General features: G+C 33.1%; 4 protein-coding genes, 1 long non-coding RNA gene and 1 pseudogene across 7 annotated transcripts; 3 read left to right on the top strand and 3 right to left on the bottom strand.

Annotated features, from left to right (window-relative positions):
* Positions 1 to 235: 235 nt before the first annotated feature.
* LOC150035784 (uncharacterized) lies at positions 236 to 3637 on the bottom strand. The gene is made up of 4 exons (XM_090314426.1): positions 3020 to 3637; positions 2133 to 2251; positions 948 to 1449; positions 236 to 268 (listed from the first exon to the last, which is right to left on the bottom strand). Exons 1-4 carry the CDS (start codon positions 3635 to 3637, stop codon positions 236 to 238), a joined length of 1272 nt encoding a protein of 423 aa, XP_090170552.1.
* Positions 3638 to 22836: 19199 nt separating this feature from the next.
* LOC120079558 (UDP-N-acetylglucosamine transporter UGNT1-like) lies at positions 22837 to 29019 on the top strand. 2 transcript variants are annotated; one of them, XM_039033785.2, is made up of 10 exons: positions 22837 to 23234; positions 25064 to 25140; positions 25482 to 25649; positions 25945 to 26078; positions 27227 to 27357; positions 27575 to 27619; positions 27731 to 27828; positions 28171 to 28278; positions 28553 to 28609; positions 28684 to 29019. In XM_039033785.2, exons 1-10 carry the CDS (start codon positions 23081 to 23083, stop codon positions 28756 to 28758), a joined length of 1047 nt encoding a protein of 348 aa, XP_038889713.1. In that variant the 5' UTR covers positions 22837 to 23080; the 3' UTR covers positions 28759 to 29019. The 2 variants fall into 2 exon arrangements, with proteins under 2 accessions (XP_038889713.1, XP_038889710.1); XM_039033782.2 differs by lacking the exon at positions 27575 to 27619 and having other exon boundaries at positions 22843 to 23234.
* Positions 29020 to 34278: 5259 nt separating this feature from the next.
* Positions 34279 to 35637, top strand: LOC150035783 (uncharacterized). Its single transcript, XR_016530284.1, has 2 exons — positions 34279 to 34582; positions 34816 to 35637. It is a non-coding gene; the product is annotated as an uncharacterized LOC150035783 (long non-coding RNA).
* Positions 35638 to 37896: 2259 nt separating this feature from the next.
* Positions 37897 to 45889, bottom strand: LOC120079813 (serine/threonine-protein kinase PBL34-like). Its single transcript, XM_039034223.2, has 6 exons — positions 45477 to 45889; positions 42469 to 42794; positions 41302 to 41437; positions 39625 to 39758; positions 39421 to 39544; positions 37897 to 38775 (listed from the first exon to the last, which is right to left on the bottom strand). The coding sequence occupies exons 1-6, from the start codon at positions 45604 to 45606 to the stop codon at positions 38318 to 38320; spliced, it is 1308 nt and encodes a 435-aa protein (XP_038890151.1). The 5' UTR covers positions 45607 to 45889; the 3' UTR covers positions 37897 to 38317.
* Positions 45890 to 48560: 2671 nt separating this feature from the next.
* On the top strand, positions 48561 to 52611 carry LOC120080344 (Ubiquitin system component Cue protein). Its single transcript, XM_039034985.2, has 5 exons — positions 48561 to 49429; positions 49612 to 49768; positions 51491 to 51702; positions 51809 to 51982; positions 52159 to 52611. The coding sequence occupies exons 1-5, from the start codon at positions 49214 to 49216 to the stop codon at positions 52243 to 52245; spliced, it is 846 nt and encodes a 281-aa protein (XP_038890913.1). The 5' UTR covers positions 48561 to 49213; the 3' UTR covers positions 52246 to 52611.
* Positions 52612 to 58486: 5875 nt separating this feature from the next.
* Positions 58487 to 59854, bottom strand: LOC120079015 (calmodulin-like protein 3 pseudogene; annotated as a pseudogene). Its single transcript, XR_016530131.1, has one exon. The product of XR_016530131.1 is annotated as a calmodulin-like protein 3 pseudogene (transcript).
* Positions 59855 to 72089: the final 12235 nt, after the last annotated feature.

Below are 72089 nucleotides of genomic sequence, written 5' to 3'. Positions count from 1 at the left end.
GTTGGTTCCGTCCTCATTGGATAACTCAACCACTCCATGCGGGAATACCTCTCTAATTATAAAGGGTCTGGACCAATGTGGCTTTAATTTACCGGGAAAGATTCGTAGTCGCGAATTAAATAATAAGACCTTTTGTCTGACTTGGAGATTCATTTCGCATAATTGTTTATCATGCCAACGTTTTGCGCACTCCTTATAGATTTTGGCATTCTCATATGCATGAGTTCTTCATTCATCAAGCTCGATCAGCTGAAGTATCCTTGCTTCCCTGCGGCCTTTAAGTCAAAATTAAGCTTTTTAACTGCCCACAGTGCTTTATGCTTCAGCTCAAGTGGTAAATGACATGCCTTTCCGAACACCAGCATATACGAGGACATGCCTATAGGTGTTTTATAGGCGGTCCTGTATGCCCACAAGGCATCGTCCAACTTCATTGCCCAATCTTTTCGTGAAGGTTTTATCACATTCTCAAATATCAGCTTGATTTCCCTGTTAGACACTTCAGCTTGACCATTTTTTTGTGGATGGTATGCGGAGTCCACTTTATGGAAGATTTTATATTTGAGCAGCAGTTTGTTGACGATGTGATTAAAACAGTGAGAGCCTTCATCACTTATTATGGCACATGGAGTGCCAAAATGAGTGAAAATATTTTTCTTTAAGGACTTGGAGACTATCGCCGCATCGCTTGCAACGCACGATATCGCTTTTACCCATTTGGAAATGTAGTCGACGGCTAATAGAATGTATTTGTGACCATTCGATGGTGGAAATGGTCCCATGAAGTCTATGCCCTAGACGTCGAATAGTTCCAATTTTAAGATGATATTCATGGGCATCGCATTCTTCCATGAAATGTTTCTCGTGCGTTGGAATCGGTCGCATCTCATTGCATAGTCTCTTGCGTCATTAAATAATGTTGGCAAAAAATATACACTTTGTAACACCTTTGTTGTTGTGTGTTGGCCTCCAAAGTGTCCTCCATATGGCAAGTCATGGCATTGTGATAGTATGCGCTGGTGAGCAGCATCTGGTACACATAGGCGCAAAATCTGGTCTGATCCCCTCTTATAAAGATTTGACTCGTCCCAATAATATGATCCACATTCATATCTGAGCCACCTCTTCTGGTGGGCTGTGTAGTCCTTAGGGAATTGTTTGCAAACCAGAAAATTGACCATGTTTGCATAACATGGTAATTCTTCAATTTTAAATAGCTGCTCGTCTGGGAAAGTTCTGTTCACCTTTGACTGGTTGCGGTCGACTTCTGGATTTTCTAATCTTGATAAATGGTCTATAACCTGGTTCTCAGCCCCGATTTCCATGTTGAATTCTTGAAGGGGGATAACCCATCGAATCAATGTCAGCTTCGCATCTTTCTTTGTCATCAAATATTTTATTGTCGAGTGGTCAGGGTGAATGATTACTTTACTTCCCATCAAGTAAGCTCTGAAGTTTTCCAACGTAAATATCACCGCAATCAATTCTTTTTCTGTGGTAGTGTAATTTGTTTGAGCAGGGTTCAAGGTTTTACTCGCATATGCGATGAGGTGTAGTATTGTTTTCTTCTTTTGCGCTAGCACTGCCCCCATCACATAACTGCTTGTGTCGCACATTAGTTCAAAAGGTTGTGTCCAGTCCGGTGCGATCAACACATGTGTGGTTGTTAATGCGTTCTTCAGTATCTTGAATGCGTCGAGGCATTGGTCATCAAAGTTAAACGTTATTTCTGTCTCCAACAACGCACTCAATAGTCGTGCAATCTTTGAAAATTATTTCACAAAATGTCGATAAAAGCCAGCATGTCCTGAGAAGCTCCTGACAGCCTTCACATTTGCTGGAGCTAGGAGCTTTTCAATCGCCTCAATTTTGCCTTGTCCACCTCCAGCCCATCCTTGGAGACCTTGTGCCCAAGCACAATACCTTCCTTCACCATGAAGTGGCATTTCTCCCAGTTCAACACAAGGTTCGTCTCTTCACATTTCTTTAGTATCTTCTCTAGATTGTTGAGAGAGACTTTGTATGTTTGCCCATACACCAAGAAGTCGTCCATGAAAATTTCTACAGAATCTTCAAGATACTAAAAAAAGATGGCCATCATACACCTTTGGAATGTGCTTGGCGCATTGCACATGCCGTCGAAACAGTAGTAATCATTTTCTGCTAGGCGGACTAGCATCTGGTCGATAAAAGGCAAAGGGAAATGATCCTTCATTGTCGCCACATTTAGTTTGCGGTAGTCCATGCAGATCTGCCAGTCAATGACGATCCTCATTGGTATTAGTTCATTATTTGTATTTGGGACTACCGTCATCCCTCCTTTCCTTGGTACACATTGCATGGGGCTGACCCACGTGCTGTCGGTGATTGGATAGATAATTTCCGCGTCTAACCACTTTAATATCTCCTTCTTCACGACCTCCTTCATCGCAAGGTTGAATCTGCGTTGTTGTTCGATCGATCCTTTTTTATTGTCCTCAAGACGAATCCTGTGCATGCAATATGCAGGGCTAATTCCTCTAATGTCTGCTAGCGTCCAACTAATTGCTTTTATGTACTTTCTTAGGATGCTCAGTCGTGCATTTTCTTGATCTTCATGAAGTGCAGAGGAAATTATTACTGGAAGCGTTTCATTCTGCCCTAACAAAGCATACTTTAGGTGGTTTAGAAGGGTTTTCAACTCTACTATCGATGGTTGTTCCAAGGATGGTTTTGGTGTATTTCTTTCTTCATTCATTGTCAGCTTGTCTTCTTTGGTTGTTGTTTATGTGATCGCATTGCAGGCTACTATAGATACGGGCGCATCTTTATCTTCGTTTTCATCTTTAGACTTTTATTCTTCATTCAAACTGGGTTCATCATCGGATTCAATGAGGTTTTCTTCTTTCGGATATTTCATGGCTCGAATAATATCAAACTTGAGCTTCTATCCATTCACGCTCAGTGTGATCTCTCCCTTGTACACATCAATCTGAGCACTACCAGTGGATAAAAATGGTCGTCCCAGGATGATGGGTACATCCTTGTCTACTTCATAATCAAGGATAATGAAGTTTGCCGATAAGATAAATTTGTCAATCATGACCAGGACATCCTTCACCTTTCCTTCTGGATGCACAAGAGACCTGTCAACTAATTGGAGAGTCACCATCGTGGGCGTCAGCTGCCCCACATTCAGCCGCTTAAAAATTGAGAAGGGCATTAAGTTGATGTTGGCTCCAAGATCGCAAAGGGCTTCACCAATGTATAACCCGTCGATCGAGTAGGGAATTGTGAAACTTCTAAGATCGCGCATTTTCGGTGGAATAATGGATTTTGAACTCTGCGTCAATGCCAGCGTTGCGAACTTACCAGTGCTTCTTTTCTTCATCACCATGTCCTTCAGAAACTTCGTATACTTTGGCATCTGTTCAATCGCTTCAGTGAAAGGAATGTTCATATGCAACTGTTTCAGCATGTCCATGAAGCGTTGATACTGCACTTCATCATTTTTCTTCTTTTTAAGTCTCTGGGGGAATGTTGGCAGCTTTATTTTCACGGTTCCCTGCTCTTTCGGCTTCAAAGTGGACGCAATCTCTAGTTCCATCGTCTTCTGTTCTTCTATTTCTTCTTGAGTCAACGGTATCTGTGGTTCCATCGCAACTGGAGCAGTCCTACTTGGCTCCTGCTTCTCCTCCGCTACTTTCTTTCTGCTTTGCAATGTCACAACTTGACATTGCTTCTTTCCCGTACTTTCTGGGTTGCGCGGGAGCTTTGTTGAACTCGGCAATGCCCCTTGCGGTTACTTTTGAGATCGCCCACAATCTATCCATTCTGAATTTCAAGATTGTTGATAGACGTCCCCTGATTTTGAAGCACTGTTTCATTCTATTCAATATACTGCTTCAATAAGCTCTCCAAGGATGAAGATTGCGGCGCTTGCAAACTACTTGTTTGACTTTGCGTTTGACCGGTTGTTCACAGGAAAAATCCTGGTGGCCCTTCTTTTTGCGCCATTGGTTGAAATTTTTGTTGTTGATTTTTTCACGCAAAGTTATGGTAGTTTCTCCACTCAGGGTTGTAAGTATTGAAAAATGGATTATTCTTCATGAAATAAACAAACCGTGGGTTCCTCGGACACTCTTCCATTAGATGGTCGTCACTGCAAGTAGCGCAACTTGAGCTTGCTTGGTTGCTTGCGTTGACCTGCCCCCTTTGCATTCTTGGGCTGCTGATTGCGATTCCTTGTATCAAATTCATCATCGCAGTCATTTGGTTTTGCAAGGATGCGATGGCCCCATTATTTGTGTCACTGTCTTTAATTCTCAGTCTTTGATCGCTTTCTCTATAGTCTTCATGATTTTTTGAAATGCGATCAAGTATATTCTTAGCCTCATCATATGTTTTATCAAGCAGACCTCTAGCTGCTGCCGCATTGGCAGCCGTCTGCGATGCAGGGTTCAAACCGTGGTAGAAAATATCCATCTGTAGACAATCTGATAAGTCGTTATGCGGGCAATCTCTTACCAGCCTTTTAATCCTCGTCCAGGTGTCACTAAGCGATTCGTCAGTATCCTGTTCAAAATTGGTAATCAGCTTCCTCCTTCTGGCATTTTCCGTTGGAGGGAAGTACTTTTTCATGAACTTTTCCACTACCCGTTCCCATGATGTAATCTCCCCTAGTTAAAGAGAATAAGACCATTTTCGTGCTTAGTCGCACAACAAAAATGAAAATAGTGTTAATCGAACCTCCTTACCGGAGACGTTTAGGAACACAAACATATTGCAGATTTCAATAAAACTCCGGAGGTGGGCGTACGGATCCTCGCCACGCCTACCGCCAAACTGTCCAGCAATTTGAATCATCTGCAGCATCATCGGTTTCATCTCGAATCTCAATCCGTCTAGGGTTGGCCTCATGATTCCTGGTGAGAAATCATAAAGGTTGGGCAACGCATAGTCCCGAATGGGCCTATTGCGGTTGTTCGCTAATAGGATGGGATTCGCTATGATATTATTTGCATTTGGCGTTCTATCTTCTGGTTGCTCTGCCATGTTGGGATCTTTCTTTTCTTGTCGTTAGCGGCTATTTCTTCTTCTTCTTCGGAAAGTTCTTTCAATCTCTGGGTCGTAAATGGGCTCAGGATTTTGTCCTTCGCTACCTAAGGAGAGCAGTGCACAGAGATGGAAAGTTTGCAAAGAAAATCAAAAAGTTATCGTTAACACAATGTATTGCCGTAGTCCCCAGCAACGACACCAAAAACTTGATTCGTGGTTAATGTGATGAAATAATGGTGAATATTGCAATGGTGGAGTATGCGTTGTGCATGCAAGTTTTCCTAGCAAAATCCAAGTATAAATTCTACTAGGTCTTCTGGTAAGCCCAGGGTCGAACACAGGAACTATGGAGACAATATGTGACGGTGATTTCAGATTCCTTTGCGGTAACAAATAAATTAATGATTTGGTTGGTATCTTTGTTTAAAATATAAATCCTATGCGGCAGAATTGAGAAAACAGTTAATAACACGAAAGTACAATGAGTATGCAAGGGAACGGGTTGAAAAGGGATTTAGCTAACACTTTCTAAGATTGCGTTCATGTTATGCGATCATGCTACACACATACAACAACAAGTCATCTCTCAATGCAAATGCTATAGCTCCTAGTTTTAGAACGCATGTGATGTATACGATGATGTCTATAGGACTTATGTCTAAGCCTGTACTCTTGTCTATGCAATGATGAATGACACACACATACACAAAGCAACTACATACTATCATAACCTATTTCTAGGGTGCATGCAATGCATGTTAGCAAACAGAGCTTATCTCTAAGTCTCTATCTCTTGCTTATGCAGTTCTAATCTTGCTTTCTCAAGTCTAGATTCTAACCTAGCTCTCTTAAGCCTAGGTTCTTTCTTTAGACTCTCTCTCGAGTAGCTCTAAAGGGGTGATGGACACATACATAAGACAAGATGATCGCATACAATGAAGATCTTAGGTCATGCTAGCTAAGTGCTTCTCAACCCATTCGGATGTTTAGTTACTCATGCGTAATGTAAAGAGAGTGAGCAAATATAGAGATGTAAGTTCCATTTTATAAATGAAATGAAGATACAAGATGACAATGGAAAGTAAAAATAGGGAGCCTGGTAGCAATTTCTTGCTTGTCAAGGCTTTTACATTGTTTTTCTCTACTCTGCCTCAAAGAATATTCTTGCTTTCGCAAGAGTCGACCCTCTCTCCATTCTCAACCCTTTCCAACACTCTCTCAAGCTCACCAAGAATGATCTTCCGACATCTTCTCTCTTTTCTCGCTTCCGCCTTCTAAGTGTAAGAAAACTATGAACAAAGGCTAACTACCTTCTGTATGGTGAACTCTCTATATGGCTCAGCTGGAATGGAACCGAACTCTTTTAACGAAGGTGGCCTTCAGTATTTATAGAGCTTCAGGATGAAGAGCTTTTTCTCTCAAATGATTGTACTGATGAGGTGTCATTAATTCTCTGTCTGATGGTAGATCCTGACCATTCATGTGAAGACATGCGTGCGGGGGTGTCTTAGACAAAGAGTTTGTATAAGAACGGACCACGAGATGACTAGACTCTATATATAATGTTGTTGATACTAGAGACTTACATCTCACCTAAACGACCATAGGTGACACGACCTCAATAATGAGTGTTTTGGGAACTCCTGCCTTTGAAGGCAATCCTTTGATTAGTATGGTGAGAGTGGCCAAATTGTTAACTCAACATACCTACCTTTTTGGGGACTTGTCTGATCTGGGAGCTAGAAACTCAATACACAAGATGTAATTCACTCCTTTCCCGAAGCAGGGATAAGTAGAGAGATTGCCCCTTTAAGGGCTGATTCCGGGGCTTGAACATAGTGGTCACAACTTCTCTTTGGAAGAGAGGACTCAATCATAGTAGGACTATGACTTAAGTTCATTAAAGAGATCAGTGGTACTTAAGGAGTTAAATGTAACTACAGGGGCATAACGGTTATTGAAGAAGCTGTACTTACGAGTGATTTGTGAAGGGTTGTCGCACTGCTGATTAGTTAAAATGGACACATAATATATCTGTGGTAAGAAGAGTTCAGTTGTCGATTTTTAATGGAGTGTCTAGCAGTTAACGGATGGTGGATCCCGTGACTAAAGAATTTAGTTAATTATTAACGTACCGTTGGAGCTTCGAGCTACAGGTCCATAAGGTCCCCTTGGTAGCTCAATGAATTCAGTTGAGGATTAGTTCTTGGTGTTGATTTGAAATGTTCAAACTGACAAGAGGTAATTCGATTATATATGATATGATCGGTATGATGTATGAGATACACCTAGTGGAGGATTAATGTAAATGAGATTTACATTAAGTATCATGGAATAGAAAAAGAGCTATGGTTTGTATGTTTTATAAGAAGAAATATTAAAACTATAGGTTATAAATATAGTATGATAAGTTGGTTGTCATTTATATTTATAATAATATTAATTATTGGATAATTAACTATTTTTCTCTAATAACCAATTGAGTGGGAAATTATTGGTGGTTTCATGATAACTGTGAGATAAAAGGAAAAATATTTTCCTAATTTTAGTAAGATTTTGTAAGCTTGAGATTTTGTGAATTTTGAGAATTCCTCTCTCGAAAATATTCTCACGAAAGTTGTCAAGTAAATATGATTTACTAAGAGATAACTTGGATAAGATAAACGATCGTGGAGTGTTAGTAGGCGACTGATACTCAACTAAGCGATGAGCTAAACGATCGCATAGCTTTTACTAGACGATCGCTTAGCTTTTGCTAAACGATTGGGCATAGACCTATACGATAGGTTCTGCCATCTCCCACTTGCTCAATCGTTTACATGATTGTTGTTTTCTCCATTGTTCTACCTCAAACCAAGTCCACACGGAGCCCACCCTTTGGATTCTCACACCGAGAATACCAAGGTAACCTTCTTGGTGGTGTCATACTCAGCTTGACACTGTCGAGGCCGTTCGTGTTGTTGGGGTGTTCATAACCGAGGTGATTGCTGAGTTCGAGTGCGCGATGTTCAAGCAGTGTAACGGTCGTGTTGGACGAACGTTCGTGGTTGCTGTGTTGCTGTGATCGAGTATTCGTGATCAAGGAGCTTGGCAATGAGTCTACAAAAGTATGTAGCATTTGTCCTTGAGCTTTTGCATGATCATGCTGTAATTTCTGTAATTGATGCATAACTGTATGTTTTTGTTTATGACTGGAATTGTAAAGTTCATATATGTTGTAATTTAGAAGGATCTTTTCGCTGCTCATGGAAATCCTCGTGTTCGATGTCCTTCACATACAACACTAAGAAAACTATTGAAGCGTTGATGATCTTCTTGTAGACACAAGGTTCATCAATGTTCTGGTCAAAGCCATACGACTTGATCACAGTATCAAACCATATGTTCCAAGATCTAGATACCTGTTTTAGCTCATAAATGGACCGATTCAGCTTACAAACTTTTTGCTCTTGACCTTGGGCTATGAATCCCTCGGGCTGCACCATATAAATGGTCTTCTCAAGATTGCCATTCAGAAAGGCCATCTTGACGTCCATTTGCTAGATCTCATAATTATAATAATTTGCAATGGATAGGAGGATGCAGATCGACTTTAACATGGCAATAGGTGAGAAAGTCTTCCCATAGTCAACTCCCTCTACCTGGGTATAACCCTTTGCCAAGAGTCGAGGCTTGAAGGTTTGCACCTTCTCGTCAGTACCTCGTTTGCGCTTATAGATCCATTTACAACCTATAGATCTTACCCCATCAGAATGATCTACAAGATCCCAGACTTAGTTGAAGTACATCGACTCCATCTCAAGATCCATGGCCTTGACCCATTCATCCTGGTCAACATCTTCTATTGTCTTCTGATAAGACAACGGATCCTCAATGTCACCATCTGCTACCATAGAAAGGATTTCTGTGAAACACAGATAGCGAACGGGCGGGTTAGTGACCTTCTCACTACGTCGAGTTTCCCTGAATTCTTGAGGTAGAACCGACCTACTAGATGAAATACCATCAAAACTTTTACTAATGAAGCAGGTTATTCAACAACCCTTGTTGAAGTTTCAGTAGTTTCATTGGAAAGCTCACACAACACGACTTTACTCCATGGACTGTGCTCCCTAATATGATCCTCCTCTAGAAAAGTAGCATTCGTGGAAACAAACACCCTATTGTCCTCTGGATCATAAAAATAACCCCCTCGTGTACCTTTGGGGTAACCTACAAAGAGGCATAACCTCGACCATGGTTCCAACTTCTTGAGATTTGCCTCAAGCACATGTGCAGGGCAACCCCAAATTCGGAAGTGACGTAGACTAGCTTTACGCCCGTTCCATAACTCCATAAGTGTTCTCGCAACACTCTTGGAGGGAACACAGTTGAGTATATATACCGCAATCTCCACTATAAAACCCTAAAACGAGTCTGGTAAGGAAGCAAACTCATCATCAAACGAACCATATTCAACAAGGTTCTATTTCTCCTCTCTGCTACACCATTCTACTAAGGTGTACCCGATGCTGAGAGTTGGAAAACGATTCCATGTTCTATCAAATAGTCCTAGAATGACGAGTCCAAAAACTCTCCACTTCGATTCGATCGAAGTGTTTTAATCCGTCTATCCAATGCGTTTTCAACTTCAACTTTGAACTTTTCAAAGGATTTAGACTTTCGTTGCATAAGATAAACATACTCATACCTAGAGTAATCATCAGTAAAACTGATAAAATACTCATAGCCACCTCGGGCTTGCACATTCTTAGGACTACAAAGGTCAGAATGTACTAACTCAAGAGGCTCTTTGGCTTGATAACCTTTTCTAGTAAAAGGTCTTTTAGCCATTTTACCTTCAAGGAAAGATTCGCACACCGATAAAGAATTTTCTTCTAACTCATTTAGAAGTCCATTCTTCACCAATCTCTCACTCCTATTGAGATTGATATGCCCTAATCGAAGGTGCCAAAGTTGGGCATTTTCTTTTGGAGAAATTCATTGATATTTAGATTGAGTTACGACAATTTTAAACAACTTTGTGTTATGGAAGGAACGTATGGCTAACGGTCTTAGCACATACAAGTTACTTTCCAGATACGTTGTACAAATATTACCACCATCTTTATGAATAAACACTTTATCCACATTAAAAGAAAACATATATTTACCTTGCAACAAGCACTTTACAGAAATAAGGTTCCTTTTTAAGTTCAGGAACAATATATACATCATTTAAAACAAGAAACCTAGATAACTGGATCCCTTCTACTACCACAGCTGAGACAACGTGTTCGGTGCCTACTCGCAACATCATCTCACCAGCCTCCAACCGTCGCTAGGATCTAATCCTCGGAAAAAGAAGAACAAATGTGATTAGTGGCGCCTGAATCAATTATACAGGCAGAATCATCATTCTCCACTAAACAAGTTTCAAGTACAAGTAAATCATATTTACTTTTATCTGCCTTGGCCTTAGCCTTGGCGGCCTTCCTTTCCTTCAACCAGCGAGGACAGTTCCTTTTCTAGTGTCCATCCTGGTTGCAGTGGAAACATTTTCCCTTTTCAATCGGTAGCGGATGCCTTCTTGGGGCGACAGGTGGTGGGTTAGCAAGCGTCTTCCCTTTCCCGTTATCATCCTTTTTCTTCTTCCCCTTTGTAGAGTTAGAAGTAGAAGGTGCAGACTTTTTTCCTAAGGTCGAACCTCGATGGAACGTCCTTGAGGAGGAAGCAACATTTGCCTTAGCCTTCTTCCTCTCCTTACTTTCAGTAAAGATTGATAGGTCTGCAACTCGTTGAGAAGAGTTGTAAGGGTGTATTTCACTTTGTTGAGAATCACTTTGCTAACAAAATGCAGGAAGCTCTCCAACAATGAATGTAGGATTATGCTAACCTGGCTGCCCTCATCGATAGTAGACCCATTCGACTCCACCACATTGAAGTGGACCATCATGTTAAGCACATGTTCATGAACAGAGGTGCCTTCTTCCATTTCAGAGTTGAATATATACGTAAGAGCCTCGTGCTTGAGTTTTTCAGACGGTTATCCAAACATCCTCCGCAGGGACTCCATGATCTCATGCGCTGAGACCATGGGCTCATGCTTCTTGGCTAAGATGTTATGAAGACTTGCCAAGTTATAGGCTCAAGCCTTCTCATTTGCCCGTGTCCATTACTCTTAGGCCTCCCGAACATTTTGAGCAGCATTCAAAGCTGGAATAGAAGGTCAGACCTCCGTAAGAGCAAACATGAGATCCTCGATGATTACAATTGTCGTGATCATGTGTTTCCATGTTAAAAAATTATTGCTAGTTAGTTTCTCAGTGCTTAGCAAAGCTATTATGGCTGTGTCCATTTTCAAAAACTTGTTGCTGAAAAACAAACAAAACTTTTATTAGATTTTGCTAAATCACATTTTAACCAATTAGTTTTGCAAAATAGTTTCAAGTACCCTAAGTGTTAAACTTCTATTTTGCAATGATGCCCTAGTGAGGTAGGATAAATGTCACCGATGGGGTGATCGATACCCCTTCACTAAAATGAAACTTCCCAACCATTAGGCAGAACCAACTCTTGGAACTGAATCTAACAGTCACCATTTATTTGGTCAAGAACTGTTAACCTTTAACAATTCCGCGTACGTGTGACCCCTCGTTTTTGGTGCCAGAGTCCCGCTCTAATGAGCCCACCGTAGGGAAGAAGCAGATTAGGACAAGAGACTAAGTAACCTTATCCTCTTTTAGGAGATCAAATAAGGAAACGCGCAAAACTTCCATCTTATAGGGGGACACTCCCAGGGTGCCTCGAAGTGATGCGCAGTAACTTTATTCAATCCAACAAGGGAGTTCGTGGGATATGCTATCGCACTTCCCACTCCCACTTACTATGAACACTCTCTCCATCTACCTTGATATTGACCTACCCAAACACAATCCTTTAGGGGGACCCTTCAAGGGTGCCACGAGGTCGAGGGTAGATCTCATGGTGTGAACTATATAGGAGAAACATGAAAGGTTTAAATAAAGCATCATATGCCCCAAGTACCTCCCACTAAATGTTCTACCTTGGGGTTCATTAACCTGGACAATCCAACTATTTATTTTAGTCTAAGTCATCTTTTGAAGTCCGCTCATAAACAAATTTTGTCTATGAAATATGAACAAGTTCAAGTAGTTACATTCAAACACTTTAATGAACTGTCATTAACTTGCATGCGTACATCAAATCTATCTAATTCACCTTTCCAGGTAGGTTCCCAGGTAGGGGTGCTACGTTTCCGTCAACTTAAATATCCCAGCCTAGCCAGAACCCGCCTTAGACAAAAGGTACCTTATAGATAGATTTGCTACACTTTAACCTTTTATTAGTCAATTTAATCCTATTAAACTGATTAAAAGATTAAAGCCTAAGGGTTGCTAATCATAATAGAACCGTGATCTTAGGTCTATGTCATCCAAGTTTTAAACATTTTAAAACCATGAATTAAACCTAAGTGAGCATGCATGTCTTTCTTATTGCTTTTAGTTCTAATTTCTCTTTAACCGTTAAAAAGAAACAACTAAAACACATTGCGTATAACTAGGTGTTTATAACGCTTATAAAGAAACCTATGTGTCATGCTTCATGCAATGTCTGGTCATTACTATACATGCAATAATCAAGCAAACATGCTTTCCATACACCCTTATACTATAATAATTATAATATAAAGATGATGCATGTCGATGCTTTTTATGCATGCATAAATATAACTCTTATATTATATGATGCATGAGCATACTCTTACATAATTAAATCATGCTTCTCTAAATTATAACATTTACAATAAAGAGATGATGCATGTCCAATGCATAACCTAAGGTGGGATTTTCTATATGTGCATACCATATGACATATAAATAACAATACATCTCATGTAATAAACCAAAGATTAATGGATCGAGATGAACCTTTACAAAACCGGAATGAAATAATTCTATCTATTACATTTTTCATCAAGCAAACCGGTTCAGGGGCGAACTGGGTCTTGAACCACCGGGTGAAGCTCCATCGTTTAGTAAATGCCGCAGGTAAACGATCACTTAGCGCACACTAGACGATAGTGCGAAAAAGCTAAATGATTGCTTAGACGACAAGAGGTAAATGAAGCCTAATCGTCTAGGCAATCGCTTAACACGCAAAGAGGTAAAGAATTTACCGTGTGTTACTCCGCGATCGTTTATTCAGATACTAAGCGATGAAGCTTGCTGAGCTAAACGATTGTCTAGTGTGCATGCGGGTTAAACGACACCCAAGCATCTGATACTCAGCAATCGCCTACCCTATCTTCTACACAATCCGACCAACTATTGGTCATCTTCTTCCTTGAAGAACAGCAACGCTTGCTCCAAACTTCTTCACGAAGACTCAAACTAACTTTGAATTACAGACTTGATAGTAATTAATTATGCCCAAAAACGCAGAGGCCTTTACAATTAATCGAAAATGCAAAAGAATTAATCAAACCAAGGTTTCATCCCAGAAAACTCCATTAATCCGCACATCCACAAACAATTTAACAATTAAATAGAGAGTAGATATGTTGCACCCACCGCGAATACATATGCAATTCTTTCCATCAATGAAATTGGAATATCAGAAACCTAGCTCTGATACCAATTGAAGGAACTCTTAAACAAGAGTGTCCATGAGCGGAAGCGGATCTTTCCTATTTCATTGTGATAGAATTACCACACATATGCGGATCTTTCCAATTTCATTGTGACAGAATTACACACATACATTCTAACAAATAGATATGCATTGTTACACTAATTACATGTATGCTTTAAAAAATAAAATACAAAAGACTGAGTAAAGCTGAAAAACGAACAAAACTTTTATTAGATTTTACTAAATCACATTTTAACCAATTAATTTTGCAAAATAGTCGGGTGCTTGCCGTTTAAAAAAAGGTACATGATCGTGTAGGTTTAGCTAAGCAATCGTCTAGCAAATGGTAAGCAATCGTTTAGGTCTGCTCGACATGCTAAGTGATCGTGTAGTAAACTTAAGCGATCGTTAGATATTGTGGGCGATCGTTTAGTGCACGTGTGTGCGATCATTTAGGACGATGGATGCTATCGTGTAGGCTCTCAATGCTAAGCGATCGTATGGATTCACACCATGAGCGATTTTTCTGATTTTTTTTTACAAAAATGAAAACAATTTTCATTTTATTCTTTAGTGATAAGAACTAAATTCAATCTTCCCACTTTCGCACGATTCCAGAGAAATTCTCGGTTATCTCATAACCGCCTAATTAATCAAATAATGAATATAATTATATTATATTCTTAACCTATAGTTTGATATTATATATCTACTATAGTGTTTTCTCCTCTACTTGATATAAATCATATTTATATCCAATTTCCTCCAAAATAATGTATCTTATATATTTAGTCGATTGTATCATATATAATCGAACTCCCTCTTGTCAATTTGAACATTTCAAACTGACCCAAAAACTGATTCTCAACTTTATCCAAGCTACCAGGGGACCTTATGGACCTATTGCTCGAATTCCAATGGTACGTGAATAGCTGACTAAACTCTTTGGCCACAAGATCCACATCCGTTAACTGTCAGGCATTCCACTAAAGATCAATAGCTGAATTCTTCTTACCACAGATATATTTCTGTGTCTATCAGATATAACCAATCATGAGTACGATGACCCTTCACAGATGCTCGTAAGTATAGCTAGGCCAATTTACCGTTTTGCCCTGTAGTTACATCTCACTTCTTATCTACCACTGATCCCTCTAATAAACAATACAACATAGTCCAACTATGTGTGACCACCTCTCAGGCCAAGAGAATGTGTGTGATGCCACATCGCTCAAGCCCTGGAATTAGCCCTTAAGGGAGCTATCTATCTACTTGCCCCTGCATCGGGGAAGGAGTGAATTCTTGTGTAGCTGAGTTCACATCTCTCAAATCAGACGAATCCCCAAAGTGGTAGTTTTGAGTCAGCGACCTGGCCACTTGCACCCATGCAAATCAAAGGATTTCCCTCAATGGCAGGAGTTCCCAACTCACTCAAAATTGAGGACATTAGTGAAGTGAAGTCTCTGTCATGAATGGTGTTATATAACGAGATGTTAACACTTAAGGATCTCTTACCGAAGAGTTCCATGAGCACGTTCGGATCGCTCCGATGTCATAATGACCAAAATACAACAATATACATTCAAACGCATAGTTATGCAAACAAATCTTAATTAACGGTATGCTATGAAAAAGATATAACAAGGGAGAGAGTGTCATACCAGTTGAAAACAATCTTCAAAACTTCGGAACTAATCGCAGTGGAAACCTCCACCTAACAGTCAACGTAGCAGCACACACAACCGCAAACTCACGATCGCAACGGGGACGACCACTAAAAAAGAGCCCCGGGTATTCTCGGCATGAGAACCCAAAGCGTGGTCTTTGGTGAATTTGGTAGAGGAAGGAGAAAGCACAGATCGTGTAGGCGATAAGTAAGTGAGAGGGAAAAAGACACTATCACATAGCACGATGCTTATCATTTAGAAGACACTACACGATCGTGTAGGATTTACTGAACGATCGTTTAGCAAACTCTGCACACACTACTATCATTTAGGGAAGCTATGCGATCATGTAGAAACGAGTGTGCAATCGTTTAGGCGGAGAGTGACTATCGTATAGGCTCTCGAAATGCTTAAGCAATCATTTATAATTCTACCAACATGCTCTCTCTATTTCTTTTGGATCGACGATTCGAAATGAAAACAATTTCATTTTTATTTCATCGATTATAATAATCGACGTTGCCCCACTAACCCACGTCCAAACGTGATTTTTAGGTTAATTATCATATAATCAACCAAATAAAATAATAATAAATATAATCATATTATATTTTTACCCTATAGTTTGATATCACATATCTATTACAGTAATTCCTCCTCTACTTGATATAAATCATATTTATATCTAATTTCCTCCAAAATAATGTATCTTATACATTTAGCCAATTATATCATATATAATTAACTAGTCCAATTATATCATATATAATCAAACTTTCTCTTGTCAATTTGAACATTTCAAATTAACCCAAACACTGGTTCTCGAATTTATCCAAGCTACCCAGGGTACCTAATGGACCTGTGGCTTGAAGCTCCAACGGTCCGTGAATAACTGACTAAACTCTTTAGCCACGAGATCCACCATCTGTTAACTGTCAGACATTCCACTAAAGACCAACAGCTGAACTCTTCTTACCACAGATATATTTTTGTGTCCATCGAATATAACCAATCATGAGTAAGATGACCCTTCACAAATGCTCGTAAGTACAGCTTGGCCAAATTATCGTTTTGCACTTGTAGTTACATCTCATTCCTTAAGTACCACTGATTCCTCTAATAAACAATATAACATAGTCCAACTATGTGTGAACACCTCTCGGGCCAAGAGAATGTGTGTGGCGCCACATCGTTCAAGCCCCGAAATCAGCCCTTAAGGGAGCTATCTATCTACTTACCCTGCCTCAGGGAAGGAGTGAATTCCATCTTGTGTAGCTGAGTTCTTAACTCCCAAATCAGACGAATGCCCAAAATGGTAGGTTTGAATCGACGACCTGGCCACTCGCACCCATATAAATCAAAGAACTGCTCTCGATGGCAGGAGTTTCCAACTCACTCAGGATTGAGGTCATGTTACCTATGGTCATCCTAGTGAAGTGAAGTCTCTGTCATGAAAGGTGTTATATAACGAGACGTTAAACTTCGTGGTCAGGTCTTATACAAACTCTTTGTATAGGACGCCCCTACTCATATGTCCCCAACATGAATGAACAGGATCAGACCATCTGTGGTAAGTCACAACACTTGGGACCATTCCACAAAGTGGGCCGCATCCGTAGCGTTACTAAGATAAGGTTTCCCTCATATATCCATATACTACAGACCATTTTAGTTATCACTCAAGACATGATCCACTTGTATGTCACCACATACATGCTTGAGTCACATACAGATAACCAGAGATTTTAGGTTTATTGGTTTGTGGTAAAACAAATAAGTAACTGAACAAAAAACAAGATGTGAAGTAAATATCATATATTAGCAACACAAGCGTTCGTAGAAACTGTTTACAAACTACAGGACACGAGACTTTAGGGCATCAACCCCAACAAACACTTCGTAGTCAGGTCTTATACAAACTCTTTGTATAGGACGCCCCGCTCTCATGGCCCCTACACGAATGATCAAGATCAGACCATCTATGACAAGCCACAATACTTGTGACTATTCCACAAAGCGGACCACATCCATAGCTTTACCAGGATAAGGTTTCCCTCCTATATCTATATACCACAGACCATTTTGATTTTACTCAAGACATGATCCACTTGTATGTCACCATATACATGCTTAAGTTACATAAAGATAACCAGGGATTTTAGGTTTATTGGTTTGTGGTAAAGCAAATAAAACATTCAACTGAGCAAAATCAAGAAGTGAAGTAAAATATCATATATTATACATCACAAGTGTTCGTACAAATTGTTAACAAACTATAAAATGAGAGACTTTAGGGCATCAACTCCAACAATTAGTTTGTACAATCTTAGAACCAACAAAATTAACCTTAAATTTATTGCTTGACATGAAGGCAATTCCAGTAGTAAGGTTACTTACCTTAAAATTAAATCCAAATGAACTCAAATAAGTTTATCTTCTCTTTGCCAAGCAAGACATTGAAACAAGACCTAAAACCCAAATTTTAAATTAAATCTTTTGGGGTCTAATTCTAATTAACCAAATTAATCTAAGATTTAATCTCAAAATAACTCACCCAAAGTGTGGTTTGATCTGAAACCTTTTCCAGTCTTCAATTAGGGTACCCAAACTTGAAAGTGCTCCTAAATCACCATAAAATAAAAACCTAAGCCAAACTTTAATGGGTATTTAAGATTAAATAAAAATTCACACAAAAGACAAGCAACATCTCACCCAAAAGTACCATAATCACCAAAATTGTTTGTTGTAGTTACTGGATTACGGATCTAAGACCTCCAAAATCTCCAATTTGACCTTGCAATGCCAAGAGGAAAACGAAATTAAATCCAATTCATAGTAAGTGTTCAAAATTAAAGGAAAAAAATTTAACCAAACTAGCTAAATCTTACCCAAAGAACCCAAGCTTACCCAGATTTCAAAACTTTGATAAGAACCAAGTCAATGACGGGCAACTCGACGATACGGCAGTGATTTTCGACGTCAGGCAGCTTCAGGCGGTCAACGACAAAAGGTGCAGAGTCAGTGGAGGGTTCAACGAGCACTAGATCTGCGATTGATCGAATACTTACCTGTGTCTATTATTTAGGCAGAATACCGTCACCCATTGTTACTAAGAAATTGAAAGAAACCTCATAAACGGAGGAAACAGAGGAAAGGGGGGAAAGCGAGGAAGAAACAGATGTAGAAATAGAAACCACTTCCGAAACGAAGGGGACTAAACAAGAACAAGAGAGATCCACCGAAAAAGATACTTCTCCTTCCCTTTTTTCGGAAGAAAAGGAGGATCCAGACAAAATTGATGAAACGAAAGAGATCCGAGTGAATGGAAAGGAAACAACACAGGATGAATTCCACTTTAAAAGGACACGCTAAACGATGACGACGACGACTCCTCCAATGGCTAGTAACGGAGATGAATGGCGGTGAAGACTCCACCTGTTAAAGCTCGACTGTAGAACCTGTGAAGGTGAGAACAACGGAAGAAAACACTACGTAGGGTTGGTAAAAATTCTCACAGGGTCGAGTCCCACCCCGACCCAATTTTTTTAAATGATTTTTAATAATAATAACAATAGTATATATATGTATATATATATATATATATATAATAGTAACTTAGCTACTGTTTTATTCTTTTAATCATTTTTTTATATCTTTAAATTTATTTCATAATATAATTATCTTAAACTTTTTATTAAATCTAAAATGATTTTTAATTATTAGTTTAAGTAAATACAATAATAATACATAATACTACTACTTTGTTATATTAAATATTTAAAAATTTGATATAAATACCAAAATTTAATTGACTTTAAATAAATAATTAATTAAAAATAAAAAATATAAACAGGGATTTTTTCCACAGGGACCCGATCCTCGGACGGGGATTTTTCGACCTTGACCCCGACTCCCCAAAATGGGGAATGGTACGGGGACGGGGATGGGGAGTGTATCTCTGGCCCCACCCCACCCCATTGCCAACCCTAACGCTGCGTGAGGGCTTTTTTTTTCTGCTAACTTAATTCCAAACTTTTATATATAAACTTCTTTCCTTCTCCTTTTCCAAATTCCAAAAAATTCCAAATCCTCTTAAGAAAATAGATTTAAATCAATTATTCCTAAATCTCCCAATTTTAATTGAAATTTTCAAATTAAATCAAAATTGAAATAAATTCTAAATTCTCCTTACATTAAAACTTAAATTCCAAAATTCTTCCTGGAGCAAAATTTAAAAATTGAATTATCTTTTAATAATTCAATTCAACCTTTAAAATTCAAAATAAAATTCTCAAATATTACAACATAATTGAATTTAAATTACATAAAATGGTTTGGGACGTCATATTAATCAATTTATACTTATTAAATTATTTATAGAGATTAAATTAAATCACTTAATTAATTTGTAATGTAAAAATAATCCTTTATTTCTATTTTAAGTGATTAAATATCTAATTAATACAACCACTAAATTTATTTTATGACTATATTGATTATTATATTATATTTAAATAAGTAGTTATCTAATTTTGGTTCAAATATATACCATTGGTAAAATAAATACAAATATTTAACTTCTAAATATTGATTATTACGCACATTCAAACATATATGCTAATTATCTAGACATTTAAATTTCATATATTTAATAGCCCTTAATCTTTTATAGGAGTAAAAATTTAATTCCTCAACCGTAGTTTGTAACAGTTTAGTATTTGAACTTTAAATTGTAATAATTTAGTTATTGAACTTTAGTATTTAACAATTTTAATCTTTACGATTTAGTCAATATTGTCAAAATTAGCATTAAAATTTAATGAGATTTATTGCATAGGTAGATCAATAAATAAATTAGGGATTCTTTTACATGATACGAAGTCTACATCGTTAAATTATAGAAATTCACATTTAATTTTGATGAAATTTTATTGGTAGGGGTTAAATTGTTATAAATTTGAAATTACAAAGAATAAATTAGAAACATACTAAAGTTTATTGACTAAATTATTACAAAATTAAAAGTGAAGGACTAAATTGTTACAAATCAAATTTGATGGATTAAATTGTTACACCCATGAAAGTTTAGACCATGTTCGTAACCTTCGATTTTTTATTTTTGAAAATTAAGCCTACAAATCCTACTTCTATGCATTGGTTTCTAAGGGTGTGTTTGGAATACTTTTTAAAGTGTTTAATTTAAAAAATAAATAATTTATGTTTAGCAACCACTCAAAATGAATTTTGAAAGCCATTAGTGTTTTTATTTTAAACCATTCTTTTTTAATAAAAAGTGTTTGAAAATGAACTTTTCATTTTTTTCTAAGTCAATCCAAATGGGCATAAGTATTGTTTGCTACATTTTAGGATTTTTTTTTTTTAAATCAAGTCATATTTTGGAAACTAAAAAAACATTAGTTTTCAAAAACTTGTTTTTTATTTTGAAAATTGGTTAAGATTTCAAATGTTTACGTAAGAATATAAACATCATAAAAATGAACTTGCCTACGACCTTCTTTTTTCTAATATCTTTGCAAAAACAATAAATGAACATCACGAGTAAGATATTGAGAGAAAACAAAAAAGTCAAATGGTTAACAAATAAGTTCGTAAAGAATAAATTATTTATTAATTTATTTGAAACAATATCTTTGATCCAAACTAGTCGTTAAATTTATGATAAAATTTCATTTTTTTTTTCTAAGTTTTCAAATTTTTGCTTAATTTTGAAAATACAATTAAAAATAGATATAAAATAAAAGAAATCCACGAGTAGAGTAAAAGCATAGTAGTACTAATAGAGTTAAACTATAAATTTAGTCCTTGTCGTATGGAGATAGTTAAAATTTAGTCCCTATAATTTATAATTTGAATTTAGTCTATATGGTTTGATCAAATCCTCATAAATAATCAATATGAATATAGTAGGGACTATTTATGAAGATTTTATCAAACCATATGATTTATTTATAAGGTTTTATCAAGACAAACTTCTAACCTTCAAATCATAGGGACTAAATTTTAATTTTGACAAAATTTATAACTGGTTAAAAAACACCTCGTCCCTAAACTTTCATAAAAGTAATAATTTAGTCATTCAACTATGGTTTGTAACAATTTACTCTATGTATTTTCGTTTTCTTTTTACGTTAGGACTAAATTGTTGCAAATTTAAAAGTACAGGGACTAAATACAAAATTCTAACTTTCAAATAATAGGGACTAAATTTTAATTTGAAAAAAAAATATAATTGGTTAAAAAATAATTTTTGTCCTAAATTTTCATGAAAGTAATAATTTAGCCATCAAGCTGTGATTTACGACGATTTTTTTCCATGTACTTTCAATTTTGTAACAATTTAGTCACTATATTTTTAAATTCGCAATAATTTAGTCCTAAAGTAAAAAACAAAAAACAAAAAAACAAAATGTTAATTTTTAGTAATTTATGATGTAGACTTTGTATTGTATTAAAATATTGAGTCTTTAATTAGTTTATCGGTTTAGTTAGCTAGGCGAGAAATCTCATTAAACCTTAGCATTAATTTTTACAATAGGGACTAAATTGTAAGACTAAACTGTTATACTCTAAAACTTATGGACTAAATTGTTACAAAATTAAAAGTACAATGACTAAATCGTTACTAATTAGTGTTGAAGGACTAAATTGTTAATTCTACAAAAGTTTAAGGCTTGTTTGGTAGAGAATTTGAAAACAAGAGATTAGATGAAAACGGTGTTGTATTTAATGTTTTCAAATATGTGTTTGGTAGAAGAATTTAGAAATTGAATTATAATTTAAATAATTGCAAACAAGTTGTAGATACCCACTAAATATTAATTGACAATAAACTATTATTAATTTACTTATGAACATGGTTTTATGTTTAAAAAAATCATATTATATAATTTATAGGATAAATTAAAATTTTGTTTGCCTCAACGGTTTGGAAGAAGTTAAAATTTAGATCTTATAGTTCATAATTAGAATTTCACCTATGATTTGATAAAAACCTCATAAATAGTCTCTAAGAGGATTAACAAACTAAGGGATTATATAAGAAGTTATTATCAAATCGTAGGAATTAAATTCTAAAATGAAAACCATATGGATTAACTTTTAATTTTATCAAAACCATAATGACCAAATTTGGAATGTAACTTAATTTATAATATACTACATAATATTTATTTAAATTTTTAGAAGATTAAATTGAGTTTATAACATGATATACTATATTTCTAAATATTGTTATTTTTATTTAATATCATTCGGCATTTTAAATTTTAAAATTTAAATTTGGGATAAAATGAAAAAATAAAAAAAATTATTTCCAAAATTTATATTATTGGAATCACATAATCCCAAAACAGTTTTGAGAAATAGAATTTGTATTATCTCTTAAACCCATATTCATTGAATGAAAATATAAAATCGAATCTGAATTACGAACCAAACAGTAAAAGTGTTTATTTTAGCGTTTAAAATGGGACGGATTAATAAAGTTAATATTTAAAAAGAAATAATAAAAAGACCCCAAAACCAACGGACGGGCGGGTGAGGAAAAGAAAGAAAACAGAGGGAAACCCAATGAAGGAAGATCAGAGCAAAATTGGAAGGAAAATAAATTCAAATGCATGCATTTTTTGACTCCACAGTCCACGCTCTTTTTCTCTCTCCCTTTAGTTAAACACTTTAAAGACGCCATTTCAGAGCTTCAAGGGCTTGAATAAGAAGAAGCTATGGCGTCTGAGAGAAGTACTGAAACCACGAAGACTCTGTTGCCAGTGCTTCAGAAGCAAGGAGAAGAAGACGATGATCATGGCCGCAGCAAAGCTGGATCCGCCATGTCTAAAACAGGAGCTTATGCCGCCATTTCTTATATGGCTTCTGCTGGTTCGTCTTTCATTCCCCCCTCTTCTATCCATCAACATTTTTTTTTAACGAATCACATGATGGGACTTTTTTTTGGTAAAGTAAACTTTCGTTGAAATATTGATATAATTAAATTTACCGTAATTTGTTCTTTTCGAGGGTGTTTTGTGAATTTATCATTTTTGGACTCTGATACCATATTAGATAAATATGGGTTATATTCTAAAATTAATCGGCAATGAGAGAAATGAGTCATATATCCTATAAATATTGTGAGACCACTCCATCTTTTCTAATGAGATTATTGATTTTCACGAGTGAACAAGAACATTAAAGTATTGATATAATTGAATTTATTGTGATCTATCAACTTAAATTTTTGAGTTGATTGTGACGTTTTGACATGGTATCAAATGAGGAGAATCTGTGTTTGGATTTTTATTCGTTGGGTCTTTTCCAAATCCTCAAGTCCACATGAGAGCTAGAGTGTTAAAGTATTGGTATAATTAAATTTAACATTAGCTTAAATTTTAGGTTAATTTATAAAAAATACCCTTGAACTTTGCCCTATTTTTTTTCAAAAATACTCATTTACTCTCCAAAGTTAGCAATATTACCTAAACTTTTATAAACATTTTAGAAATACTCTTGAAGTATAATTTCTTTAGAATTTGGAAGAAAATTGAGATATGAAATAGGGTGGTAGATGATATAGAACAAAAATTTGAATCATTGCATCGTTTTAGATTATAAAGTTACACAATTCTAAGTCTTGATTTCTTTTAGTTTATACTCTAATGGTAGTTTAGAAAGAATTATGAAAATCGAAGGGCAATATTATAATATGGGTATTTTTAAAACAATGGGAAAGTTGAAGGGTATTTCTAATAATTTAGAGTCCGTGGGAGAGAAAAACACCCAATTATTGGAGATTATCTTCATTTAGTTTTGACGAGACTTTTTGAGTGGTAAAAGACTTTTGAAAGTGGCTATAAAGGTCTAGAGGATAAAGTAGTGTATAAAGTACTTGTAGACTCACTGTATGAATGAATAATGTGATGGGACGATAGAGAGAGAGCGAGGCAAGAAATGGTGGGCCTTGTGAAGATGAAAGCAATTTTTAGTGGAATACCAATGTGATAAAAAAAATATGATGTTAGTGAAAATGACAAGCTTCAATAGTGGTGGAGGCTGCCTACCACACTTACAAAAAAAGGTTTAAAGTTTACTCCAACTTAATCGTTGCAATGTGACGGACAGTTTTGTATAGTAATCTAGTGGTTGTAGGGATGTTCATGGTCCGATTTTGGATATGTATCACTGAATCAAACTTCAAATGTTCGTTTTTTGGTTTTATATATATAAACAATTTGGTTTAGTTCAGTTGGGTTGAATTCGATTGGTTTTATAATTGATATAATATAAATACACTTCGATTCAATTTTGGATTCGGTTTTCAAATCCAAAATGAAGCGAACTAAAAACATCGTTATTTATTTATTTATATAATTTAATAATTTAAAACCGAATCAAATCAACGCTTGAGTAAAAGCCGATTTCTTGATTCAGTTTGGTCGGTTTTAGTGTTCACCCTTTAGTTGTTAGTAGGGACATGCTAAGCCATATAACGGTAATTAATAACGAAGCGGTCTCATTGAATAATTTTATATATAATAGGTCATTGAACTATTTGATAGTTTTAGTATAAGTACTATGTCACTTAAGCTAGGCTCATTTTGGCATTTATGTTGAGTAATTATTCTTTATTTGAATTTAGTTTTCAGTTTTTATTATAGATAAGCTTGTTTGCATTTAATTACTATGGTATTGTGTTGTCATCTATCATGCAGTTCTGTTGCTAATGTTCAACAAAGCAGCTCTTTCTTCTTACAAATTTCCATGTGCCAATGTCATCACTCTTTTCCAGGTAAAATACGTTCTGAATTGTTATGATGAAATACAATATATTCCCTTCTTAATTTTGATATGCTATAGTTTTGGCGTAATTATCGATCATTTTCTTTTAACAATATGTGAAGTGAGAGATCGAATCTCAAACCTTCGGGTTAATAATACAAGTCCATGTCAGTTAAACTATGCTCATGCTAACTTATAACTTATATGCTCATGCTAATAGAAGTTCACAAACTCAAAAGATTTCCATTCCTAATCCCGAACCCTAGGGTTCGTTTTCATTATTTTCTATTAATCTTCTCATACATTTAGTTAATTTTTGCACACAATTAATTTTATTTTGATCATCTTCAGATTATATGTTCATCCACACTTCTCTATGCACTACGGCATTGGAAGATCATCTCTTTCACAGTGGGTGAATCTCAAAGCATCAGTTCTTCTGGAAAGTCAATAATCCTCATACCTTATAAAACTTTGGTCCAAACACTTCCCCTAGCCCTATCATATTTACTTTACATGGTAATGCATCGTATGGTTACGATGATAATATTTTCTATTTTTATCGTATTTTAAGATCATTCTAAAATAGTTAAAATCACTTTTGTCAGTTTCAGATTACTCAAAAAATACTTTTAATAATCCTAAACCAATTTTAACTGTATGAAAAATGCTAAAAAAAAATGTAAAATTAAACAATGGATTGTTTTGAGGGTTTCGGAGTGATTTAAACCTGAGAAACGTGATTTTAACCATTTCAAGATCACTTTCAAATATATACTAGACTAACGGCATTAACTTTTCTTGATAAATTAAGCTTGTGACTATGGAATCGGTTCGTGGGATCAATGTTCCAATGTATACAACATTGAGAAGAACTACTGTAGCATTTACAATGATTGCTGAGTATTTGTTGGCAGGCCAGACTCATTCACCTTTTGTTGTTGGCAGGTAAATTTCTCTTTTTGTTCTGTGATTTGGTGAATATCAACATCTCTTTTACCATAAGGATTTATCCTATTAATTGTTCTCGATTGACTCTTTTAGACTCTGTCTGATAACGATTTCATTTTTAGTTTTCTGTGTTTTTTAAAATTGAAATTTTTATGAGCTTGTTTCCTTCTAGTTTCTCTATTATGCAACTCGAAGTCGCGTAGTCAAATTCTAAAAATAAAAACAAAAGTGTTTGCACTTGTTTTCAAAACTTGGTTCGGTTCTTTTAAAAAAATATGAGTACAAAGTGGATAACAAAACAATAAAATGTGTGGTTACGTTTGGTTTTTGTGTGTTCATATGTGAATTACAAGTTTTTCCTTTCCTCATTGACATGCTTTACGTTCTTTTCTTTTTAGGAAAATGTCTTAAATTATTTGGTTAAATTACAAATTTAGTCCATGAAATGTCTTGTTTTATATCTATTTAGTTCCTTAGAATCCCGACTTTTCAAGTTGGTTGTATCTATTTGGTTCTTAAATTTTAAAAACTCAATATAGGTCCTTATACTTTCAAGTTTGTGTCCATAGGTAATTGAAATTTCAATTTTGTGTCAAATAAGTCTTTTTTTTTATATATATATAAAAAAGTTATGAATCTACTAGACACTAAATGAACATCTTAAAGTCCTATTAGACATAAAATTCAATTCAATTTTTATCCATATATTAGTTAATTTTTAAATTTTGGAATATGTCAAAGACCTATATATTTAGATAGAAAATATTGATAACGTTCATAGGCCCATTAGATATTTTTTAAAGTTTAACGACCCATTAGAGATACAAAATTGAATGTTTATGAATCTATTAAACATTTTAAAAATTTAGGGACTAAACAATAATTTAACATTTTTCTAAGAGAAAAAAAAAATCAGAGTCTAACCATTGTTTATATCAATCTACAAATATTTATTGTTGGAGTCTTTGGGTATGTTCTCTATTTTTGCTATTTTTTATACTCCACAAGTGAAAATTATTGATTTAATTTATTTCTTTCTTTCAAATATTGTAGATGCTTTAGTAACAGTATTGAATAAAATATGAACTCGAGCTTTTTAAATTATTCATAAGTATTAAATATGCAATGCTAATTTGTTTCATCAGTGTGGGGATGATTATACTTGGTGCAGTTGTAGCTGGAGCCAGAGATTTGTCCTTTGACATCTACTCCTATGCTGTGGTCTTCATTGCAAATTTATGTACCGCTATATATCTCGCTTCTATTGCTCGTATCGGTAATAATTATTTTTCTTTTTTTTTTTTGTCGATCCAACACGTGGGAGTGGAGATTTGAACATCTGAACTTTTAGTTGACGATGTAATTAGGTCTGTTTAGAATGACTTTATAGTAGTTAGAAAGTCATTTCTAGACAAATCCAACCCTAATGGATTTATTGATTGAATTTTGTTTAGATTGATTGATCGATAATTTCTTTAGAGTATATTTTTCAGGGAAATCTAGTGGTTTGAATACCTTTGGCCTCATGTGGTGCAATGGTTAGAAGATTTCTATTTATTTAACTTTAAATATGTCTCTCCACACTATGAAAAGCTTTTGATACATCTTATTTGAATTGATAATAAAGATTGTTTTTCTTATATTTGTAGGGTTAATATGTGGACCTTTCTTGCTATTTTGGATCATACTGCGAGGCGACATCGACACGACATTAAATTTTCCTGACCTGTTTTCCTTTGGCTTCCAGGTATCTTTTCACATTGTGCTGCTCAAAGCTAAAGAGATTATAGAAACTTTAACTGCTTAGAATGAAAAAAATGGATAAAACACGAGATGCAATGGGCTCATAGACCAAGCTTAACTCGGGCTCAATCCAAGTTTGGTTCATTGTTATTGATTGGTCGTTTGTTGAGCTAGGTGTGAAATCAAGAGAGCTGCGGGCTAGTTCAAGCCTGATCTAAGCTCGACCCAAACTTTAATTCAATGAGCTAAGCCAATATAATTGCTTGCTTGTAATTTTGATGAGTGATTCAATTCTCATGCTAGTTTTAGTTCTTGATTTCTTACCTAAATTTATCCATGGTTGCAGTGTGTGATGATTCTCTCCTGTATAATGGCTTTCTTGATCAACTACTTTGTGTTTTTAAATACAACTCTCAATTCAGCTTTGACACAAACAGTATGTGGTAATTTGAAGGTGAGGGCCAATGCTTTTTAGTTCCTACATCTCCAACATGAATAATCTTTTAAACAAGTTCCGCGTCTTTCACACAATGGTTTCTTTATATTTGAGCCGATTTGGAATGGAAATGATATTACAAGGGTTTGAACATAGAATCTCTAGCTCTAATACTATGTTAAATCATTGATTGACCCAAAAGCTTGAGCTCATAGGTTATAGTAAATCCAATTATATCAACACTTTACCAATGCGTTTGTACTCGTTTTGACATTTGAATGCTTTAAAATAGGACGTTTTCAGCATTGCGATAGGCTGGTTTCTGTTCGGAGGACTTCCCTATGATTTCGTAAGCCAATCTCGTTACCTTGATGCATTTTTTGTTTTTGTTGTTAACTTGTCATGATTTTTGTTCTTTTCTAGCTTAATGTTGTTGGGCAGTCACTTGGATTTCTGGGATCTTGCTTATATGCCTATTGCAAGCTCCATGGGAAATAAGATATCAAGATGGAGCTGCCTTCTATGTCTTGGAGTCATTTCTTATACACAAAAGAATTAAACAAGTTAATTTTGTGCTGACTTATACTCGCTTGTCAGCTGCCAAATTTTGATGCAATCCAAATTGTTGTGAAAGGGAAGAAAAATAAAAGGAAAAAGTTGTAGAATCACTTACTTTTGGGCATTGTTATGTAGAGAATATGAAGTTTCGTTCTCTCATCTATATAATTTAAGTGAATCTCTCTCTATCTTTCGTGCTCACATACGAGTTCATACGAAAAGTTATTGAATGTGAATGTGTTGGCTCATAATAACCATTAAATGCATTTTCTAATGTTTTATACATCTTCTAATAACTACTAAATACAAATTTGAGGTACTTTAATAATTTCTCTTGTAAGTTCGAGAGAGCAAAATTGTCAACTATATTGTTGACAATCCCTCTCGAATAATTTCTCCACTCATACATGGGAACACGCATGTGTTTCACATTACTCATCCCCAAAAATTTAAAAAAAAAGGGTTAGGATCCATACTCTCACATTCTACATTGGTGCTTCCTGCCAAATAATTAATGAAGAAATTAGCACAAAAAGAAATGACAAAAACCTAAAAAAGCACATTTTTGCCAAGAAACTACGAAAGCTTCTAGATAGTTATTGTTGTTTTTATTTTAATGCATGTGCACATATTTATATAAACTAGCATAATGATTATACTATCAATTTTGAAGTCAAAAGTTCGACTTTTTCCGACCCACATCTCAAACATGTCTTTAATAATTTATAATTAGTCAAAAGAACTTTTAATTTTTTTTACACTTTTAACATTTTTGTAAAAGCTTCTAGATAGTTATTGTTGCATTTTATTGTAACACGCGTACACACGTGTAATATATATATATATATATATATATATCAACTAGTATAGTACTTATACTATCAACTTTGAAGTCAAAAGTTCGACCTTTTTCAATCCACACACATATAGTAATTTTTTTATACTTTATATTAGGATTATAATTTTGGCAATTAATACAAATTTGTGATTCTATATATAATAGAAGCTTACATTTGATTATATATGCATATTTATTTTTGCATAAAATGAATCGAAAATAAGATGAAAATGAATGTAGAATTTGGTAAAATATTATAATATGAGTAAGAAATGGGAAGAAGAAAGCATGTTTTCTTACCTTTTTATTTGTTTGGAAAAGGGCTAATAAAAAAGTCTTATTATTAAGTCATGGGTGGAACATGCATGGGTTCTCTTTCTCCCTACCCCTTTAATAAGTAAGTCTTCAACTATCATCATCATTATGTATTAACTATTGACTTATTAGGTTCCTCACCTAGTAAACATAGGCCCTACTATTGTTTAATCTCTATTATTGGACCAATAAAAATAATTTATATGAATAAATATAAGATATTTCTTTTTTCTCGTTGGTAATCAAGTTACTACATTTTTTTCACTTCTTCAATTTAATTGAATCGAAAAGAAAATATTGAAGAAAAATTTATCAAAATCACAAATCTATGATAATGTAGGATTTAATTTTCAAAGTTAGTGTATAAAAACAAGTGTTAGGGAATGATAGAATGGAGTAGATTTTGTTAGATTATATGCTCATTAAATTTATGTTAATTTTCACCTATTCTATTTTAATAAGCATATAGTCTCACAAAAATCTAGCCCATTTCTCTTTATAGTCTACTCTATTTTGGTATTTAGATTATTACTTGGTTATGTATTTTTAAAGTTTTTTTATATAATTGAAATCATACTCGTCTTTTGCATTCCTTAAAATTAACAAAAAAAAGTGTGAGGAAATGTGTTTGGGTTTACGACATGACGGAGATATTATCTATTTCGAATCGTGAAAAAGAATATTTTTAAACTTTTTATGAAAAGGGTGTTTTGTATTTCTCTAGATCATGTTGTTTGTTGAATGAGGAGAAAGGGAACATTGACTATAAAGGGAAGAGAAGTGAAGATAAAAAAGAAAAAAGGTAAGTAGAATTATTATAGGCAAAAACCCTATAGGACAGTGTTCCCTTAGTGCATGGCCAAAGACTGGCCTCCTCTTTAATTGCTTGGGGCTTCATCTTTATGCCCTTTTCTTTCATTTGCTTCCCAAGTTGTTGCTAGTTTTTCTCCTCCTTTTCCTTTTCTTTATACCATGGAGCTATATATCTTCTTTATGGGAAATTTTAATTTTCCATTTTTCTTATAGGACTAATATTATTATGGGTAATTTTGGACCTAATAGACTAGGTCGAAGACCAAAGAAAGATTAGAAAAATATGTCTAAGATAAAATAGACTTGTCTCAAATAATTACAAAATCAATTATTCATTCAGCTAGTTAAGATTTAGTCCGGATTAGGAAAAACTCATATAATCCTAAGAGGACTAAGATGAACGTTAGGTTAATTCTCCTATAAAACATCATTATAGTTCCATGTGAGGTAATTAACTTGAATCCTACTCTCAAATTCCCTAAACTTACATTTTTTTACTCTTTTATTTAAATATTAGAATGTATGTAGTCACACCGAGTATGTAGATTTTCTCTTTTGCAGACTATGTTATTTTTCCTTCAAACAAATTCACTACAGCGTCACGTAAAGGTCAGATGCATTTTCCTATTCGAATAAATGACATATATATTGCCGTTAATTTGAGTTCATAGAATTGTAGGGTTTTAGAAAAATATTTAACGGGGGAGTTGTTCCACATTAAGAAAGTTCAAGAAAGTGATGGGCTTTCTAACAATGTAAAAGGAGTCTAAGCCTTTAGTTTCAAGTCGTCCTGGTTAGAAATACTTCAAGTTTAGATGTGCTAAACTTTGTTAAATTTCTATTTTGAATTCTCTTGTTGAGAGTGAAAAAAATGGTGTGAATTGTACAATAGTTTTGAGAGATTCTTCTTGTAATTGAAATTGGTTAGAAAATTTTGTAATTGTAATAAAATTTTTCTTAATTATTTTCCAATATATGAGAGACTTTTCCTAACAAAAATAATATAAATCAAAAGTTACATCATTTTATTCAATTTGATTAAGGATCGTTTTAGTAGTTAATTTGTATTTTTAATTTGTTTGTTTTGTCGTCTACTTGATTACGATAAAGGCCACTTTGATGACCATTTCGTTTTTTGTTTTTTATTTTTGAAAATTAAGCATATTTCATCTCCATTTCTTATAATGATTTGTATTTTTCCTAAGTACAATGATTGAATTATTAGTGAAATTAAAAAAACAAAAATAAGTTTGAAAATAGTATCTGGAGACTTAATTAAAAAAAAAAACAAAAAACATTAATTGTATCCCTCATTATGAGAAGGAATGGAGGATTTGAATTTTGGGTGATTTTAAAAAGAAAAAGATATGATGGTGATTTGTTCGAGAGAATATAATTGAAGAGCATGCGTGAATAAAAGACCTTTATGTAGTTAGTTTATTTGCCAAAAAAATTCAAAGTTAGCTATATATAATTATTTCACACCTAAATTATTGTATATAATATAATGTATGTCATTTTGATTAGCACTATTTCTAAAGTTCAATTTCTATGACCCCATTTCATTTATATCTGTCGGCAAAATTAAAGAGAAGAAAATGTTCCAAAGAGATAAGCTCTTCAAATCATTATTCTTTTTTATACCAAAAAATAGAGTACCTTTTTAATGTAACAAGTTCGTGGCCAAAAAAACTATAGATTGGCGATTTTCATCCAAATTTCCAGGTTGATTTGCATTATATCGTAAAAATATATGTGAAACACAAAAATATAAATAACAAAATGTCATTAATGTAAATAATGGACCAACTTATTTATAAATATAGTAAAATATTGTTAGTTAGTGATAGATCATTTATACATGTCTATTGCGGTCCATCATGATAAACCGTGACATTTTGCAATATTTGAAAATATTTTAACGGTTTTATCATTTAATATAATTATCCTAAATATAATATAAATAATAATCATGTTAGCTTGTTCAAAAAGTGTAAAATATTATTTTTTATTTTTATTTTTTTTCAGAAATATCCATTGACATTTTCGTAAAATTGAGACTTCGATATTTTTGTCGATATAACATTTTAAACAGAATTAAAAACACGATGAATGATGAAACTTTGAGCTTTTATTATTTTTAACTAAAAGGGAAAAAGAAATCTTTATGCAAGCAAATTTGACTAGTTTTATCAATTTGTATCTTATTTCATTCTATTGAACCTCAAACTTTGTTGCAATCTTTTTTTCATTATAATTGTTTCCTAATAAATTCACTTGTTAGATTTAACAAAAAAAAAAAAAAGGTAAAATAAAAATTATCAAATTAAATTTCAACAAAAATCTTTTCGTTTTATATTTAAAACTTCATTAATTATTTCATACTAAACATATGTACTATATTCCTTAAAAGTTACATGAGAGTATTTTCATTGATAATTTTCAAGAAATGGTAACATTTATTTAAATCTAAAGTAAAAGTTGTAACCACACTAAACTTGAAAGTTTAGAATACAAATCGAATATATTTGTTAATTCAAAAATAAAATTGATTTTTTTTGACTTATTCATTATTTTATAGTTTAATCATCTTGACAAAGTATATAATTAGTTTCACTTTTTTTTTTTATCAAACATTAGCCTAACGTGGCATGTTTAAGTATATTAGTTTTGATTGAATTTGGTATATAGCATGACACCTTCACATTTTTTTTTTTTTTTATTATTATTTTGATTTTTTACCTCCACATTTTATTAATGCCATCAACAACATAAATTGAATATAAGTATGCTTCAAAATTATATATAATATATAGATGAAGTTTAGTATATATTCCAAAATCAAATATACACCATGTTTAAAGTTGATGATTAAATTTATAATTTAGCCAAACAAAATTTAAATAATAATTTTTCAATGAGAAAAATACCAAAATCTTCCGTATTGTCATCAACACTATTACAATTTTGACTTTATTAACTAACGAAAAAATTCACCACAAAGAGTCATAAAATCCTCGACACAAGACTTTTCCGACGATTTTTTTGTGTAAAATTCCAATAGCAAAATACCATACGTCGAGATAAATATATATGTCAATGCCAAACATCGACGTATGATTCCTACGTTGATGGTGGGAGATTCGAATATGAATATAAAGATCAAGATTGAAATATTTTAAAATATATATGACAAAACGAAAACAAATATATTTTTTAGTACCATATGGATGGAAGATTCAAACCACTTTTTTCGAAATAAAAAGGGAAAATTGCATAAATTTTATTTTAAAGTAATTAAAAAAAGAAGAGTGGAGTGGGAGAGAGAGATTGGTTTAGAGAAGGCCAGGCAAAGGGGTCCCAAAGCCTGCAAGCTTTGAGAACAAAAAGCTTGACATTAAAAGAAATTCTACCTTTGTTTTTTGAAACATGCATGGATGATCCTCATTTCCACTTTCCTTTGAGTACATAATATATATATAAATGGAGAATTTTAGTCCATGAAAAACATTCAAATGAAAGTTAAAGATTTTCATAGATAAATCAGAAGCGATATTGGAGCAGTTCAATCTGAAGGCCGAGTTTTGTTTCCTTCTCTAAAATTCCGTCTCTCTGATTGAGCCGCGCCAATATCACTTAATTCTGAATCTTTGTTTTCTAGATTTTTCTTTCCTCCCTTTTTTCATTTTTCGTCTCAATTTCTCGAGAAATTCTTTCTACATACATTGTTTCTCTATTTGTTATGTTAAATGTATGGGCACTTGTATGCAAGTTTGCGAAAAATTATTCAAAAGCGAGGTTATGGAAATGTGACTTATCTCTTAATTAATATCTATGGGATATGAATTCGAAATTCTCTACATCCTAGATATATATCAAAGATATTTTTCTTGCATGTTCTTCCTCCTTTATATCTAACGACGTAAAATTGTCAATCACGTTATGAGTCTATAGCATTCTTTAACGTTTAAATGATCTCTCTTTCCCCTCTAACTAAAATGTTTTTCTCTTTTGGAAAATTTATTCAACAGGTTGGAACGATGTGGATGACGGTTATATATTAATGTTGTATGTTTGCAGAAAAGTATATGGCAAAGAATCTTTCCACACAGATCTGAGAAGAATATAAAGGGTGACTGTTGGTGGCATTTGGCAAAAGATATAGCATCATATGACAGGCCAGGACTTGTAGTTGCAAAGTGCCTAGGAGAAGAAGAGCATGTATGGAAGTGAAACAATGTGTTGAATCTTTGAGAGTGATTAAATTTCGTATTTTAAAATGATGTATCGAATAGTTCGAAAGAGACACTACATACAAAAATCACACGCTAGAATCATAAGCATCATTATTATCCCAACTATTAAAATTTCAATTTCATCCATATAATTATCTCCTGAAACTCGTAAATTTGTTTAATTAAACTACGTTTGATAATGATTTCTTTTTTAAAAACTATACTTGCTTTCTTTCAATTTCTTTACGAATCATTTAAATTTTTAGTCAAATTGTAAAAGCAAAAAAAGAGTTTCTAAAAACTACACACCTTTTGTTGGAATGCCTTGAATCTGTTTGCTGGCGCTTCGAACAATCAAGTACGGGGGTCTCATTGTCCGGTCAGAGAGCCGGGGTCCAGGGGTGGCATGCCTTGGTGGGGGTTCAAGGGCAACGCCCCCAAAACCTATTCAGAATTCGTATTCAGCATATTTATTTATTTGTAATTATTTATGATTATGACCATAGGGTTTAGAGTAGTGCGCTATATAAACTCTCTAATCCTAGAGGCGCCGTTATGATGTAATTTTCTGAAAACATTTTCTCTAATAATATTGTTCTCCCTTTGCCCGTGAACGTAGCTAATACACTGTTAGTGAACCACGTATATCTGCGTGTCGATCTTCTCTATCTCTACGTTCCTTTTTGTGTTCTTTAATTGTTAATTTCGTAACACCTTTTCATTTAGGTTTCAAAATTTGATTGAATTTTGAATTTTAGATATTAAATAACAAAATAAAGAAACTAATGGGAGGTAATTTATATAAATTGAATGTTGAAAAACTAAAAACCAAAGAATTATCTGCTTACAAGTTATACAAAATTATGGTTGAGTTATAAAATTATGGAATTGAAAAGTTTAGGCCTCGTTTGAACCTTTTTGTATTTTGTTTTTGTTTTTGAAAATTAAGTCTATGGATACTACTTTTATCCCCAAATTTCTTTCTTTGTTATCTACTTTTCACCAATGGTTTAAAAAACTAAATAGAACTAAAAAAAGTAACTTTCAAAAAATTATTTTTGTTTTTGAAATTTAGAAGAATTCAACTATTGTACTTAATAAAGATACAGCTCATTGTAAGAATTGTAGATGAACTAGGCTTAATTTTCAAAAACAATGACACCAAAAACTAAATGGTTATCAAACGAGACCTTAATTATTACCATTATAGTACTCTCGACCGGTTCGAACTACTATGTTATCCATATTCCGGCTCATTTGTATGCTCATCCTATTCATGCTACCAGATCCTATAATAAATCATTATTTCAAACCATCTTGTTATAGAGAATCTTTGGATATCAGTTTGAAGGGAGCGTCAAACACCAAAAGTGAAGTTGCTCCTACCTACAAGAGCATCTGCCTTTTTATGAGGGATTGAGAAGAGGAAATCAGGTGTGAGGTCTGAGGTCAATGGTAATACGTCAATTTGCTTTAATGAGAGTACTCTTTCCATTAGGAACTTCGTCCAACTGAACTAGGATACTTCCCTAATGAAACTAATAAAGTATAAAGGCAAGTTTAATACATAAAAATGTGAGTACAATTATAATGACAATGTTATATAATTTTAGCAATTTTCAAGTAAATCCATACGTGGCTTCGAGATAGTCTAGAAAATATTTCTTTTTTCAGCCATAAGCATCCTATCCCAACAATTCCTGAATTTATTTTGAAAAAATATTTTCCTTTTAAAAGAGAGAGGAGGAGAGAGAATTATTTAACATTTTAAAAGAAATTGTGTAATGTACGGAACACAACATATTAGTAACTTTTCCAATGGATGCATGGGTGGAAAGAAGTAGGAAAAATACTTGTTATCCTTACCCACATATTGGATGAACTTTATATTGTGGAGACTATTTTCAATTATGAATTATCCATCTTTATTTTTTTAAAAAACTAATCAACACACATATGGTTTGTACTCGAGATAAAAAATTTGATTCTATGCGTATTAAAAAACAAAATTTAAAATTCTTGGCAACTAATTGTAATAGAACCCTCAAAAGTTATAAATCAATTATTATATAAAAAACCACAACGAAATTACTATTTAAAAAAAAGAATTGAGAAAAACAAGATTGCATTTATAAAAATTTAAAAGTGGGAAAGAAGCTAACAGAAGATATGTACTATTATGTATTTCTTTATTTTTATTCATAAGATGTGCATTAACAGGCAGCAATCCAAGGCTAGATTAGAATAGAACCCCCAAGGAACCTTCCCAAACTAGAAAAATTATTCGATGGAGTCGCTTCGCTACAATCTAGTTGCTCATGTCTCTATACACCTAATACCTTCTAAGTACGAATTTGAAAATATGCATATCTCCTAATAACTAACTATTAGATATGAATTTAAGGTATATTGCAATTGCTCTCACATATCTAATAATGCACAATTATTAGCTATATTATAGTGGCCTCTTCGAATAATCTTTCCCAAAGCTAACTAAAAAAAAATGTCCATATTTGCCTCTCTATGTATTGAGTTCTAGGACAACTTCCTTCAAATGTGATTGTTGGAAGAAGTAAGGATATTATTGGGCATCACAACTAATCCAACAAATATATTATTGGGCAGAAAGAAGAGTTCACAACAAATAAAGTATTTTGGTGGCTTGACCCAACACACATTGACTAGTAACTTCATGAAGACACTGTTAGGTCTGAAAATGGAATCCTACAAATGTATTGCATTGCCTAAGGTCGAAGGTATACATTTTGTTAGTTGAGTTATGCTTCACTCATATGGTTTGGAGATGTCATCTCCCTCCTCGATAGAAATTATTTTTACCAAATTTAAAACCTTGACTAAACAATTGAATCCTTCAAGTTCTAGCAAGAAACTATATCAGAGTTTCAATTGAAACAAATGTCTGTTAAAAAATTGGTATCCAATTGAAGGAAAATGTAAGTAAATATGAAATTGCAGATGCTAGCCAGCAATATAAAGATACACAATCACAAGATGCACAATGACCAATAATTCCAAACTCAGAGCAACCAACATTCTCGAGGTATCACGAGGCTGCAAATGATGATCTTAAGATTGCATCTATATGAAAGAACAGAAACACAGCCAAAGAGTGAAATTCACAAGTTTCAAATTGATGGTCAGCTTTCTTACGGTAGGATTTGAAGAAGAGGAAAAGAAGTAGAAGCTTTTTTCATGTACCTTTCCCTCTTCCATCTCTTGCTCTCTGGCTGATCTGAGGACTTCCAAGACTCCAAAAGTCTTAGCAGCAGCCTACTGGTTACCGACGACGATGAACTCCAACATTCAAAGGAGAGGTTCTAATATTTCTTGACTGAGTGTATGTTAACTGGTGGTGCAGTCCATCTGATTTCTTCTTTCGTCGACCTTGCTGAGACAGGCGTGAATGATATGCTAGGATGGCAAGGTCATTGAGGTCTTGTAGTGGAATGAGAACCTTGACAACTTCATCCATGGTGGGACGAGATTTCGGATCTCTACTGATGCAGTGAGAAGCTAATTGAGAGACTTTTTGAACCCCTTGGATGGAGTAGTTAAGCTCCAAGCGAGGATCCACTATATGGTAAAGCTTCCTTTTGTCATCTAAATATGGCCTAGCCCATGACACTAGGTTCTGCTCACCACTTGGACGTTTCTTGTCCATTGATCTCCTTCCCGTTAAGATCTCGAGTAGGACAACACCGAAGCTATAGACATCACTCTTTGATGTCAAATGCCCTGAAAATGGTCAGGATCCGAAGTACAGGTTGTTAATTACCAATCTTCCAATACACAACACAACATGTTAAATTGTGTGTCAAAATCAAAACACTCAAAAGTATAGTATAAGGGTATGTTTAGGAGTGCTTTTACGATGGCCATAAGGACTCCTCCTTCAAATGTATTATGTTTGAAAGTAACATAGAAAAAAGTCAAAAAGTCCCAAAGTATTTAAGAACGCAGTTGAAGTCCAAATGCTTGACCAGAAAGCACTGTGGGACTACTTGTTCTAGAAGCACTTCCAAACACATCCCAAATGCATTAATCATTATCCATATCAAAGATTCATTCCATGGCAAACAGCATGAGAGTTTTTCTTCAACCTTAGATGATTGTCAATATCGAAACTTCGTTTACCTCTTTATATTCAGTGAAAACAGGCAGCTGCTTCATGACCGTTACCAATAGCACTTCGTACATTGCTGAATATAACGTGATAATGACAAGTATATATTCTAAGCTCCATAAAACTATATACTTCCTTAAACTATATTCTTATGTCTTGTTTCCTATTTCTTGTCCCTTGTTTTTTTTATGAATAAATTGACATTAATATATGCTCCTTGTTGTTTCATAATTCAATTTCTAATGAGAATTCCTCACCTGTCATTAGATATTCTGGTGCAGCATAGCCATATGTTCCAACTACTCTGGTGGAAACATGTGTTTTATCACCTTGAGGCCCAGCCTTCGCCAAACCAAAATCTGAAAGCTTCGCATTGTACTCCTGCAAGAGTTCATCCTAAGATATTATACAGTTATTCGAAAGACTCATATTTGAGTACATGGTATTGGTAAATGCCGTACCGTGTCAAGCAATATGTTTGATGTTTTGAAATCTCTATATATAACAGGTTCCGGACCATTGTGGAGGAAGGCCAAGCCTTTGGCTGCAGCAAGTGCAATTTTAATCCTGTTTGACCATGGAAGAGGTATAGTCCCTTCAAAAGATTTGAACACCATCAGAAATTTTTCTTTGAACAAACATATAAAACATAGTATAGTGACATTCTAATACCGCCTCATTTGATAACCCTTTTTATTTTGCCCTATAAGTTCCTTCTATTTTCATCCACTTTCTCCCAAAGAAGCAGGGACACGACGACACACAATTTTTTTAAAATATATGACACAGATACGTCGAAGACACATTATTTTTTAAATCATTTTAACTATATATATATATATATATAGATCAAACCCGAAATAGTATTTTTTATTAATTATTAAAAATAATGTTTTTATTTTTAAAAAAATAATGAAGAAGAAGAAAAGGGCATTTAAAAGAAAGTTTTTTTTTTTTTTTTTTTCAAAAAACAAGCTAAAAAAGTTTGTTTTTAAAAATTTGACTTTGTTTTTTGAAATCGACTCATAATCCAAATTTGTTTTTAAGGAGAGTGAAAACCTTACCCAAAAGAAGGGAGGGGGGAGACTTTCAAAAACAGAAAATAAAAAAGATGGTTATCAGACAAGCCTACATGATCTAATCTAGCATTTAAGTAAATAATCTCTGCACATATTTAACATGCGTTAACAACAGTCTTCGACTCATTGTTACTAGTCAAAATGCAGTAAGAATACCGTAGATATTCCCTTACTTATAGACTAAGGCTATGTTTTGTAATCAGATGCACTTTCCACTCAAAATCATTGTGTTAGGAAGTGATTTATTAGTGCTTTTGGAAAAAGTCAAGGGCACTCAAATGTGTATTTTGATAAAGTATCATAAGAGTGTTTTAAGAATTTTTAGAGCGTAGAACTAAATATTAAAGACATTTATCACCGAGTATTTTCAATAAATGTGCTTATAATAAACTTTTTCCCCCTAAAATCACTCATTTTGAAGGCCGTCCCTAACAAAATCACGAGTAAGCAACTATTAACAAACTAACTAAAAGCCAGAAATAAATGCAACACCGCAAGATTAATCCTAATTGCATTTCATCACTGCACAACATAACTTACTTACTTACCTCTTTATGTAAAATACACAATTCCCCTCCCTTACCCTCTCATGTCACATATCTTAGTTTCTGTGAGCTCACTTCTTAATCTAATCACAGGAAGAGAACAAAAAAAAGAAGGGGGGGAAAAACATAATGATGCTGACAGAGTTTGAAAGGGGGGTTAAATTCCACAATCTTCTCTCAAAAGGTATATTTGATAAGATTGTGATAGCTCTCAACCACCATTTGTACAAAAAGCCACACTAAAGAGGAGTGAACAGGAAAAAAGAACATGAAATGAAGATAAAAGTCTATTTTGTAATTTCTCAAAAAAAGTAGGTAAAGTAGAAAAACATTGTTGCTGTTCCAATAAAAATGTCCAGACAACATCTTCACAGGTCATAATTGCACAAGCTTAAAAGTGGAATGGCTGGCCTGGAAAAAAAAAAAAAAAAAAAAAAAAAAAAAAAAAGCAGTGATGCAAGAGGACAAATGAAGGAAAAAAGACTATGTAAGAGCCTAAGAGGATCCCACTTACTTCTGAAAAGATGGTTTTCAAGACTACCACGCGTCATAAATTCATATACAAGAAGCCTTTGATCATCTTCAATACAGTATCCAATAAGTTTAACAAGATTAGGATGGTGAAGCTGTCCAAGAAAGCTAACCTCAGCCTGCAATACATTCATAGAGATTTCAGTTGTTAAATACCAATTCAATCTACACATTCATTACTAAAATATCCTCTTTTACAATAAAATATATTAAAATCAATCATTTGATCCCAAATTTATAGACCCTTTTGGAAAAATCATGAGTTAAGTTACTATTCATTACTTTAATTAATTTCCCAACTAATCAGCCGTTTCCATTTTTATCTTTGGACTATCTCCAAGTGTCTGCCACCAAATCCTCCATTCTTGATTTTCCAATGATATTTTCTTCCAATCAAATGACATTAAAGTAGTAAAGCTAAAGTTAAATTATATAAAATGCCCTCTAACACCACTTTATGTCCCTATCATTTTACACACTTCTTTTAAATTATCTAAAAATCCCTATGTCAATCATGTTTACGATTTGAGAGAAGAAAGAAAAATATGAGCACTGATGGCAAATGTTTTCTTTAGTTTCTCTCCCCACCGGGCCTTCCTCTCACAAGACCCTAGATTTTTGTCATTTGTTTCAAAAATATCCCTGTACTTTCAAATGTTGCAATATTACCTCTAACTTTTATAAAAGTTTCAAAAGAAGTACCATAAAATTTCGAACAGAAATCGATACTTAAAATGGTGTGATGATAATCAAAATAATGTGGTGATCTAAATTTTCGTACTAGGTTATTGACACATCATTCCATATCTCAATTTTTGTCCAAAATTCAAAGGAATTTCTACTTGAAGGGTATTTTGGAAACATCTATAAAAGTTTAGGTTGCAACTTTTCGAAGTATAGAAGTATTTTTTAAATAAATGACAAGAGTTTAAAGGTGTTTTTTATAATTTAACCAATAAAAAAATTAGGGCTAGGGCTTATAAAAATACGAGGAATAATCACAATTCACCCTAAAAGTTCAAGGATTACCATGAAAATCTTAACACAAGAGGTGTATGATTAAAATCCATATGGTTCAGTTCAGGCCAAAATTTCTGACGGAATCGAAAGATGAAACTGAAAAAGAAAACATCAAAATTGAAATGCTAACCTCCCATTCTCTGTGTCCTTGAAGACCATCGGGTTTCAAGTTTTTGACGGCGACTGTGATTCCTGACCCAGGTTTAGCTGGCGCCGTCCCATTCTCTTCAATCCATCCTTTGAAAACGAATCCAAACCCTCCTTCTCCGAGAATGCTATCCGGCCGGAAATTTCCGGTCGCGGATCTTAGTTCCTGAAATGAAAATTTCAGCAACTGGCGTTTAAAATTGTCCTGCAGCCTCGGCGGCGGCGGTGGTGTATTGTCGAAGGATAGCCGAGCTTCGGCCGGCGCACAAAAATCTCGGTCGCTTGCGTTTAAATATCGGGTCTCGGTAGCTGCAATTTAAAGGTTTTGTTAAGTCGAGAAATAGCGACTTCATTGTTGTTGCTTCACCTTCTTCGATCCATTTTAGCCATTTCTCTTCATGAACCAATTCCAAGTTTGTTTATATTCTCGAAACTCAATCCAAAGATCAGAGGTTTGAAGATCAGAGCTTCAAATTCTCACCAGTTATTTGCTGTTGAACTAAAATTAACTTTTATAATAGATCTTCGTTTTACAAATCAATAATATAGTCAAAATTCATACCTTAAATTTCTTAGTTTTGGATTGAGTGTTATTTAAGATGGTAAAAAAAAAAAACGTGTTTTAAACACTTTGAACGTCAATCTAAGCCGTCTTTTAGTTTTGAATAAAAATATTGTTGGTTATAATTTAGTCTTTATATTTTAAAGTTTGTAATTATTAAGACCTCGATTAGTAATTATTTAGTTTTTTTATTTTTTATTTTTGAGAATTAATCTTAAAAATATTTCTTTTACCTCTAAATTTATTGATTTGTTGTCCATTTTTACCAATATTTTTAAATATTATGTCAAATTTTGAAAACTAAAAAAATAGTTTTAAAAATACTTGTTTTTTTAGTTTATATAATAATTTAACTTTTTGTACTTACGACAAATCATTGTAAAAGTTTAATAGAAAATAGGCTTAATTTTCAAAAATTAAAAACAAAAAAGTAAAATGGTTATCAAATGAGAATTAAAGTTTTTTTCTTCCTCGCCCTCCACCAATTCAGCTATGCTTAGGAGTGATGGGTTTTAAGTACTCTTTTAATTCATCTACTACCAAAATTGGTTCATCTTGATTTCTATATTTTCTAAATGGTCTATTTTAGTCAATATAATTTTATATTTTACTCATTTTTAGTTTTAGTTTTTTTCTCTTTTTCACTGTACTTTAGTAGTGACAAATTTTAAATTCAAAGTTATGGTTACATTTCAAGAAATTTATTGAGTATAGTGTTAAAATTGTAACGGAATTAAGTGAGGTAAAAAAAAAAAAATTACATAGAAAAAATATCAAATTATTTACAAAAATAGTAAAAAGAATAATTGATAGACATTTCTATCGACGTCTATCACATTGTAACAATAATAGATTTCAATTAATTTATATCATTGATAGAGACATTGATAGTCTTCTATCTGTCTCTATCAAATAAAATTAAATAATTTTTTTTTATTTTTCTATATTGTGAAAATCCTATTTTTGGCCTAAGAGGTTATATATATATATATAAATCTAGAGTACAGGGAGCAAACACATACATCGACTTAAATGAAAAAAAAACAAATTATCTAAAGGAATGAAAATGAACTACTACTTAAAATTTATCTTTTCCTAATAGGTCTCCACAATTTAATGCTAACATTACAAAAATGTTAAATATGTAAGTAGTATGTTTATTATATTTTTTTTTTCCTTAAAAGAAAAGGTCGATTATATTTTTTAAATAATATAACAATCCAATCACGATTTTATTTATTAGGTGCAAAATTCGAAATTAAAGGTTGTCCAAACTTAGAAAAAGAAAAGTTAAAGTTACCATTATTAAACACAACTTTTAGAATTAAAAACTCATATAAAAAGTTCTAAAAATTTGAAGATTAGAATTATGGCAAACCATTTCAGCTTCATTTGATAATCATTTGGGTTTAATTTTTTATTTTTAAAAATTAAGTTTAGACATTGTTTTTAAAAATTTGTTTTGTTTTTGAATTTTTTTTAAAAAAATCAACTTATAGTACTTAAAAAAGATGCAAATCATTGTAATAAATAAAAAAGAAACAAGCTTAATTTTCAAAAATCAAAAATAAAAAATAAATTGGTACCAAATATTCATTTTTTTTATTTTTTGTTTTGAAAATAAAGCTTGTAACCTCTATTTTTACCTATAAATTTTTATATTATATTGTTTACTTTCTACCATTGAAAAAAAAATCCAAATTTTAAATTTTTTTTTTTATAAAAAAAGTAGTTTTTTTTAAGATTTTAAATGTCACCTTTAAGAAAAATAAAAATCATGGCAAAAAAAAATTGAGAGAAAAAAAAAACTAAAAATTTAAAAAACAGAAAACTAAAAACGAAAGGATTCTCAAACCAGCCATACATTCTTATTTTCACTTCAAAATATCATTCAACTAATAAAACATAACTCAAATATATAGAAATTCAGCAAAAAATAACACTCCCCAAAGACCCAACTCAACTAAAAGTATAAAATTCTTTTATAGGAACATTATCAGAGTAAAGTATCAACACAACCATAGGTTTTTAGAGTTTCAAAATGTTGCAGCCTTTACACAGAATCTAGAGAAAGAAAACAAAATATTCAAGAAGTCCCAAAGTTTTGCAGCTTTAGCTCAGAATTCACATAAACAGAAAGAATTTTCAGAAGGGAAAAAAAAACAGAGATTTTCTGCACAATTTTTAACAGAATCCCAAAAGGCACAAAAAAGGAAAATAGTACCCTGTTTTTTAGTCTGTTACCATTACAGAACATTAAAATCATCCAAAAAGGAAAAGAAAAGAAAAAAACCCACAAAAGAAAAACCAAAAACAATCCAAACAACCCATTTTCTCACAATTGAATAAACTCAAGATGGAAAAAAAAAAACACAGAGAGGGGAAAAAACAGAGCATTATGAAAATGGGAGAAAAGAAAAAGAGAGAACCTGAATCGTAAAGTAAAGTAAGCCGAGGAATGGAATTGGGGGAATGTTTTGAAGAAGGGGAAGATTTGGAGACATCTGAAACGGTGCGTTTAAGGACAGCCCAACAGCCACAGTTTTCATTTTCCTCCATTGATATATGTTTTTATGTGTGTTGAAGTTGCAGAGCAAAGTGAAGGCAGAATTTAGACATGGGAATGAAAGGTAGAAGAAGAAGAAGAAGAGAGATAAGAAAGAAAATGGTTTTTTTCTTTTTTTTTTTCTTTTTCCCCTCTGTTGCTGTTGGTGATTGAAGGCATCATCATCACCATCATCACAATTTTGTGTACAAAAAGAACTTTTTTGGCCACCACCTTTTCTTTTTTAGTTTTTTGTGGGGAATGGGGATGGATGGCAACTCCACTGTCTGTCTCTTCAAAGTTCAAAAGAGACGAGTTATAATAGTTTATATTCGAAGTCCAGACTATTTTAATCTAGATAAGAAATAGTAAATATTTTAAGAGATGTTTGACCGATTGAGTAGGATTAATAAATCTAGAGTTAATATGGCGAAGTTAATAAGCTTGTGTTTTGGGTGTAGAGTTGTAAGAGTGAACTATTCGATAATTGTAAATAGTTTAATAAGTGAATAAGATATAATTACTTGATAAATGTTAAAAGTAAAAATAAAGAGAAAGATAAAATTCTTTGATAAATATGAAAAGTATATATGTAAAAAAAAAAAGAAAAAAAGATAAATCGATAAATATGCAAGTTTAGTGATGATTATTATTTAAAGTTTGGTTGTTTACACCAACTTAATAAGTCAGCGGCCCAAATGGCCCATACCAAAGAGGGAGAGAGAGGATGAATTGGAGATAAACTATAATATTATAACTATTTGTAGGTTATAATAATTGGAAACAAAAACTATTATAGTTGGAGCCCCAAACTATAATAAACCACTCCACCCAGTCAAAATTCGAGACCTAAACAACCCTTCATATGATAATATGTGTTTTTATCTATTACGATGTGCTTAGATGGCAATATATACAAGTTAGCTTGCAAGTTAGTCACTTGGGCCCCATTTGATAGTAATTTGAATCCATATTTTTTGGGTCGTTAAAAATTAAGCTCAAGAATAATGGTAAAGTTTCTTTGTCTTGTTATCTGCTTTACTTAATTTGTTTTTAAACTCAAGCCTAGTTTTGAAAACTAAACAAAATAATTTTATGTTGTTAAAATTTGTCTTGGGATTCAATTTCTTTGAAGGTGTGTGAAAATTATAGTAAAAGAATTATGAGGAACAAACGTGATTTAATTTTGAAAGTTATGAATTGACTGTACTCAGAAATTGAAAAGTTTTGAGTTATATTGGACAAAATTTATTTTTGTATCTAAAAGATCAATTACATTTTTTGAAAAATGAGAGATTTATTGACACGAAATTTAAAGCTGAAGGGTACAAATTGAAGGATTAAAAAAACTAAACTACAATATAATATATAAGAAAAAACTTATTAGTGCGGGTAGATCTTATTTGTTGATTTGTTAAGTTCATTTTATGTTTCTTCTTTATGTGAAATTAGAAGTCTTGAGAGGTTTTTATTGGTGGCTTTTCATTTTTTATTTATTTATTTTAACTTTTTTTTATTAATGATAAATGTAACAGAAGTCTAAGTGAAAAGTTAAAATTTGCAACATTTACCTAAGTGTTAAAATTAAATTCGTTGAAATTTAAAGCTTAAAGTAAAAATTGATTAAAGGGTGAATTCTAAATTTATTCTCCTTATTATCGGTATATCAACTTTCAATCTCATTTTGATATTTATAATAAGAAGAAAAAAAACCCTCGTCCCTCCCCCAGAAAAAAAAAAAACATACTCATGCACTTGAATTGATTTGAAATACCTCTCCCAATAGAGCTATGATCCTTTTCCATGCTATCAATGTACCCATGCCCAATAATTTCATAGTCGGGTCACCAAAAATGATAATTTCATATATGTGGGAGTGCAAAATAAATTCAAGGAAACAGAAGAAGATTTGTACACTTTGATACCTAGATAAAAAATATATATATCTTAACTAATTGAGTTACTCCAATGACTAAAAAATGAATCATTATTTTACTTAGTAATGAGAGTGCCTTACATATTGGATTATTGATGCAACATCATCATAGTTGACACAATGTAAATTCTATTAAGATGCCATTGGTGAATGGGACAATGGCCCTAAAAGAATGAACTTTGATTGATGTGAAGTTGCTTGTTGACTATGCCTTCCAACCCCTTACACCCAAAGCAATAAGCAATAAATTGGGCTATCTATACTCTATAGTTCCCCAAACCAATTGAAATAATTTTTAAAATACTTTCACTTGAAACAATTTGATATCTTTCACGTATTAATGTAGTTGGAGGCTAAATAGAATACTTTAAATGAGTAAGAAGGGAGAGATCGATCATTCAACTTTAAAGAAGGAAACAACTATCTTAATCATTGATAATTCAAATATTTCTATAATTTAATAAACATGTTGGGAATACGAATAAATTACCACGTCGACTAAATAAAAGAAAAGATCTTAAGTATATAACTCCCCCAAACACAATTTACATCTTTGATCGTATTGTACTCTCCAAAGAGCAATTTTTCTCAAAATCTCAAAAGTTATTGAGTTGGAATCCATTCCGACTAAAAATTCTTGTGGTTCCAGAGAATCTAACTACAAAACAATAAAAAACAAAGAATTTTTCTCTCTTTCTGTCTTATGAATGATCGATTGTCCTTCTTCCATGAGACAATATCTCTCTTAATATGAGATCTCGGAGAGAGTGTTTAGGGCAAAAAGAAAAGTTTTGAAGTCTATAGAGTTGTGAATTTTTTAGACTCACAATATAAGGAGTCAATAAAGTATAAAATTGATGATTTTTAATAGTAGGATCTACATACTCCTTGAGTCAAACAAGAAGTGGAGTTCACAACTCCTTGACCCAAACAAATCTAAATGAGCCAAAACCATTCCAGCCCATTCCTCTCATCCTTGAAGGCCAAATGAAAATGGAATCTTTAGAATTCAATTATAATAATAAAAAAAAGACCTAATTAAAAAAGTAATAGAAATAGAATTTACTTAATAATTCATTAAATTATTTAATATTTAATTTCCTTCGAGTTTCGTATAACTTGCCTTCAGATTCATACAAGGCAAAGCAACATCCAGAAAGTAAAACAAAAAACCAATAAGAAACGAACACGTGTCAATCGGTGGAGAAAATTTCAAAACCCTTTCGTTGTTGTTCTTCGTACGACGTGTCGTCTTTTGAATTGTCCGTTCTTTTAATCTCATCGGTGAGAATATGCAGACGATGATCGCCACTCTTCGTAGCCATGAACGAAGATGACCCAAAGTTTCAGAGCTTCAAATGCTAAGGAATTTCTCTCTTTTCTAATTTGATTTCCATCTGAAATCCTTTGGAATTGAGTTTGTTGTAACTAATTTTTTGTTTGTGGTTGATAAGATCGATAGGACTTCAAACTTTAACCTTATCCGATCGTTTTCTCTGCGTTTTTTTATGCTTCGACTTTGATTGGTGGTTTTCTTGAGTTTTTTATTTGTTGTCGTTGAATTGGAATATTGTTGAAGATGTTCTGGTTTGGATCCGGTGGATTTGCTGCATGAATTGGACGGAGGGTTTGGGTGCGGATCGAGCGCTTAGAGAGTAGAGGAAGCTGAGCAGCGGCGCTGAAACATGTCTGCCATCGTGTGCGGGAAGAGATCCTTATTTGAAGACCTGCCTACGCCTCCCGTCTCTAAGAGAATTCGTTGTTCGTCTTCTTCGCCTGTGAGGTTTTCGCCTCCAAGATCATCGAATCAGTCTGTTTCTCCGTTTCCCCAGACGTCTTCCTCACAATCGGCTCATTTAGTCGATTATCTCAGAGCAATTTTTCCTGATATGGATAAGCAGGTCTGTTGAATTATAAAGCATTTTGCGAACTTCACATTTTAAATATAAACGGAATTGTGGTAAATAATATATGGAATTATTAACCGTTGAAATATGAACTACTTGAGTTGTTGTATTTCGAAGATATTTCTGATGGAAGTGTACTTGGATACGTACTGATTGCTTTAAAATTGATATTCTAGCTTCTCGAGAGGGCACTTGAAGAATGTGGTGATGATCTAGATTTAGCCATTAGAAGCTTGAACCAGCTTCATTTAGGGTATAATGACAGAAACTTGGGAAGTGCTTCGAACACCTCCGATGTAGCTTTGGAAGCAAATATTCAACCTCAATCCCAAGGTCTGTATTTTATGTCTATTGAACTGCATCTTGGACTTAATAGTTATGTTGTCAATGCTCTGTAATTGCCTTTATAGGGAATATTTTCAATCTTACGACTGTAAGTGCACGAGAAAAGATTTCAATATTTTTGTTCATTTATGAATATTTGCTTATGAAATTCTTGACATATTCTGAAGTGTTATATTTTCTTGATATACCCTTTACTACAGACCAAGTACTTCTAATAGCCAATAGGAGAAGGAATAATAGGGATTCATTGTTTGAAGTCATAACAAGCTAGGTGCTTGGCTTGCTGGTTAGATCAGTATAACCCCAAGTTAAAAAGTCAAACTTATATTTGGTACATGGATTTGCATCTCAAAACTATGGATTCTGAGTTTACTAATACCTTAGGCAACTTAACCACTGAATCTTATTTAATTGACCTCTTATACTGTGCAGTGACTTTTGCAAAAGCATATTACACAAACCAAACATCATTCAAGTAGAACCAAGCTTTTACATCTAATTCATTTGCATAAGCCGTACACAAATTATACAAATTTAAGTGTTTCAATTCTAAGATCCATTAAGTTTGAACTTATTGAAACTGAACATCCTAGAATTGTGCATTTTGTTTCACATTTCTCTGTGAAGCTGTTTGTCTTGTTTGCAGGACAATATGGCTTTTGATATCATTTGTATTCCCCAAAATCTACTTGACCTGGATTATAAGTAGTAGTTCTATCCAAATCTACAACCAACTAGTAGAGAATGACTGCAAAATGAGTGATATTTTATTTTCTTTCATGAATATTCATGACACTAATAGTTTGGGGCAGCTAAGCATTTTTAGGTCATTAGGACATTTACGGGTGAGGAAGTCTTATTACTAAATATAGTCAGCTTGGTGGTGTCATGCAGAGCTTTCTCAGTTCCGATGACATTGTCATACCTTGAAAGTTTTTGTTTGAGCTCATTTTTAGCATAGGCAGATTATTGCAATTAGAATAACTAGTGAGGACATTCCCAATATCATTCATGGAAAATTTGCTTCGATTTTTGTTGGTGGAATTTAGTTTGCTGCCAATCAATTTAGGATATATATATATGTATTTTATCCTTTTCTACAAATTGATTGGTATATAGGTTTCGTTGTTTCTAAGTTCAGTGGATTGGAACACTTTTTTGTAACTTGCATTTGGTATGGAGTGCACCCCTTTGTCTACCTACTCCCTTTTTGTGATTATCTTTTCTTTCATCACGGTGTTTCTTCCCTTCCCAAATTTGGCATTGAGTGAACTCTCATGTTGTGCGCTATAGTAATACCCCGTTGTTGATCTTTTAGGGAGTATTTGGGACAAGAAGTTGGTTATTATAGTCATAAGTTATTATAATTGGGTTACAATAGTTTGCATTCGAGGTGTAAATTATTTTAGTTTGAGTTATAATAAATATGTGTTTAAGGTGTAAACTATTTTAGTTTGAGAAGCAAATAGTAACCACTAAAAATGAGGAATGTAAAATAGTAAGAATGGTAGCAAATAGTAAATACCGTAGCAAATAACCATTGTAGCTAATTGAGGACTATAAAATAGTATTTACTATAGCAAGAGGTGGTTATTATAGTCTTATGACAGTTTTTGCCCCAAACACCCCCTTATTCCTTATATGTTGAGCATAAATCTTCGAATAAAATTTTCTTGTTAGATATAATAACATTCTCTCAAAATGAAGCAGAAACACAAGGAGAAGCTGCAATTGCTGAGGATGCAACAGCTTCTGAAAATCTTCCCACAAATGGGGCAGAATGGGTGGATCTCTTTGTGAGTGAAATGACAAGTGCCTCAAACATGGATGATGCACGAAGCCGTGCTTCGAGAGTTCTCGAGGTTCTGGAAAAGTCCATCTGTGCCCGTGCAAATGCAGAAGCAGCAAATAATTTTCACCAGGTCTTGGAACGTTTACAATTTCTGCTACTTGCTTGTGTCACCAATATTCTGCCACTACATTTTTTGGGAGCCTTACCTTGATTCTTATTTTTTTTATCTAATCTAGGAAAACAAGATGCTTAGGGAACAAGTAGAAGCACTTATTCAGGAAAACACTATTCTCAAACGAGCAGTCTCTATCCAGCACGAACGTCAGAAAGAATATGAAGGCAGGAACCAGGAGTTGCAACATCTTAAAGAATTAGTCTCTCAATACCAAGAGCAGTTGAAAACCCTTGAGGTTGGTTTCATAAATGCTCTAAGATCTTGCTTCCTTAGTTACTAAAAGCCACGGTTTTAATATCCTTAATGTCCTAGACACAATTTCTCATTAAAAAAAAATCATTAACATAATACTTTATGGTATCACGCATACTTATAGTCTGATATCTCTTGCATCTTTTCATGAACTACTAGGTGAATAACTATGCACTTACAGTACATCTCAAACAAGCTCAACAAAGCAGCTCCATTCCAGGGCGTTTCCACCCTGATGTTTTCTAATCCAGAATCGCTACTTCGAAACTGCGGTAAACTCGATCCAAACAAGACTTCTATCCTATCAAAATAGTAAGGTGATCAACCTGAACTTCCATCAGTAGCATGTTTGTGGGTTCCCTTTTTTTTTTTTTTTTTTTTTTTTTTTTTTGTTTAATCTAGAAGGTATAAAAGAATCAAGGCATCTACTTTTCCATCCGTCAGTACAGGGATTAATTCCTTTTTCTCTTCATTGTTGTTTTTGTCCTGCCATTGGACCAAATTTGATTCTAATAGATATCTTTTCTGTCTTTTCATTTGATTATAGTTCGAAGCCTGATTGGAATACAGAGAATAACACTTCGAATGAAAAAGTTTCACTACTTTCTTTCATATTCTTGTCCAAATACGTACTTTTCTGATGCCCGATTCTTGATTAAAATATGCCCTCCCCACCTCCTAATGAAGATAACAAATGCGTCTAGTTTATTCCTGTTCTACCAATTATGCTCTATAATCTCTAGGGTCTAACTTCTGAGCACAACTGTATCCCATTGATGAGTCATTTTCGTAAAGGAGTAGGGTGATGTGATCTTTATACCATGCCTCATCAACGGGTTTTTGCTTTTAACTTTATACTGCAAACTTGTGATGCTTATTCGTAGAAGGAATTCTCTTCTGGAGAAAGCTTCACAGCATTGCGAACCTGGCAAATATTTGATTTCCAATAGCAGTCTGGCGTAATATTCTGTTTGATTCGGAATCGCAAGGTAAATAACATACTAGTTAGAAAGTCATTTGATATAAAATTTTAGGTTGAAAATCACTTTGGGTTCCTCAACTTTCGTACAAGTAACGTTAGTCCCTATATTTTGATTTTTAACATTTTTGGTCAATGTATTTTAAAAATTTGTAATAAGTTAGCTTCTATACTTTTAAATTTTTAATGAGGGAGTCCCTATACTTTCAAATTTATAATAATTTAAGATTCGTTTAGTAATCATTTAGTTTTTAATTTTAGTTTTTGAAAAATTAAGCTTATAGACACCACTTCTACTTTTAAATTTCTTATTTTATTATCTACTTTTTTATTAATAGTTTAAAAAACCAAGTTAAATTTTGAAAACTAAAAAAGGTAGGTCTCGTTTGGTAGTCATTTTGTTTTTGTTTTTTTTTTTTAGTTAATTAAACCTATAGACATTACATTCACTTACAAATTTCTTCATCTGTTATCTACTTTTTACTAATAGTTTAAAGAATCAAGTCAAAATTTGAAAAAAAAAAAAAAATTAGCTTTTAAAAATTGGTTTTTGCTTTTAGAATTTGACTAAGAATTCAACTATTGTACTTAAGAAAGATGCAAATGATGATAAGAAATTAAGAGGAAATATGTTTAATTTTCAAAAATAAAAAATAAAAAGCGAAATGGGTTATCAAATGGGACTTTAGTTTCCATCTTGAAAAATCTCATCAAGCCCCAGGTTAATTGATCATGTATCAACTTATGCTTCATTCGATGACTATTTGATTTTTGATTTTTGATTTTTGAAAATTAAGTTTATAAACATTATTTTATGTTCATCTATATTTTTTTTACTCATCTTTTAAAAAATTAGCTTTTGTTTTTAGAATTTGACTAGGAATTAAAGTGTTTTCGTAATATAGGTGAAAACCATAATAGAGAAATGAGGAGGAAACAAGTATGGATTTCAAAAATAGAAAACAAAAAATAAAATTGTTATCAAACGAGACCTTAGTTTTATAATCTCTTAACAAGCTTGACTCTTAATCAATTTATTAATTTACATTTATAAGAAATTTTTTTACGTCTTGTAGTATTTTTTTTACCATAGGGACTAAATCGTTACAAATCGTAAAGAATACGGATTAAACTAATACTTATTAAAGTTTATGGATTAAATTGTTATAATGTTAGAAGTATGAGGACTAAATTGTTATAAATTAAAGTTTATTGATGAGTCCTTGCTATAAACTTGATGAAATTGTTACTTGTATGATAGTTCAAGACTGATTGATTTTTAACCGATATTTTATTTTGAGTTGTAATTTCTGTACTCTCGAAGAGTTGCAAAGCCTCAAAAGAATGGAAGAGAATCCTCTCTTGAAGTGAATAGGTCATTCTTAGATAGGTAACTTATTTATATCTAAATAGTGGTCAAGATTTTCTCAGCTTACTTCTCTTTGATTTGGTTTAGTATTGAACGTAGGCTACCTTTATCCTGATAAATCAATTTAATCAATGTGGAGTCCATTTTCAAGTCTGTAATCGAAGAACACAATTCAATCAATAAATGATTGATCCAATTGCATTTTAAAATTACATGAGATTCACTAGTCGATATCGTTACCGCTATGTTTACTATCATTGTTATTATAAAGATAACAGAAAATGTGATTGATTCATAATTATAAGTAAATGTGATAAAAAAAACAAATCAATTGTGTTTGCGATTGTAGCTTATTATAATTGATCAAAGATTTTTTGAAGGTCTAATTGAATAATGGACTAATTTATAATGAAAATCTTCTTTAATTAGAGGTAAAGAAAGAGATAAAGAGATGGTTACATTACATTAGCTATTTAATTACTTTTATAAGGATGACTTTTTCTATCTTTAGGTTCGGTACACCAACTCTTGACTTCACATGTTAAGGTTATAAAATAAGAAGCGATTGGGCTTTGTTTTGATCCCATCTCAACGACTAATCTAATCGTATGTTTAGAATAAGATAAACATAAACCATTATATAATTACTTATGAAAAATTAATAAACTTCTTCAATGATTCTAGTTTATCAAAAGATTTTTTCGAAAGATCCAATTAATTAAATAAAGAAATAGCAACTTAAATATCATTTTGCCTACATGAATATAACTCAATTGACGTGAACTTGAATAGTTAATCTCAGACCTTGAGGTTGATCCTCTTATACCTTACATATCATTTTGGTAATCTTAGTCTATGTACTTTCAAATGTTCAAATTTAGTCCATGTATTTCATAAGAATATTAAATTTAGTCTCTCAAAATTAAATAATAAACCTTCTGTCTATTTTAAGAAAGACGAAAAACTTCCATTTGAGACTGAGACGCGGCCCATCGCAGAGCACTTTCTCACCTCTTTAGTAAGATCAGTGTGAAATTATCCTCCACAAGACTCTAGATCTTTTTTTAGGGCTTGGGTACGAGAACATTATGTTTAGAAATCAAGGTCGAAGTTTAAACCGCTCACACTAGTTCGACCTATAGAAAAGATCATTAGAAAGGAGACAACTCATTTATGATTCCAGCCGAGAAGAGTAGTAAAAGGAAGGATCGAGAATGTCATATAGCTGCATACATCACTGCACTTCCATTTGACACCTATCGTGATGATAAACGACTCATCTCGCCGTCACCTTCTCTTGAATTCTCAAAACTTCTATCGCTCCATTCCCGTAGGGACAGAGAATCCATCGCTGGCTCAGCTGTGCTATTGGAGGCTCTGAGTTTGTTTCAACAACTGCCACACGTGAGATCCCGATCGTCTTTCTCCCAGTGTTGTTGCCCGTTGGGGAAAGGAAAGTTCAGTGGGTTTTCCTTCCAAGACCGGAGAAGGTCAAACTCTGGGCGGGCTGCTAGGTTTCACCCACGCTACGATTGAACAAGATCGAACCTTTTTTGTTCAACCGAAGTAAAGGAGTTACAGAGCACGAGGGACTGGGCTTTCATTCCCGGGACCGCGCCTCGTTTATGTACTCGGCGCCTCTCTTGAAGATGCGCGTGCGATATGGAAAAAAAAAAGCCTATTGGTTGGGAGGAATCAATAAAAAGCCAGGGTAGAGCCTGGAGCCGGCCCAAGCGAAGATCGACACTCGAAGCTAAACATCTTTTCAAAATTCATAGTGAAAATGCTAATGGATAATAAAGTAACTTTTTGAAGAAAAAATCAACAATAAACTAGTATTAGAAACTAAATTGAAGATTTATCGAAGAGACATTTTCCAAAAATTGCAAAAAAGATACTGATAGACACAGATAAACTTCTATTAGTTTCTATCACTGATAGACATACTTCTATCCGTTTTCTATACACTGATAGGCTTCTATCAGTCTTTATCAAAGAAGATTAAAATTTTACTATTTTGTGTAAATAGTTTTTCTTAATTTTTTTATTTTTGAAAACTCCCCTTTATTGAAAGTATAAAGATAAAACTAGACATTTTTGGAAATATATGGACTAAAACTAGAGACAGTGATCCATTTTAACTTTTGTTTTTAATTTTTATTTTCTTTGAAAGAAAAACACATTTGATCATCTAAAATTACTATATATAACAAGGAAATTCCTATAAATAGAAAAAAAATATTTACGCTTTATAACAAAATGTTTCAAAGTACTTTATACTTTTAAAATTTTTTTTGGTAGAAAGTGTAAATATTTTTAAATATTTTTTATATTTAAAAGACCTTTCTAAGCATTCAAAACTATTTAAAAAAAAAACTTATAAGAAAATTGATTTGGTTTAAAAAGGCATTTAATTTCACGAGTTATTTCAACGGCACCATAAAGTTCAAATTAATTTAAATGCCCTAAAATTGAAACTGAAACAATAATGATGATATTATGATGGAACTTTGGAAGTGTTATAATAATAATAATAATAAGATATGAAACGACCAAATTACACATATTTTAAAACGGAAACTTCAATGATATCGTTGAATGACGAATTCAAGAGATGAAATAGTCTTCAACTTTTTCCGAATACAAATGAAAAAAAAAACTTCGAATTTTTTGTTTAAAAATTGTTTTTTTTTTTTTTTTAAAAAAAATTTAGTCAACTACTAATTATTTTATTTATTTATTTATTTTTTTAAAAAAATGCTATCGACAAATGTAGCATGATAGAAAAGTACATGTGACTATTTCAATAGAATCTTATTGATTATATATTATAAGAATTAAAAATAAATTCTTCATCGTTATCACGTTCATCTATACTTATAAATTTTCATGCTTGACAAGTTCTTAATAACACATTTTTATGACTAATATCGATGATTATATATATAGATTGTGTGGGCGCATTAACTTTTATGACTATATTATATATATAATTTGCGTGTGTGTTCGTGCATGTGCTTCTGATTTCGAAGTTGGTAATTTAAACTTTATGCAAGTTGAACTATGTTATTTGTTGAATTATGTTATTTTTTTTACATTAATTTTCATATAATTATAAATAAATTAAAATATCATTTTGGTTATTATATGTTAGACTAATAATAATTTTTAGATAAAATATAATGTGAATATATTTTCAAAATTAATAGAGAGAACGCTTCTAAACTATTTATTTATTTTTATAAAGTTAACAATAAACTTATAATATAGATTGTTTTTGAAACGTTATTGAGAATATACGAATTACATTTAATTTAAATATTTGAAATTACAAGAATAAAAGTAGAAGATTATAATCAAGATGATATTTTAACCTCATAAATATTTTATAAGAGGAGATTATCTCATGGAAAACACACTACATAAATATTTTGTAAAGGAAGACTATATAGGAAATTTTTTACATTAAAGATCGATAATTTTTTGCATAACAAAAAAATATTTTATTAAGAGAATTGTTATATAATATGGCACGATGAACGGTAAAATTGTAATAAATCATTTTCGAATTATATATAAACATCCCAAATATCGTAGTTGGATCATAATAATAACAATGTAGATTGAAAAATTATCATAAGTTCAAATTTACGTTATCCATTATAATAGCTAAAAAGAGAATGATAATTCACGGATAATTCAGTGGATCACTGTTGAGAATGTAACCAAAGTTCAATATTGACAGGGCAAGAGAAATATTGCAATTGTAAATATATAAATGAGAACAATATAACATGAAACTTTTGGAGTGTTTCAAGAAATAAAATCACGAGCATTTATACTTAAAATAGACAATATCATACAATTACGAACTAATATGGGTTGTTCGAGCCTCTAACGAGTGGTTTCAAAATCATGTCTCTAACTTAATCAATCTCATATTCATAAGAGCTCATGTCCAAAATCGATAATATAAAGATAATCTCTTCGATATAATTTAAAAAATCATAGCTGTTTATGTGCACACATGAATTTCTTTCTGCCCATAAGATTTCAAATTACAAAGATCATATTCTACAGCTCATACCATAGGGAGATTGAGGTACAAATTTCCATTACAAATCATTAGAAAATGGGAATTTCAAATGAAACCATATGCACAAACTTATTGTATAAATAGTAAAAAAAAAAGGACAGTTAGAGACAGAGAGGGAGAATTCTACGACCAGTTCCACAAAACTAATTCCCACAAAAAAAAATAAAAATAAAAATAAAAATAAAAATCCACACCTTCTAACAATTAATAGTCAAAATGAACATAGCATAATATTTGTACTATCAACGATTAGATGTTTGATCTATCATCCTATATGTGGTAAACAAAAAAACAATTACCTAATTAATTAGTGCCCAAATTTCTCCATTAAACCCATTTTTGCACTCAAAGAAAGGAAAAGAAGGTGTATAGATTAAGATTGTGCTAAAACAAGACTTACTCCACTTCTCATCATCCTTTTAAACTCATCAAAATTCACCATTCCATCACCATCCAAATCCACTTTCTTGATCATTTCTTTACAATTCTCAACTTTTTTTCCTTCATTCATCCCTAAAGAACACAATACCAAACTCAATTCCTCCACAGAAATCATCCCATCTTTATCCTTATCAAACACTCCAAAAGCCTCTCTCAATTCATCTTCATCTTCTTCATCTTCAACACATATTTTCTTTTTTTCTCCAAAACCCATCACTAATTTCTCTCCCAAAACACAAAACTCCTCAAAATCAATCAACCCATCTCCATTTTCATCAACCCCTTTCAACATTTCCTCTGCATCTTTCTCTGTAATCAGCATCCTCATGTTCTTTAGCGATTCCATCAGCTCCTTCTTCGTTATGAACCCATCGTTGTTCTTGTCGAATGTTCCAAACACTTTCTTCAGCTCCGGCGACGGCGGCGACGGTGGCGGTGGCGGTGGTGGTTGAAGGGAAAGGGATTTGAAATGGGAAATTTGGGGAGAGGGTTTTATAGATTGGAACCAAGCGGAGAATCTCTTGGTGGGGAAATAGAGGAGGAAATTGACAAAACCAGCAACGACCAAAACTACCAATAACAGAAAATTCATGATGGGCTCCATTGATGAAGGAGGAGGAAGAAGAAGAGGAAGTTGCAGAGAAAGAGTGGATTTGAAAAGAAGGGTTTTAAAGTAGAATGAAGAAAAAAGGGAATTTGAGGAATTGAAAGAAACGCGGTTTTTGAATCTCAACTCTGCTTTTTGGATCCCACAAACCGCGTTGTGTGGTCTTTTTTTTTTAAAAAAAAAAAAGAAAAGAAAAATAAATTTAAATCCATTTTGTTGTTGGACTTGTTATAAGGGAAAAATTACAAATATATTAATTAGATTCAAAGTATTAATATATATAACACAATATAAAAGAATTTATAGATATAATAAAATTTAGACTCAATTTTTGGAGTCTATGAATTATAGACTATATCGTCTAGTAAATGTCTTTATTATTATATCATCTATAAGAATCTATCAAAAATATAATTTATCATCAATAAATTTGGTTATATTTATAATTTTTTTTAAAAACATGCTATATACTTAATTATTATCCATAGATTTGCTATATAATGTAATTATCATTTTATTATCCTTTTATTCTTTTTTGTGATTGCGTGAGCATGGTTGGCTTTGCTTTGTGCCGTTTGTGTTTGGCAAAGTCTCTTTAAATATGAAAGTGATTCCTCCCTCCACAAGGAATCATCGTCAGTTTTACGCATGGTATTCGATTTTGTGAATAGAGATTTTTATTATTGAGTAAAAAAATAATTAAAATACTAATTTAGTCTCTATATTTTAAAATTTATTCAATTTTAATCGTCAACATTTTAAACTTTGTTTTATGTTGATTCGTATTAGATAACATGAAGTATCTCAAAACCAATTCACAATGTGAGAGTAATTCATGTATCTTATAAATACTGTGAGGTCTCTTGATTTTTTCAATGTGGAATCCTCAACAATTCGATCAATAGTTAAAGATATTTTTAAAATAATTTTAAATCTTTGTAATGATTTTAGTTTCTATATTCTTAAAAGAATAATAAACTGAAAGTTTAGAGACTTTAAACATGTAACCTAATGAGACTTGGGCATGTATAAGAGTTGGCTAAGGTAGTTATTGGATGGATCAATATGGTAAAAAAGTAATTTCAATGGCAGAAACGTGAATATTTTGAAAGTTTAGAGAGCAATACGACTATTTGATTAAAGTTAAAATGACCAAAATATGATAGTCTTGAAAGTTTTTAGACTCAAATTAGATTTAAACATAAACTATGAAAGCACAAAGATTGCTCATATGAGAATATCTTGTTAGTTAAGACTTTATATTATCGACCTAAAAATAAGAAACTCGAACCTTTACCTCTAAGAAACAAAAAGACGATAAAATTGAAACTCATTTTATTCTGTAGGAAGATTTAAACCTCTGACATAAATTATATTATCAAAGCAAAATTATATAGTCAACTAGCCTTTTCAAATAATAAATAGATTTATTTATTTTAGAAATAGAGATTTTGAATAAGATTCTACCAAGACAAGGTCCCACACACATGTACACTTTTTTTTTTTAAAATGTTATTTTATATCCATTAAATCTTACATTTACATTAATGTATAGAAAAAAGATTACATCCAATTAAAAATTGACACGGCAATTCATTTTTTAGAAAAAATTATTTTTTTGGTGGGTGGAAGAAAAGACAACTATTTTGAATATACTTTCATTCCCTTTATAATATATGTTGAAAATGAAGGCTAACTAAAAATAAATGTTGCAACTAAAGTTATTTGTATATATGAAGTTGAAATTAATATATAAGTGCCATTTGGAAGCAAGTGGTAGTAATTGGGTGTATGGTTCTTCATTGAACTCAGTTGTGACATTAGGGCTTATTATATAATATGCCAGCTTAATTAATATAGTTTTTCTTTAATTAAAAAAAAAAAAACCCAACTTAATATAGTTGGTGCACCCACATGAAGGAACAAAATCATTTCTTATGTTACACTCAACAATTACTACACACCCCTTTCCCTTTAGTAAATTATTAAATATTATTTCAATCTCAATACTTTTTGGTTCATTATTTTATTTTGATATTTATACTTTTAAATTTTCAATTTTAATTTCAATTTTTTTTAAAAAATTATCTTTATTATGAGTTTGAAGTTAATTTTTTTTTTCAAAATAATAATAATAATAATAATAATTTTAACTTAAAAGAGATATAATATTTTAAAAGTCGAAGTAATATTTTAGGTGAATAATTATTTTGTTAGTGGTGGTGAAATTTTCTATCTTTTATATCAAGCATCTCATTCTTCGCTTTTATTTATTTGTTTATTTATTCTTCATAAATAAGGATCAATCAAAAGTAATGGACCCCCTCTTTTTTACTCAACCATTTTAATAAAAAGAGACAATGAGACTATCATAACATTATGTTAGTCAAAATGCATTTCGACCCGTCGTAGTTCTCAATCATTTCGTGGCACCGGGCGTGGTTGAACCATCTACGATGGGGGAGCGAATACACAGGGAAGAAGCTTAGATAAGAGAAAACGTTAGTTTTATAGTTTTTCTACTTTCAAATGCTTTTTAACTTTTAAATTTGCATAGATATTAGTTCTGATTTTTATGTTAATTTCAGGACTAGTTGAAAATATAGCAAAATGTGCTAAATCAATAGCAAATGTAGTAAAATAAAAAAGAAAATTACAAATATAGCAAAATTTTGTTTAGTCCATGCAAAAAGTCTAAAAACCCTATGTCAAAAAAAAAAAAAAAAAAAAAAAAAACCACCAGAATCTTCCTCCCCTCCGACGGCTTTCCCTCCTCCCTTCTCATTGTTTGTAAAATTGTGTTACTCCTATTTGAATTAATTGAAATTAAGTATGAGGTTATTGTGATCTTGAAAAAAAATTTAATTAAAAAAATTGTGTTGTCTTGTTTTGTTGAGTTGACTTATGCTTAGTATTCAATTATGTAGTTTGATATGAATCCACAAGAAAAGCCAGGCTCAAAGAGAAAACCCACGTGAAATTTATTATTAGTGCTAGTCTTCTGTCACTATTATAGTAAGAATGTATCTTCTAACTTAAAAACAATTCTTTTTCTTGATGAAGAGAAACTAAAACAAAACAAGTAAGCGACAAGAAAGTGAATTTTAATCTCATAGGTTGATTGTTGTATTTTTTACATTATTGATAGAAGACTATTATTGATTATTGATCAATAAAATATGTATGAATGATAGATATATAGATTAAAGTGGATTAACATCGTCATCAATTATATCATTTTGACCTTCCAAAGCATCAATCTCTCGTACTCTAATTAGAAATAAGGGAGATTTAATTATATTCTTTATTAAAAAGAGAGAGATTCCATGATTTACCATCAACTTTCTCATCAAAGCATAACCCGGATGTCCAACATCATATAAGTTACTCCATGTATTCTTCACCAAATTCTCAAAGTCTTTGTGTAAGAGCTAACAATGATCAAATTTGAAAGAGGAGGGCCCCCATTTTAAAGAATCCGCGACTCTGCTAATAATGGAAAGTGATCCAAGGTATTACGAGAGAGTCTTTGAACATGGTGTGGATGCAAGTTTGTCTCCCAATTAGTAGAAAAAAGAAAGAGATCAAGCTTCGACATCACAACTATACTTCTAAGATTGGACCATGTATAGCATTCGTTGCTATGAAGTGGGTTTATGAGGTTAGCTCCTGATAAACTTATTTGTTACTGCAGTCTGGTTGACTGATTTTATTACAAGCAAAACTTGAGTAACATGTTGTGCGAAATGCCAAACACATTGTTATTAACATTGTTTATATGTCTGATAGCAGATTCAGCTGAATATATTTTTCTTATTTGTTTGCATTGATTTGTAGATTTCCGTGGCTGTCTTCTTTATTTTCCTAGAGAGAATATTTATTCCCTCCTAAAATATATTCTCAAAACTAGCCTTATTTATATTGTACTCTTATTCACTTTTAGGGTTAGTCACCTTATTAGAAAAGTGTATATTAAGAGTTTTGAGTTTAAGATTTGTCTTGTTGGGATGGTACCAACACGCAACAGAAGCGACGAGGATCGATAAGTACTCTAATTGATTAATTTTGGCAAAAACGAAAGCATGCTCAAGTATAATTTAATGGGGTTCAAGACATACCTTTGAAGAACCTTTGAAATCTTGATTTCCAACTGCTAAATCCTCCAAATCTTTGTGCAGACTGCCACAAGATCTTCCCTACTATTCTATTGGTACTCTAGATTGAGTTGTGGGACTCAAAATAAGCTAGAATCAAAAGGAACTTAGAGAATGCTCACTGCAACAACCTAATGAAGAACACCTTCTTCTACCCGAATTTTCAACTAAAATTCTATCGATTGCATTACATCAACTTCACTTTAATCTCTTTAATATATTGCAGACTATCATGCAAAGAGATTTGCTGCATGGAATATAGCTCATGCTTGGAGTAAATGAAGCTTGAAGATAATGGGTTCTTTGTGAGCTAGTTGAAGATGAAGTTGGAAAAATCCAATTTTTCCTTTTTGTGTATTTTTCCTATTTCCAAAATCCAAAATTGATTTTAAAATCATTTTTGATTTCTAAAATCAAAATTTATTGATTTTAAAAATTAATTTCATAAATTAATTTTCTAATAAAATTAATAAATAATTATTTAAACAATTTAAATAATTCTAATTAATTTAATATCCAATATTAAATTAATTTTATACAAATCCATCTTCATATATTTAAATCATATTTAAATATATATTCTCCAATTTCGTTTGATTCTAATTTGAACGTTTCAAATTAGCTTATCACGCTACTCTAGGCTAATCCATTTCCAAGCTAGTAGGGGACCTCATAGACTTACAGATCATGGGATCCAACGATTCGAGATTAATAGGCTAAACTCATTAGACCGATCTAACCCCTATTCGTTAACTAATGGGTCACTCCACTAAAGCCCATAGTTGAACTCTCCTCACTATAGATATATTATGTCCACTCAATATAACCATGATTAGTAAGTCAACCCTTCACAGGTTGTTCGTAATAATGGCTGGGTCGAATATCATTTTTACCCCTGAAATCACCTCTTATTTCTTAAGTCTCTACTAATCCCCTAATGAACAATTGTTTTTTGATCCAATAAAAAAAACCGAGTCCCTCTCAGGCCAGTGAGATAGCGGGGCCTCTTGTTCAAAACCTAGAATCAACACTTAAGGGAACAACCTCTCTTCTATCCCTAAAAGCAGGTAGGAGTGAATTCCGTCTTATACCCTATGTCCCCAGCTATCTATCCAGTCCTACCCCTGAAATGAGAGGTTTATTGAGCTGGCGCTATTGAGCTAACCCTCACCTATGCAAATCTAAGGATAATTCCAAATAAACAGGAATTCATAGTTAGCTCAGGATTAAGGTCAAGTTACCTAGATCATCGCTTTGAAATAGTCAGTCTTAAACAGTAAACAACGTTATAAAGTAAGAGTGACTGATTACGTGGTCCGATCTTGTACAAACCCTTTTACACAAGGACAACTCCACTCCTCATGTCCCAACATGAACGAATTAGGATCACTTCGTTTGTAGCACTTTACAACTCCTTGTAACAACTATAGAGCAGGCTGCATCCAATAGTGTTACTAGAATAAGGTACCCAATCTTATTAATATACTATAGATCATTTTGACTATTTACTCAAACCTGGTCCATCTTTATGCCTCCACATAAAGTTCAAGTACTCATCCAATAGTCAAGGGACTTTCAGGTTTATTGGATTTCTACTAAGCAAAACATCTTTTCAATAACACGTTATTGAATTTTCAGAATAAGTTCCATTGTTTACATACCACGAGTTTTAGGACATAAAACCCAACAAACTTCTACTTGGACTAAAACTCTAATGGTAACTTATATATCTGATATATAAGATTGAGTTTCTGAGTTTTATAGAGAAATATAATAAATTAGGGCATCCCATACTCATCTTTTACTATTCGGTATCCCATACCTGATATTTCTCCCACTTTCCCTAGATTATTAATCTGGTATTCCTAGTCCTACTAGGTGATTCTCAAATACTTTAACTGAAAGAATCATTGTAAACATGTTAGCGTACAATAGGCTTTTTAATAAAACTATATGGGGATGCATCTTATTATCAATAATGGCCAGGAAGCACACTTTCCTCCCACTACATCGAGGTACTCTCAACTCTATGAGGAAAATGCATCTGATCTGTCTTAACAACTCTTTGTTAACAGTCAGATCTAGAAATCTTTAAACTTTCTATATTTTGATATAGCCATTTAAATATCTGAATATCAAATGGCTTTTAACAGTTTGATTCTTAACAGAAGTTGCTAGAACAAACATAATTTCTGAAATGAACATTTCATTTATCACAAAAATATATACAATTTTTTCTTTACAAGATTTACTAAAAACAGTAAAATCAAGCAGCAATTTCTCCCACTGGATGAGCTGAACAAATGGTCCCAGGGACTAGTTAGCTTGTTTACCTTTCTCTGCTCTCTTTTCACCAAGATACTGAGGGCAGTTTCTTCTCCAGTGCCCTTCTTCGTCGCAGTGGAAACATTTCCCTTTCTCTACAGCGATATCCTTGTCTTTTTTTTTTTTTTCCGTAGGCTTCTTCTTCCCTTTCCCTTTGCCTTTCTTCACAGGAATACTCTTACTCTTTGAAGAGGAGGCAACATCAGATTTAGAGGATGCCTCTCTTTTCTCGGCAGTAGTAACATTTACTTCTGATTCTAGACCCTTTATTCTCAACATTGTCTGGTAAGCCTATAGCTCATTCAGCAAAGTAGTCAAGCTGTATTCAATTTTATTCATCAATGCATTCGTACAGAATTGCAGAAAACTCTTCGGAAGAGATTCTAGAATAAAACCAACTTGACTTCTCTCATCCATGACAGAACCGTTTACTTCTGCCACATTAAAGTGGACCATCATGTCCAGGACATGTTCATGAACATTGGTTCCCTCTTTCATGCGGTTGTTGTAAATGTACTTGATGGAATCATGCCTCAGGGTGAAGGATGGTTGTCCAAACATCCCTCGCAGAGATTCCATAATCTCTTTGGCAGTATTCATATCCTCATGCTTCTTCACCAAAACATCAGATAGGCTGGTGAGGATATAAGAACAGGCTTTATCATTAGCCCTGACCCATCTGTCATATACATCCCGAACATTTCGGTTATGTTAGAGCTAGGAATGGGGGGACAATCCTCCATTAAGACAAACCGCAAATCATCTATCACAAGTATGGTGTTCAAATTTGATTTCCAAGTCACGTAGTTTTCCCCGATGAGTTTATCTGATGCCAACAATTGTATTATTGAACTCGTCATTCTGAAATTATAAACAAATTCTGTAAGTGAATTGCTTTTAATTCCAATCAAATTTTAACAATTTTAATAATGTACCCATGATTATTCTTTTGCAACGATACTACATCAAGACATTCTTGACTAAATACTATCTCCAGAATAACTCATATTTCGATAGTCATTTAGGTACTGCTTTTGGTCAGAATTTATTAACACTTAATAATTCTGTAAGTGTAGATCCGCCATTTTCAGATTTTACAGAACGGTATGGGTATGCCTCCAAAATAGAAGACAATACCTAAGACGGAACTATAAGACTCTATTCATTTTACTGAAGCTTGGGTTGTTCCAAGTCCTATGTTACAACCCTCCATGAGGATAGCCGTCATTAAACGACTAGCAAAGGGTCGCTTAAAGCTAACCAGCAGGCGCAACATAGAAATCTCATGATTCAGACTAATGGAGGAGACCGTAGAATATGTTGACACATTTCCTTCACCCACTTACTTTGAACTACTTCCTCCGTTTACCTTGTTATTGACGCATACATCCGCTTTCCATATGGAGGTCATTCCTTGGGTGACACGAAGTACCGCTTAAATCCAAACTGTGAACTCTTAGGGACACGAGAGCTAAAAATAATGTATCGTATAGGTTATTAATCTTCTGCTGAAGTTGTCTAATAACTTTATCATATAGAAGTTATTGACGACCACTGAAGTGTTCTAATTTTTTGGGTAAATTTATACTTAGGTTCTTTTCTGACTAATAAAAATAACCCTAAGTCTATGTGGTTTATACAATTATAACACTTATAAATGGACTTAAAGCTATGATGTCTAGATGATAAACCCTTTTATTACCTCACATCGCTCACAAATACTTATAAAACCGATTACCAATGCTCAATTATTCGGCCATAATCCCCAGGTAGGAGGTGTTCCGCAAACCGTCAACTTAAATACCCCTAGCCTTCGACAGAATTATATACTGGTTGAGTTTGTAACCCTTGTTTTACAAGTTTAATGACCTATTTTAACTATTAAAACAAGTGGTTAACCTACGTGAGCATGCAACTGTTCTTTGTTATGGATTTTAAATGTCTAACCCAATTTTATAACAGCTTATAAAACTTTTAGACATGCTAAACATCCACAACATACATAAAGGCATTCAATATCTAATATAACACTTATATTAAATACAAGAAACCCTAACATGCATACTATATATTATAACACATTATAACATACTTTCAACGCATGTTGCATGCCTCTTATGGTGGGATTTTAAATCTATATGGTATACTATATGCACATACAAGATTTATTTAATTATAACATACATCTAACGCATAAATAATTAAACACAGACTGATATGGTTTTAGTTTTGGTAAAAACAAGAAAATAAAAGCCTAACTTTTACAAAAGACAGCTTCAACACCGCTCAAATCATTCCAAACTGCTTGAACCGGACCAGCCAAAAACTATTTGAGGCCGAACCGGACCAGACCTTAAAAGAACCGATCGAATCGGTTGCTCTCGCTCTCACTCAAAATCTCGACAAGATTGATCGTTTAGCATTGACGACCATCGTCATGCGTTTGCCTGGTCATTTAGTGTTTGCATGATCGTTTAACAACTATCGCATAACTCTTGATCAAGGTACACGATCGTGTAGTGTTTGCCTTCTATCGCATAGTGTCATCATGTAGTGCCGGAGCACTCTACACGATCGCTTAGTGTCCAACACTATCGCGCAGCTCCATCGTTTAACACGGGCATCTACTACCTGATCGCTTAGTGCCATCGTCTAACGCCTGGTCTTGATCGTTTAACACGTGCACAAGGTAATCGATCACTTAGTGCTATCACATAGCTCCCGATGCATCGCCCAGCTGTCGCGCATAGGTAAACGATCGCTTAGTGCTATCGCATAGCAACTCAACGCATCACTTAGCTCCCACCCGAAGCTACATGGTCGTGTAGTGCCAATGTAGAGCAATACAACGCATCGCTTAGCTCCCACAGGTACACGATCGTCTAGCGCACAACATCTAAACGATCAACGCCCAAAGCTACACGATCGTTTAGCTTTTCTTCACATCGTCTAACGCATGAAGCTAAATGATCATCTAGCTATTGAAGCTCAACGACGATATGAACAGAGGCTGATTTTCTAGAATATGCAACTTGGCCTCTTCACTTGTTTCTTCAAATTACAGCTTAATTTCAACTCTAATGACTCCAAATAAATTACAGACTCTTGGGAAGACATATAAGCTCATCGAACAAGAGCCAATTACAAATTTATATGAGAAATTAAAGAGAAATTAAAGGCCAACGCTCAGAAAACCATATCAGCACGTAATGGAAGCGACAATGATCGGTGAGCACTCTAATTGATTAATTTTGGCAGAAATGAAACGTGCTCAAACAGAATTTAATGGGTTTCAAGATATACCTTTGAAGAACCGTTGAAATCTCGATTTTCAACTGCTAATTTTTCCAAATCTTTGTGCAGACCACTACAAGATCTTCCCTACTATTCTCTTAGTGCTTTAGATTGAGTTGTGGGACTGAAAATAAGCTGGAATCAAAGGGAACTTGAAAAATGCTCACTGCAGCAACCCAATGAAGAACACCTTCTTCTACCTGAATTTTCAACTAAAATTCTATCGATTGCATTACATTAACTCCAGTCATAGGCACGACAAACACATAGAGCGGAAGTCATCTAATCTGCGAGATAGTGCATCGAAGGGACGTGATCGTCACGAAGATTGCTTCGGAGCACAATGTTGCTAACCCGTTTACGAAGGCTCTCACGGCTACAATATTTGAGGGTTACCTACGGAGCATAGGTCTACAGGATTGCTTGCGACTGGACTAGGGCAAGAGGTAGATTTTCTTGTACTGGGGCTTCTAAGCCCTAGTTTATTGTTTTATACTAGTTTTATGTATACCCCACTTTGCTTTAGAACAAGTGGGAGATTGTTGGGGTTGATGCCCTAAAGTCTCGTGTCCCGTAGTTTGTAAATAGTTTGTATGAACGCTTGTGTTGTATAATATATGATATTTATTTCACATCTTGTTTTTTGCTCAGTTGCATGTTTTATTTGCTTTACCACAAACCAATAAACATAAAATCCCTAGTTATCTGTATGTAATTTAAGCATGTATGTGGTGACATATAAGTGTATCATATCTTGAGTGATAACCAAAATGGTCTGTAGTATATGGACAAAGGAAGGAAACCTTATTCTGGTAATGCTACGGATGTGGCTCACTTTGTAGAATGGTCACAAATGTTGTGACTTATCACAGATGGTCTGATCCTGATCATTTGTGTTAGGAACATGCGAGCGGGGGTGTTCTACACAAAGACTTTGTATAAGTTTAACCACGAAGTGTTAATGTCTTGTTATATAACACCTTTCATGACAGAGACTTCACTTCACTAGGATGACCATAGATAACATGACCTCAATCCTGAGTGAGTTGGAAACTCTTGCCATTGAGGGTGGTCCTTTGATTTGTATGGGTGTGAGTGGTCAGGTTGCCGATTCAAACCTACCATTTTGGGGATTCGACTAATTTGGGAGCTGGGAACTCAGCTACACAAGATGGAATTCACTCCTTCCCCGAAGCAGGGGTATGTAAATAGATAGCTCCCTTAAGGGCTGATTCCAGGGCTTGAATGATGTAGCGCCACATACCTTCTCTTGGCCCGAGGGGTGTTCACACATAGTTAGACTATGTTGTATTGTTCATTAGAGGAATCAGTGTACTTAAGGAGTGAGATGTAACTACAGGGGCAAAACAATAAATTGACCCAACTGTACTTACGAGCATCTGTGAAGGGTCATTGTACTCACGATTGGTTATATCCGATGGACATAGAAATATATCTGTGGTAAGAAGAGTTCAGCTGTTGGTCTTTAGTCGAATGTCTAACAGTTAACAGATGGTGGATCTCGTGGCTAAAGAGTTTAGTCAGCTATTCACGTACCGTTGGAGCTTCGAGCCACAGGTCTATTAGGTCCCCTAGGTAGCTTGGATAAAGTCGAGAATCAGTGTTTGGGTTAATTTGAAATGTTCAAATTGACAAGAGGGAGTTCGATTATATATGATATACTTGAACTGGTTGATTATATATGATATAATTGACTAAATATATGAGATACATTATTTTAGAGAAAATTTAGATATAAATATGATTTATATCATGTGGACGAGAGATTACTATAGTAGATATGTGATATCAAAATATAGGGTAAGAATATAATATGATTATATTTATTAATTATTTAATTGGTTAATTATATGATAATTGGCCTAAAATTTCTCTCAGACATGTGTTAGTGGGAGCAACCACTTCGGTTATGGTAACCGAAGAATAAAATGAAAATTAGTTTCATTTTATAAAGGTTCGAAAAAATTGGCATCGGTGTGGAAACGTAAACGATCGCATAGTCGATATCCTATACGATAGTCGCTCAGTGCCTAAACGATCCCACATCTCGCACCTAAACGATCGCACGCTAGTCCTTAAACGATCGCTTAGCTTTCCTGAATGATCGCATAGTGTGCCTTGTTTTCTAAATGATCGTCCACCTTTTACTAAACGATCGCTTAGTAAAACTTACACGATCGTGTAGCTTCTTCTAAACGATAAGTATTTAGCTATTTGATAGCTTCTTATTCTCTCCCACTTGCTTATCGTCTACACGATTTGTTCTTCCTCCTACCTCTACCAAATCACCAAAGACCACACTTTGGATTCTCACTCTGAGAATACCAAGGGCTCCTGTTGGTGGTATCGTCCCTGCTGCATTCACTTGTTCATGATTGATCGTGCTGCTACAGCCGACGCATTTGCTGGGCGATAGAGTACGGGTGGAAGTTCTTCCGCTGCGTCTGAGTTCGAAAGCTTGAAGAGCATCTTCAACTGGTATGAAAACTCTTTCCTTGTATTTTTATTGTTCAAAACATGCCTGTCTGTTAATTTACATAACTGTATGTTAGAATGTATATATTGTATTTTGGTCACAATGAAATCAGAAAGATCCGAATGCGCTCATGGATGCTCTTCGTTAAGACATCCTTTAGTTATTAATACTGTTCTTGCTGAATCTTAGGGTAAAGTCTTTATGTCTCATGGTATTGCTGTTGAATCTATTGTTCTAACTAGAAGAGTTGAAAATATGTTATATGCCTGTTATTTCATCTAAAAATATAGAGAACATTAAGTCTATGATTGTTGATCAAGTTGAATTC

Source organism: Benincasa hispida, chromosome 6, assembly GCF_027475165.1.
Source record: "Benincasa hispida cultivar pf3 chromosome 6, pf3_genome.v1.1, whole genome shotgun sequence".
NCBI classification, from domain to species: Eukaryota; Viridiplantae; Streptophyta; class Magnoliopsida; order Cucurbitales; family Cucurbitaceae; genus Benincasa; species Benincasa hispida.
The sequence above is the reverse complement of the archived record's forward strand: the minus strand, read 5'-3'. Positions and strand labels throughout refer to the sequence as shown.

Excerpts from the sequence above, each read along its gene's own strand:
- LOC120080344 (XM_039034985.2), top strand. The coding sequence starts at position 49,214 with ATGTCTGCCATCGTGTGCGGGAAGAGATCCTTATTTGAAGACCTGCCT. Across the intron at positions 51,703-51,808 it reads CAGCAAATAATTTTCACCAG|GAAAACAAGATGCTTAGGGA; the intron begins GTCTTGGAACGT and ends TATCTAATCTAG. Across the intron at positions 51,983-52,158 it reads AGCAGTTGAAAACCCTTGAG|GTGAATAACTATGCACTTAC; the intron begins GTTGGTTTCATA and ends ATGAACTACTAG.
- LOC150035784 (XM_090314426.1), bottom strand. The coding sequence starts at position 3,637 with ATGGAACCACAGATACCGTTGACTCAAGAAGAAATAGAAGAACAGAAG. Across the intron at positions 2,252-3,019 it reads ATTATGAAGTAGACAAGGAT|ATCTGCATGGACTACCGCAA; the intron begins GTACCCATCATC and ends ATTGACTGGCAG. Across the intron at positions 269-947 it reads GCCAACACACAACAACAAAG|GGAAGCAAGGATACTTCAGC; the intron begins GTGTTACAAAGT and ends TAAAGGCCGCAG.
- LOC120079813 (XM_039034223.2), bottom strand. The coding sequence starts at position 45,606 with ATGGAGGAAAATGAAAACTGTGGCTGTTGGGCTGTCCTTAAACGCACC. Across the intron at positions 39,759-41,301 it reads TGAAAACCATCTTTTCAGAA|GGACTATACCTCTTCCATGG; the intron begins GTAAGTGGGATC and ends AATCTTTTGAAG. Across the intron at positions 39,545-39,624 it reads CAAACATATTGCTTGACACG|GAGTACAATGCGAAGCTTTC; the intron begins GTACGGCATTTA and ends GAACTCTTGCAG.
- LOC120079558 (XM_039033785.2), top strand. The coding sequence starts at position 23,081 with ATGGCGTCTGAGAGAAGTACTGAAACCACGAAGACTCTGTTGCCAGTG. Across the intron at positions 23,235-25,063 it reads TTCTTATATGGCTTCTGCTG|TTCTGTTGCTAATGTTCAAC; the intron begins GTTCGTCTTTCA and ends TCTATCATGCAG. Across the intron at positions 25,141-25,481 it reads ATGTCATCACTCTTTTCCAG|ATTATATGTTCATCCACACT; the intron begins GTAAAATACGTT and ends GATCATCTTCAG.